The sequence below is a fragment of the Peromyscus eremicus genome, chromosome 5, assembly GCF_949786415.1.
Source record: "Peromyscus eremicus chromosome 5, PerEre_H2_v1, whole genome shotgun sequence".
Taxonomy (NCBI): domain Eukaryota; kingdom Metazoa; phylum Chordata; class Mammalia; order Rodentia; family Cricetidae; genus Peromyscus; species Peromyscus eremicus.
Genome location: NC_081420.1, coordinates 106,056,695 through 106,128,783, shown reverse-complemented (window position 1 = coordinate 106,128,783; position 72,089 = coordinate 106,056,695).

Here is a 72,089-nt window from a genome sequence, read left to right as displayed (position 1 = left end):
TTCTTCAGCAGGCAAAGGAAATAATGGGTCATAAAACACTTCTTAGCCCCAGCCCCTCACTTTCTTTACTTGTATATTGCTACTTTCAAAATCATTAAGCCAGCGACTGTACAAGGGATAATTTTGAGCATATGACAATTGCCTCAGAGTCAAAGGCTGTATCCCAACAGCTTAAATATAACAATAGTAGGTTCTTTTCAAAGGGCACATTTTTCTTCACAGCTGCCAGCTCTGCTTTCTATACAAACTAAAAATAATGATCTTTCCATTACGGGAGTGCTAGTATTGTTACTTTCCCTCTTAGCTTATATTAGTGCTTAAATTATACACCCCTGGTCTCCAGGGGTTTAAACTTGGCTGGGAAAACTTTTCCTGAGGCCAGATAGTGACATTAGGAGTACGAGGCTTCCACTGCAGCTTCCTACAGAGCCCGGGGCAAAATTATAGTACCACAATTGGCTCCAGATATCATTGTTTGTCAGCTATTAAAGGTCACTAACATGATCTTTGTAGTCAGACTCACCACATTTTCCAAGGCTAATCTTCTCTTCTTAATCTGCCCCTCTCATTACAACAGGCCAGAGAGTGACTCTACCTCATCTAGTGTGGCCCTGGTGCTTCCCCTCATTCAGCTGTTTGTACAGGAAATACCTACAAAGGTAATGGGTGTCCTAGTTATCTTTTAAGAAGCATGAGAGGGATCTTGTCCCAGCAGAGTCAGATTCATCTGGAGGCCACAGTATTTGGGAAGGCAAGCCAGGGTAAAGGCAGGGAGTTCTGGGCAAGTGAAAGATATGGAGAACAGGAAATGCAGGCTGTCACAGAAGGAGGTGGGGTGCTTTCATAACAGAAAACTGTCTTCAAATGCTCCTGTCATTAATGTCCATGATCCTGTAATGTAGAAGCGAATACAACGTGACAGTGACTTTTTCCACTGGAAAAATTACAGGAGAAAAAAAAATGGTTTGTTTTTACTGATTCCTTCTGTTTTTATTCTCGTATTTTATCTGCTGTTATTTATCTACTATTAAGCACCGAGTTATAATAATCAGCATTTAGGAAGGAACTAGGAAACATGTTAGTGGTAAGGAACCTAGCTAGCTTGTGCCTACCGCTCTTGACGTTCACGGTCAAGTGAGGTCCATTCTGCTTACCTCCTTGTCCATGGTGATATGTGGAGGGAGCGTTTAGTGCAAGACTTAAGGAGACTGTGGATATCTGAGAATAATTTAACTACAGGGGAATGAGAACCAGGCACTATTTAATATACTTAATGGAAGCATAATTATGTACAGCCCTCTGCAGGCAGCATCCTAAGGGTTCCTGATACTAATTGCTAATCCATCTCCTTGTGAGGATTCCCTTCTGTATGCTCTGAGTGGCTCCTACCCTGCGCTAATTGGTGCTGCAACGGGTGGCTTCTACCTGTCATTCTTATTTTTAATTCCGGTTTCATGGCTCATTTATAATAAAATATGCCCTTTTGATGGCTGTGATGATGCCCATCTTTTATCTCAGTACTAGAGAGACTCAGGTAGGAGAGTTGAAAGTTTGAGATCAATCTATGCCACACAGAGAGATCTTGGCTCAAGAAAGCAGAGCAAACAAAACAAAGACAAACAGTGATGACAACAACCTCCCTTCCAATGATACTAGGGAAGTTTTGCCTCCAGCTTCCACGCTGTACAGATCTCAGTCACCGTCTAGCCCAAGCCCAATTTTTAAAAATAAGAACTCCAGATTCTCTCGTTTCAGGATTTTTCTATTACCTGATCAAAATCTTTAAAACTTCATTGCACAGATTAATTTTAAGTGTGCATGACATTTCTTTTAGCGTTGAAATGACTTGTGCTTTAATATTCTGCAAACTGCTCTCCTATAGGCTGCATGCAGGAAAACACCCTAAAATGCACATTAAAGAAACAAATACAATGTGAAGAAGATTCAGAAGCTGTTAATTAGGCTGGCTTTAGCAACTTTCTCTCTCTCTCTCTCTCTCTCTCTCTCTCTCTCTCTCTCTCTCTCTCTCTCCCCTTTAAATAAGTACATGTGCTTATATTATTAAAGCTGCCATTCCGGCAAAGTGTGTAATTGTTTTTTGTTTTTCCCTGCTGGGACTATCCTTAGTTTATGTGCGAACATAACTATGGTAATATGTCTCAGTGTACTGCAAAGTCTTCCATGAGCTCCAGAATCACTGGCCTGTGAACAGCTTTGGCAAACATGAATTTCCAGATTCATGTTCCCTTTTGTAAAACAGAAAAGTACATTATTTGCATACTTTATTGGTGTTCTGTTTGTTTCTCTGGCACCTTCTTGAAACCCTTTGTTCCCTCTTGCCTTCATGCTCCTATGTATGCCTGGAAGGAGGTGCTGGCCAGACCTCTAAGGAGCCTCTCAGCTTTGCAGCCATGTGGCAGTCACATGAACAGTTGATTGTCAGGAACTATCATTATTATTAATTTCACAACTTATGCTGCTGCTGGTGGTACTATTTCTGTTGTTGAATCAACTAGGACTATTGAGGACCCTATATATTGTTTTTCTACAAACAACACCATAGCTCACTACCTCATATATTCACAGAGTTTTCTTTACAAAGCATTTTTATATCTACTTTTGGGGTAAAACCTGAAAATCAGATACAACTCAAGTCCTGGGGGAGATGATGAGCTCTTCCAGATAAAAGCCCCACATTTCCATATCAGCAGCCTCCCTATTCCTCAACCAAGGACTGCCACAAGAAGCTCTTCTTTGACTGAATCAAGTTCTACATTTCTACTAATCTTGATTAAAATTGAATTTGTTTGATCCTATTAGATTCTGTGGGTCCAACAATGAAAAAACTGGCAGAGAATCCATGGCTACTCATACCCTAACAAAGCAGCATATTATTTTTCAATTTTATTGTTGCTTTATCCAATTCAAATATTTTATCCTAGAAATTGTGATATTTGAATATTTCTTGAATAAGACAGACATGATGGATGTTGTTTGCTCTCTTGAGTATTAATGGTAATTTCCCCATGAGCCTCCCATTTATCAGAGATGGATGACAAGTCTAGCTACCAGGTTGGTTTGTTGTTCTATTTCCCCACAGGACTTATGCTCCTGGGTTATTCAGTGATAAAATGCCTTTCATTTATATCCATGTTTGCGTTGATGTACATAAATGAGTATTATGTGTTATTTAGGAATATACAGTTTATACTTTAAAAGTATTGCCCATAGTAATTCCAAAAGTTATTTTAAAACACCAGAAACAATTATACACATGCTGATTCTGGGAGAGGAATTCATAGACTCATAGAATTCCAGACAAAATTTTAACTTCAACAATAGCCAGAGATGGGATGAGAGTTGTTTATAAGGCATCCTAACCCTTCCTCAATGAGTGTACTTTGCTGAAGCCCCAAATCTGTCATAATGCCAGGTTTGCATAGCATTTCTCTGATTCTAATTCTTGTTCATCACCTGAAACCTCCACTTGTTATCATAACTCTGAGATCTTCATCTGTCTTTGCTGCTCTTATATTCTTAGGGTGGCATGACTAATTCACAGTCTCACAGGATACAGCACACACATTGACTTCTGTATTGCAATACTTCTAGATTAGTGCAATCATTCCTGAGACCTGAACCTCACCCCCACCAGTACAATGCATAAACCCCATTGCTCTATGAAAATCCCCTTTTGCCGCATACACCACCCTTGGAAGGATAAGGCAGGCCATACCAAGACTGCTAACAATGATCACTTTCAGCTCTTTTGAGGATCAGAAGATGGCAGTGATGAAACAATTATTCCAGATCCAGACCTGAATATTAACAGGAAAACAACAAACTCATCTATCAGGTAAACATGTCACCTAGACTCTCAATATGAGAACAAGGATGCTGTTCCATCTTTGCAGTTCCAGCTTTGGGGAGGCAGAGGCTGGAGGACTGAATCATACATTTGAGGTAAGATCCTGTCTTGAAAAGAAAGCAAACAAACAAAGAAAAAAACAGTGAATTGTAGTTCACTTTGTCAAAATTTCAATAAATATCCCCCTTGGCAAACATTTCAAAAATCAATTAAGCCACAGAATTATTGTAAGTTATAGATGAATGATTACCAACTGTGAGGACAAGCTGGCAAAGTGAGTGGTCCCCTACAGCATTGCCTCATCCAGGTCTAGATGAAGTCCATTGTTACTGCAAATGGAAACATTACTTCTTTCTGTTCCTTTCTTGAGGAAAGAGGCAATATCATCCAAATGGCATGTGACCCAGATAGCTTTTAAACTTGTGAACAAGGTAAGTTGTGCTAAGAAATCTTCAATGATAGCCTATGGCAATTTGAAAAGGGTTCGGGTGGAGTAAGAGACAGTAACATTAAACCATCCTGTAGCTGGGAGGAAGCTCTCATTCTGGCAGGCTGTGGAGAGTTTGACAGAACTTTGCAAATATGAAACATCTGAACTTTACATGACCACCTGGGGCTGTCTCTGTTGGATGTGATACAGGGAGAAAGCTCAGAGGTTGTGTCTTCACATGGGAGCTAAGTACTTATCATCACAGAAATTCACACAGCTCTGTGGTCACGCCCAGACTCCCATTGGAAAGACAGAGATACCAGCACTCTGGGAGGATAGATGTGTGTAAGACCACATGCTACGTTAACAGCTAATCTGCTCTTGGAGAGAGGAAATTGAGACTGTGCTCAGTGCCTGTGCTCTAGATCTTTCTGTTTGGTTCCCTGTGGATGAGTTATGTTCTTTCTTAGTAAGGTTCTGCTACCCTCTCAGCCCAGTGATTATTGCTCCCTTGCCCAGTGAACACTGCATTCTCATTCCTCTGCCCAATTGACATTTCCTGCTGGTAACCTTAGAATCTAAGGCTTGAATGATTTCCTTATATCATTTAATATTTGCAAGAATCATCCTCACAGATACTTGTCTTTCTTTTTTTTAAGATGTCTAGTGGAAATATTAAGACTCTAGAATCTCAGTCACTTGTCAATCTTTAGACACAAATTCATAGTTACTAACACATAGATTCATACAACAACAGATATGCAAACAATAATTAGGAAATAATGGAATTGAGTCAGGTTTCCTAGGTAGACAGATTGTATGTGTATGAATGTGTGCATTAGTGAGTGTATGTGCATAATTTAACCTATCAGAGTCAAGACAGGGTATAAACATCAAAGTGACAAACCATTAATCTCTATCTCCCTAATCTTTGGCTCAGAACAAATATCACATGATCTCCCATATATGTGGAATAGAATGCACAGAATTGGAATGGGGAAAGTTGGTGAAAGGTACACAATTTCAGTTAAGGAAAACTAGAAGTTTACAAAATCTATTGTTCAATAAGATGACTGTAATTAATAAAAATGTGATACCCTTGATATTGTTCACCTGTCTTCATATCTGTGCTCTTTGCAATAGATAGGAAAAGGAAACAGCCAAGGTATATATCATCTGTTGACTGGATAATACAAATGTGGTACATATACAGAGTGGAATTTACCTAGCTGTAAAGAAAAATCTAATTATGAAATTTTCAAGTAAACACACACACAGACACACACTCATATATATATATTTGAGAGAGAATGTGTTCACATAAATGGGGCTGGGGTAACTAATGCATCTCTCAAATGCCATAAAATATAAAACAAGACTCCTGTACCAGGTGTGGATTATCCCTTTCAGTTGTTATTCAGGGGTTCCTCTGGACCCCTAAAATATGCAGGCTATTACTAGTCTCTTGACTACCCACTTAAACTGGAAGGCAAGAACCTATTAATGAAGACCCACATACTTGAGTCACAGGATATGGAGAAATCAAGTTGGTTCTAACCAGAAAGCTTCATTCCTACTAACTAGTTTTCATAGTACTAGAAGACACCATGCAGGTTGCAAGGAGAAAAAAATAGTCAGTAGTCTTATCCATCTGTGGAAATTGCAAGCTAAAATAATGACAGGTGCTGTGGGATGTTCTGTATGGCAAATGTGTTGCTAATTAGTCAATAAATAAAACACTGATTGGCCATTGGCTAGGCAGGAAGTGTAGGTGGGACAAGGAGGAGAATAAAGCTGGGAAGTAGAAGGCTGAGTCAGAGAGACACTGCCAGCCGCCACGATGAGAAACAGCATATGAAGATGCCGGTAAGCCACGAGCCACGTGGCAAGGTATAGATTTATAGAAATGGATTAATTTAAGCTGTAAGAAAAGTTAGCAAGAAGCCTGCCACGGCCATACAGTTTGTAACTAATATAAGTCTCTGTGTTTACTTGGTCGGGTCTGAGAGGCTGTGGGACTGGCAGATGAGAGAGATTTGTCCTGACTGTGGGCCAGGCAGGAAAACTCGAGCTACAGACAGGCCCAGACAGGTATCTCTATTGGTGAAAAGTGGCATGAATGTTATGTTAGTATAACAAACTACTTTATGATTGAATTTATGGGATGCTTCACAAGAAAGAATGTATACCTGGCACTGCTAATTACATCAAAAACCCAAGGCAAAGTTGGTCATGGGCCCTAGTGAAGAACCCATTATTATTGTTTTTGCTAAATGGGCATAGTATCAAACTGCCCTCTGAATACTTAACCTTTATATTCATTGACAAATATAGCTCTCAACGGAGAAGATTATTTTTTGCTGTAGATAGTGATTGATACAGAAGCTCACATCTGGTCAGAGTGCAGAGAATAAGAGAGTGTGGAATGCTCAGTCCTAAATGAAACCTCTATATCACACTCCCTCCTCTCAAGGCTCAAGGCTCATCATAGAAGAAAAATGAAAGACTGCAAAAGCCAAAGGTTGCTGAGGACTTATGCAAGATGGTGCTTGCCAGATATAACAGAGCCATTACACAAAGGAACTCATAGTGGCTGTGGCTCAATGCGCAATACCTGCACAAGAGCAAGCCACCCAGAATCCCAACATGAACGGAGGAGAAGCCCATGAAGTCCCACTCATAGCTAAAGAGTTATATGGCTACTAAAGGATAATAGTCTTTCTTCCTTCCTTTCTTCCTTTCTTTCTTCCTTCCTTCCTTCTTTCCTTCCTTCCTTCCTTCTTGTCTTTCTTGCTTGTTTGCTTGCTTCTCTTCTTGCTTGTTTTTGTTTTTAGTACTAAATGGACACTGTACTTTAAAAAAAATTAAAGTACATGAATTTGGAAGATAGAATTGGTGAGGGTCATCAAAGAGTTGGAAAGGAATGAGTGTTGGATCTTAGCAAAACCCATTGTAAGTTTAGTATGTATGAAGTTCTGAAACAAAATTATTGTGCTTATTTAATTATTTATCTATTTGAATATATGTGCACACACATGCATGACAGAAAACAACTTAAGAGAATTCATTCTCCCCTTTCAGATGTGAGTCCTGGGGATTGAATTCAGATCATCAGCCTTGGCAACAACTACCTTTATTTGATGAGCCATTTCACCAACCCTAAAAGATATTTTTACTGTTTCCATGATGCGATGAGTAACCATTTGAGCTGGTGGATACTACATCGCTTGTCTTACACATTTCACAGTGCAAGTAATCATTGGGCCTTCTCTCCTCTCAAGCTATAAGTCGTCTCCCATGAGCTCTGCCTCCCTAGTTATATTATTTATTTTTATGTGGACGGGTATTTTGCCTGCACATTTGACTGTGTACAAAATGTTCACAGGGCCTTTAGAGGCCAAAGGAGGGTGTTTGATCCCAGTGACTGGCATCATAGACAGTTGTAAGCTATGATGTGGTTGTTGGAACTTAAACCAGGCCCTCTGGAAAGACATCCAGTATTCTTAACCACTAAACCATCTCTCCTGCTCTATATCCCGTGTTTGGCCATGCTATTAGATGTTTTATTCCAAGTTGTCACCATCTGACATGGTGTAAGTATGCGAATTATATACACTCTTCTAGCCATCCAATCTTGCTTTGGTTCATTTTTGTCCTCCCCAGTCAACATGGTGTGTTTTAACTAACCTCTCCAAGAGGCCTTGCTTCTCTCAACCCCATAGAGCAATCTGTCACTATGTCACTTGGGGTTTCTATAACCACCTGTGTTTCCAGAATTTTGGTGAGTTAACCAATGCATTGAAGGAACATGCACAACTGATAACAGCAGGCTTTACTCAAAAGAGAATGAAACCACAGTAGAGAGACATGATACAAGGAAGCAGAGGGCTGAAGCAAGATGGCTCTTGAACTCCTTTCTGGTTCTTTCTTGTAAGTGTAGGTATGGAGAAGAGCTGATTCTCTAGATAGGGTAACTGGGGAGATCCTAACCGTGATTGATAAATGAGCAACTATATAACTTCAGACTGGTTGTGCATGTGTGGGCTGTATATCTCATAATTTCTTAAATTTTTTTTTTGCGTATAAGTGTTTTCTTGAATGTAAATATGTGCACCATGTACATGCCGGCTGCTACTAGAGGCCAGAAGAGAGCATCAGAAACCATGTTGTTGGCAACTGAACTCAGGTTCTCTAGAAAAGCAGCAAGTGTTTTTACTCGATAAGCCTCCCCAATTATAAGCATCTATTTCCCACAACATGCATAATATGAGATGCTCAATAACGGTTTTTCCCTTATAGATCACCTCAAGGACAGATTAGCCATCCCTACTCTCGGGGTCTAAGCAGGTCTTGTTTAATCGTTCCTTCACAAAGTGATTTATCACAAATTGACAACAGAAGGGGATATGCTGGGTGTTTCCCTACTGAGAAAAGACAAATATATTTTTCCAAGCAGTGGTACTCTGAGTCCCTGGGCTGACCTGGCTATATCCAAGCATGCCTTGGCTGTATCCTAGCTCCCTTATTTTCATTTTATTTTTCAGTCATCACTCTCTTGGGAACCATGTTATTAATTTGCTTGTGTCTTCATTGTCTATCTCCTGTATCAGAAAAAAGTTAAGATATGCTGGCTAGTTTTATGTCAACTTGACAAATATAGTTATATGAAAGGAGGGAGCTGCAAGTGAGAAAATGTCTCCATCAGATTCAGCTGTAGGGAATTTTCTTAATTAGTAATTGATAGAGAACCAAGCCCATTGTGGGCAGGGCCACCCCTTGTCAGGTGGTTCTGGGTCCTATAAGAAAGCAGTCTGAGCAAGCCATTGGAAGAAAGCCAATAATATGCACTCCTCCATGGCCTCTGCATCAGCTCCTGCCTCCAGGTTCCTGCCTGCTTAAGTTCCTGCCCTTGGTGCTTTTGTTGATAAACTGTTATATAGAACTATGAGCAAAATGAGCCCTTTCCACCCCAAGTTGCTTGTGGCCATGGTGTTTTATCACAGCAATAGTAACAGTAAATAAGACAGAAGGTAGATTTTATTCTTTTAAGTCTAGTCCTAATATTAGCTGTAAAGTAAAGGATAACCGTGCTACAATCCACGGACCCAGAGAGACTAGGTAACAAGGAGGAAATAAGAGGATGTGTGAATGTATCACCCTGGAAAAGAGAAATAGAAGAGATCTCATGGGTGGACTGGGAGTGGGTAAGAATGGGAACACAAAGGATAAGGTTGCAGGGTAGATGGAGGGGTAGAGTACTGAAAGAGATGACTGGAAAGGAAGGGGTGAATTTCAGGTCAGTTAGAAACCTGATGCCAAGGAAACTTCCAGGAATCTACAAGGATGACCCCAGCTAAGTCCTAGCAACAGTAGATATGTAGCCAGAACTGGCCATCTCCTATGATCAGGCAAGACTTCCAGTGGAGGGATTGAGACACCAACCAGCCACACAAATTTTGATCTACAGTCTGTCCTGCCTATGGAATGTGCTGGGGCAAGGGAGACACAGGGCCAACCAATGACTGGTCCAGTGTGAGACTCATACCACAAGAGTGAGCCCACCCTTGACACTGTCTGGAGTGCTAGGACCCAGAGGCTGGATTACCCAGAGAACTAGGATAGAACCAACCACAACTGGATGAAAAAAGTCAATGAAATGATGCCTATTGATATTCTGCTAAATGTTTTATATCTGCTAGACACAGAATGGTTGTTGGCTTGCTGTGTCAAGCACTCTACCATATGCTGGGAGAGCAAGAAAAGGAAAAGTAAGCTCAGCCTTAGACACTCACACAATAGTGATTACTTGCTTACAATTAATGAGCTAAATCTTAGAGCCCTAATGAATTTGTCCCTTATCTAATTAAATCACCTGTGATCTTTACACACACACACACACACACTGATGAATAGCTATTTCCTCTTTTTTTCCCCATCTTCAACTCAGGAACCCCAAAGAGACCCTGCAACAATATCCATGACTGTGATACCCACAGATCAAAAAATCAGGAAAGATCATGGGCTTGAGAATCATCTAGGAAACATTTTAGATAGGGAAAATCCAAGGATTCTCACTCAACTGGATCTATATATTCAATCTGGAATCTACCTAAAGACTACAGATTGGAGGTTGACCTTTTAGAGTAGCACTATTGGGAAGGGGTAGAACTTTCAAAAGATAAAACCTATTAGAAGAAAGTTATAACAGGAAATGATCTTGAAATAACAGTGACATCCCTTTCTATTGTGTTTCTTCACTAGGTGAGCAGCTTTGCTTCATCACATACACTGTCATAATGTATTACCTCAATGCAGACCCCAGAGCCATGGAGTCAGTCAATATGAACTGAAGTCTCTGAAACCATAAAGCAGAGTCAAACTTCTCTTTAGAACGTTGACTACCTTGTTTATCTGTTACACAATAGAAAGACAATTAGCATAGATCTGAGATGCAATCCAGAGATTACATTTTAACTACCTTTTCAGGTACCTGTGTTTCCTAGCAAATATTTCTCAGTGCCCGAGGATGTCTTCATCCTTGTTAGAACTATCATTATTTCTTAAAACTGTGTTACAGATGAAATACACTCTGTAAATCAACGCTTCTCCATATGTAGCCTGCAATCTGTCTGGAACACTCTGACCTAGGCAAGCTAGGAAGTTATCAACTTTTTTTTTGCATCTTTACAATGTGCAAATATTCAGTATTCAACAAAGACTTGACATTTATTTCAGAAATATATTTCTCTGGAGAGATAATCCTGTGGCCTCATGAAGCCTATCATTTTGGTGAGCATCTAAAAGCAACCCATTCCAAATAACAAAAAGCTACTCTTGTTGTATTTATCTTAATTGTATTTAATGTTATAATTTCTAAAATGCACATATTAAATACCAAATATATTATAAAACATGTATGGAACATAGTAAAATATTTAAATCCTTAGTATTGCCACTATATAAGACTGCTTATGCCCATCCATTCATTCCTTAAATATTTACTATGTTCTCACTATGTGAGAGTATTATCATATACTCTAGGGCTAGACTTTTTTTAATTAAGTTTATTTTTTTATTTTATATCTCAACTGCAGTTTCCCCTTTCTCTTCTCCTCCTGTTCCCTCCCTGAACTTCCCTTATGCTCTCCATCCCTTCCACCCCTTCTCTGTTTCTACTCAGAAATAGACAGGCCTCCCATCAGTATCAACAAAGCAAGGCATATCAGGTTGGGATAAGACAAAGCTCATCCCCTTGTATTAAGGCTGGGCAAGGCAACCCAGTATGAGAAATAGGTTCCCAAAAGCCAGCCAAAACATTAGGGACAGCCCCTGCTCTCACTGTTAGAAGTCCTACAGGTAGACCAAGCTACACAACCCTCACATATATGTAGAAGGCCTAGGTTGGTCCCATTCAGGCTCCCTGGTTGTTGGTTCATATTCTGTGAGCTCCTATGAGCCCAGGTATGGGAGTCCATTTTCAGATTCCTCATGACTTTACCCAGCAGGTCCCCATAGAGAGGATGATTAGGACCACAGGGCTGAGTGCAGGTGTCTGAGATGGTCTGCACTTGGCTGTGCTGGGGAGAGTTCTTTTGCTCCACCCCTTGGCATATCTATAAATACCCTGGGGCAGAGACAGTCAGAGCCCATTGGAATAGGTTCCAGGCCGTCTTGAGGCTATCCAGTATTTTCTATCTGTTTATCTCCACAATCTAAATCCTTCTATCTAAATATTTCCTGCTGCTTGCACTAAAGAAAACTCTGGGGAGCTGTGGGGTTGGTGGGTAAATGCCCCACACCCAGGTTAGTTGTTTCCTAGATGATTCTCAAGCCCATGATCTTTCCTGATTTTTCGATATGTGGGTACCACAGTCATGGATATTGTTGCAGGGTCTCCTTGGGGTTCCTGAGTTGAAGATGGGGGAATAAAGAGGAAATAGCTATTCATCGGTGTGTGTGTGTAAAGATCACAGGTGATTTAATTAGATAAGGGACAAATTCATTAGGGCCCTAAGATTTAGCTCATTAATTGTAAGCAAATAATCACTATTGTGTGAGTATCTAAGGCTGAGGCTTACTTTTCCTTTTCTTGATCTCCCAGCATATGGTAGAGTGCTTGACACAGCAAGCAACAACCATTCTGTGTCTAGCAGATATAAAACAGCATTTGAGTTTGTCAGGTTTTTTTTTTTTTTAATCAATGCAGCCTGAATGTATGTGTTGTCCATCATAGAAGAACAAGTGTCAATAAGGCAATTCTTAATAACCACAGAAAATACCAAATTCCATGGACGTTCCAGAGGATGATGTTGAAGTCAATTCAACAGGTAACAAAAATCTAATTGAACACTCACTGTACACTAATAACTAATTCCAAAGTTATGATTAATTTACATATTAATACATAACCATGTATTGAGTGCCTACTCTGTATGCTGATATTTTTCTGGGCATTTAGAATAAATCCTTGCATATAACACAAATGTGTCACATGAGTCTAACTTCCTTTGTAGTGGGAGAAATGCAGCATAAAAACAAAGGGGAAAAAAACTTTAGTAGGTGTGCCAGAATGTGCTAATTTTTTGAGTAGAAGGAGAAAGTTGAGCAAGATGAACAGGATGAAATTGTAGAGCATAGTGCTCTGCAGAATTAAATACAAAAGTGGCTTACTTTCCACTCACAAAATGGTCTGGTACCACTTTTATTCTGCATTTTCAGATGGATAGACCGGACTTAATAGTTACACAAGATCAGCTATTAAGAAATGGAAATGCATCAGACCCAGGGAACCTGAAGAGGTCCAGAGTCTTGTATTTCTGGAATTCCTAGTAATATATCATGAGCCATTGGCAAATGGCTGCAGCATTTAAGAAAATAGAGTAACCACAGCACTAGGTCAGCTGCTGTGGCTTTCCAAGAGATCCGGGGCAGGAGTAAGCAATTCCATTGACCATAATCCTAGGCTTAATTACCCAAAGGGCAGCGGGAGCCTTCAGTCACCCGCAGAGTATGCGACTAGAACAAGACTCATGATTCTAATAAAGAATCAATAACAGGAGGGCCACTGCATAGCTTTTTACTTGATGAAGTGAGGGAGGGGCTCACTGGGGATAGAACATCAGGGCAAAAGGGAAAGTGAGCACAAAGAGGTTTATTTTTAGTTTCAATTAATAATTTTTGCTGAGATATCAAGTTTGGGGATACTTTTTAAAAACTTGCAACATAATTACTTTCTAATTGCTAGAAATGAGTAGACATCTGAGTACAATATTCCTATATTTTCTTAATTGTGAAATTACTGAACATCGTTTTGCATCCTCTAACACCTTTATTATTACTTGAGAGGAATAAAACGGCCTTAGGATCGTAGCTAGTCCACATGGAAAGAGGCCTTAGAGATTGCTTTGCCTGAATTCTGCACTTTGGAGATGATGGAGTTTAGAAGCTGAGAGAAGGCAGGCACCACACCTGAGAGCCCTAACTGTGTCACTGAAGAGACAGACATGGTGTTTGGAAAACCAGGGGCTATTAGCATCGGAATCACCTATTCTTTGCTCTTATTCTCTAAATAGGAACATAATCCCAACACAAGCTAATTGGTTTCTTACTATAATCTTGCTTTCTCCATCACACACTTGCCATTGATTTTCTTAATGAAAATACATGCCTGCTCACTGAAAACACTTCAAAGACTCTCTGCTGTTACTGTGGTTGAGATAACAGCCATCCTAAGGTCTGTGTAAGATTCCCAAGAGGTAGTGAAGTCTTTAAGAGTGGAGGACACAATAAAACACAGAAAGCTTTGTGGAAAAAAAAAGAGTGGGGCTTACTGAAAGTAAACTAGGATGCAGTTGGCTTTTTTTTCTTTTTTTTACTCTTTGGGGGTCCACTACCCAGCTCCCAAATAAATACACTGAGTCTTATTCTTACTTATGAATGACTAGCCTTAGCTTGTCTTGTTTCTAGCCAGTGTCTTGCTTAAATTATCCCGTTTCTCCTTAACTATGTTTTACCTCTGACCTTTTTACCTTTTTTTAATTCTATATATCTTTCTTTCCTTCTTACTCCATGGCTGGCTGTGTGGCTGGATGGTTGGCCCCTGGTGTCCTCCCCTCCTTCTTTTCTCTCTCCTTGCTCTTCTTCCTTGAGCCTAGATTTCTCCTCCTATTTGTTCTGTCTGACTGGCAGCCCTGCCTATCCCTCTCTAATGCCTAGCTGTTTGTAGTTCAGCTCTTTACTAGACCAATCAGGCATTTTAGACAGGCAAAGTAACACAGCTTTACAGAGGTAAACAAATGCAACATAATAAATGCAACACATCTTTGCATCATTACACAAATATTCCACAGCATAAACAAATGTAATGCATTTTAAACTAATATTCCACAATACTATGATATGGGAACTGCCCTTGCTATGATTATGTTGCCTTGTCACAGAACCAAAGCAATCTAATAAACTCACCACTTCTGCAATTGTGATCCCAAATGAACCTTCTGTCTCTGTAAGTGAACCTGTCTCAGATGATTGCCACATGACTGAAAGCTGACCAAGGCAAACATCTTCATAGTAACGTTGAATTTTGTTACTGTAGACAGAACATTTTCCACTGTTGTCCTCTCTGTAGGTTTTCAGGGATATTCCTTGTCTTCTCCCATTGCATTTCCCACACACACACTCTCAGCACTTTGCCATGCCTACCCTGCCTAGAACTTGGTTTTATTCTACCTGAGTTATCTACTTTCTCTATTTTTCTAAGTCATTGTCCCTTTTTTGAGCATCACTGTATTTTGAGTATGATGATACTTCATGTTTTCTTTATATTTGTCTTTTCTATAACAGAGCCAATGTATAACAGGAGCTATAATTTTTTCTCATCTCTCTTTGTATCTCCATCCTTTAACAGAAGAAAATGAAACAAAAGTAAAAACAGATGTTTAATTCTTCATTGACATCTCTTAAATAAAATGTTTTCCCATAGATTTCTATGGATGTGGAATTGTAAATGTGATTATAAACATATGATTAGAAACTCTTTTGTGCCTCCCTTCCCTCTCTCCCTCCATACCTCTCCCCATCCAGAATTCCCTATAGCACAAGATGATCTCTAACTCACCACACACAGATATAGATGTCCTTGATTTTCTAATCCTCTAGCTTCTACCTCCTGGGTGATGGGATTATAAGCATGTCCAGTGAACCTGGTTTATGAGATGCTGGGGTCTGACTAGCACTCTGTGAAAAGAGCTACATCTGTGAACAGAGCTACATCTCAAACTGTGGTATTTTCTCTTCAAACCTTAGTTTCTCATTTGTTAGTATTACTAACACTCTATCATATTATCTAATTACAACGAACTTTACAAAATTGTGCAGAATGTAATATAAATTCTCTGTTCATTTCTTGAACATGATAAAAACATTGTGCTAAATTTGATAATATGCCTCCAAAGATGGTGAAGATATGCATAAAGTTAGAGGAGTTTGTAGTCTAAGTTGAGTGATAAGAAGCACAAAATGTTATGTCCAAATGTCTAAGTAGACATGCAAAGAAATGGGGAAGTTTAGAAAAAGCAATGGGTGATTTCTGTTTTAAAGGACTGGTAAAACTTTAGAAAAAGACCAATCATTTGAGTGGAAACAGATAAAAGATACATTAAAATAATTCATAAACAATACTAATAGTAGGAATTCTCAATGATACCCTGGGTTTTCCTTGAAATACAGCAACAGCATGAGCTCTCTTGAAGCTGCTCTTATTAGTATTGAAATATCTGTACTTCATGATCTCAGGAATACAAAGATAAAGATTATTTAAACTAGGTTGTCAATCCCCCAACAGATTAGTTTAGAGTAACGCAGGTCACCCTAACCCAATATGGTATACCTAGAATTGAAAAATCTGAAGGTAACTTATTGTTAATTAAAGCCTTGACTAATGCCTTTCACCCAATTCAATAAGTATTTATCAGAGACCTATTGTGGCTTGTGGTTATACTATTTGCTGAAGATAGAGATATGACAGTATTTAAACCTTTTCTCATAAAGCCTTGATGATGGGTCACCCAAAGAAACAAAAACAGTTGTAAGATAATAGCATAGTTTTCTGAAAGTGTGCATGGCTGAATTTCATAGGATACTCTTCAGAGAAGGTGTTAGTTAAGGTGGTCTTTGAAGGTAAGCAGGCATTTGCCAGATATCCCAGAGTGGGAATAGTTGGGGAAGTTATATACTATTAGAAGAAATGAGGAGCATAATGTTGTTGAGTTGTGTATCTATTTAGTGTGCAAATTATCTCATTTGTTTCCTTATTGGCAATATCATTTTGCACTTTCTTTTTGTGGTTGAATTTTTGTTTATAGTAGTTACCCTTTTTAAATGAATTTTTTGAACATTTTATACATGTGTACTGTAGTTCATATCATTTCTATCCCTACTTTTCTCCTTTCCAGTTCCTCTTGTGTGTATCCTATTCATTCATGAATTCATGACCTCTTATTCAATTACTATTGCTTCCCATGCACACACACACACACACACGTAAGCACACAAACACATATTTATCCTCAACTGAGTCTGTTGTTCTTATGGACATGGGTTTAGGACTGACCACTTAGAATTGGATAGTCTATCAGTGGGCTAGTCATTGCAGAAAACTGATTCTCCCTCTCGTATGGATTATCTGTAGCTCTTCACCTAGGGATGGAGTCTTATGAAATGCCTCCCATATATGTTGACTTGTTTATTGGTATTGTCATTATACAGGTCTTGTTTAGGCAACTATACTGTTCAGACTTCACAGGTGCAGCATCCTTGTCTTGTGTCACAGGCATTATCTAACAGTAGGCATCCTTGTCCTCTGACTCGTACAGTCTTTCTGTTCCCCTCTTCCTTGATGCTTTCTGAGCCTTAGGTGGGATAAAGGGTTCATAGACCCTAGAGGAGAACCTGCCACTGCCGTTTTCCTAAACCAGTACAATCCTTAACTGCATTCTGAATGTTAATCCTTGTAAACACAGGAAAGTGTAGCTCTCACCATTCATCAAAGAAGCCTCCTTTTGCTGCACAGGGAGACTACTGAAGAGATCTGCAGCTGACCAGAATGCATGGGGATGCCCTTACCCAGTTGGTATAGTAGTTACCTTTTCTCTTACAAAGTCCTTTTCCACCTTCTCTCTCTTGCATTGATGTTTTTGTCATATATTTCATTTTTACACCTTTTCAAGCCACACAATTTTTACTTTGAAAACAAAGTGCAAGTTTCCTGTATTCTTTTACTCCTTAGTTTATTTCAATTCCTGTTTGCTATCATACTCTTTTCTGTTCAAAGGTATTTCTTTAAAATGCCATGTAGTGCAGATTTACCCTGGATGGATTATTTCAGACATATTTTTCTGTCTAAAAATTTCCCCTCAGTTTCAAAAGACACATTCATTGGCTATAACCTATGGTTCACACTCCTCCTCAACCTGACAGTGCAGTGTGTCTTGAAAGCCCTGCAGCTATCTGAACTCCTGATCATTCTAAAGCTAACCTTTGTTTGCTGTCTCTCCTAGATCATTCCTTTGAGGCACCTTTTGCCCAGTGTCTGATGACTAATGTTTCATATATTTTTGTCTTGTTTTTAAAATGCATGAAGTTAGCTGGAAGCAGAACTCATCTTCGATGTGCAGTTGGAATTTGTATAGTGTAGTATGCTTTGGCTTTGTTTTTGTTGTTGTTGTTGTTTTGTTTTTTATTAAAATAAAATGAGTAAAAGAACAAGAGGTATGAATGATAGGCATACAGCAAATAACTTTTTAATAAGGGTGATAACTAAGACACTTTGATGAGTTCTGAGCAGACTGACAAGGAAAGAAACGGAATCATGTTAGAGTGGAGCTTACAGTAAGCATGACAGAATAGATCGGAACTCAGGAAAGGAAGTCTCAGAATGCATTTATCTGTGCAGACATCATTGGGGAAACAAGGAAAGATTTTAAGAAAAAAATATCCTTAAACTCTAGAATAACCATCAGAAGAGTGTCAGGGACCCAAGGGAAAAGCAACCACAGAAGAGAGGACAAGTCCTGAGAAGATGATCACGCAATGTGGGGCTTCTTTGGCTGAAGTGCCTGTGGTCCTGCAAGATGGATGATCAGTACATAGGATTGTTAGATACACAAAGATGAAGTGACAGGCTGTGACTGTTGTGAGGATTAAATTAATGCCAAGTATTGCACAGATCCAATCAAGTTGGCATCCCAGTACCAAGAGGGTAAATGGACTGGAGCCTCCATCCCTAACTCAGGAGCTATCACCAATTGACAACTTCTTGAAAAGGAAAAATCAGGTTTATCCCATGAAGTCTCATTGGGTATACAAACAACAATTAAGGGCAGGCCCCATGCCCAGCAGAGGATGGCAAACAAAATGAACTCATTGGTACTTTTGGAGATCTCATAATGCTTTGTTTGGAAATGTTTTGCCTTCAGGTCTTTTGCTTCTATATTATGGTTTCTGATTATGGGTCTTTATGGGTTTTCTGTGTGTACATATGTGTAAGTCTCTGCATATATATATATATATATATATATATATATATATATATATCTTGTGCTTTTTTCCCTCTGTGTTTATTTTGTTTTCTTCTACTTTTATTGTTATTTATTTGTCTGTTTGTTTTCTAAAGACAGAAAGAAAGAAGGCATGGATTCCAATAGACACAAAGTTTGGGAGGATCTGGAAGGAGATAAGGGAGGGAAAAATGTGGTCAGAATATATTGGATAGAAAAAATTATTCTCAATAAAAAAGAATGCTAAGCTATACCACACCCTCTCATCTTTTCACACGCATGAACTATTTCATTACTCATTTTTGGTGGCAGATACTATTGAATCTCTGTAGCCAATAACCATTCTTCTACCTCTAACCTTCTTCCATGAAAGAATGCCATTTTGTTTGGGAGTACAAATTGTTAAGGAATGTGCTCCAAGGGGCAGAAAATGTCTCTAAATTGGGTCATCTCATGTGTAAACGTTCTATAGATGGGCTTAAGCAGAGTAGATGAACTCAAACAAAATTCAGTGTAAATCCAGCTCTCATCTTCAAGATCATGTGACTTCTGATCAAATTAGTTAACCTCACTAAAAAGTGATAAATTCACACAAGGGAGTAATAATAATATTATAATTCACTAATAAATACAACATATAATGATGACTCAGTTCTATATATATGTTGCTAGATGCTAAACAAAATGGTGATCTAAACTCAGCCATCAACTTCACTAAATATTTTACTTTTCAATAAAGCCAACATCTCTAAAGTAAGTTAGATAATTAAATATCTGAGCACAAATATCTACTAGAATTAGAATTTGCTCAAAAGAATCAAAAAATCTACCCAGATCAAATGTGGATATTTGCCCACTACAAAGAAATTGTCCAATAAATATCAAAAATCTTGCACTGGGAGGGAAGTAGTAAATGTCTAGAAGTGTCATTGTGGAGGTAAAGTGTATTAGTAAAATTACAAATATCAAATTTTTTGTGGCAATAGAATGTAAGATATTTGGGAAGGACAGCAATTAACAAATGTGACTGAAGCATAGTCTGTGTACGTATTAGGAAGCAGTTCAGTAAACTTGTAACAGAATTCAGCACTTGATCATGGAGATCTTTAAAAGACAAAGAATGCTTCAACAAAGAAGTTTCAACAAAGAAGTTGTGTGTGTGTGTGTGTGTGTGTGTGTGTAAATAGATATTTTCTCTATAATATATTTTATATATATGTATATATGTATACACACATCATGTACACACACACACACACACACACACACACACACACACACACACACACATTTTTTCCTTGCTTGATAACTTTCATGGAGACACTTTGATCAATCTCTAACCAGAAGTGTCACTGGTGAAAAATGCCATGAGAGTTGTATTAAACATATCCTGCAACAGTATATCCGGAGCAAAGATAAAGTGCTGACAGGATGATTGAGTTTAGCCTGCAAAATTGATTATTTTACTTCCCAACTTGCTAGCCTTTAATTGAAATGGATAGATTTGACGGAGCACCCTTGGCCTTGGCCACAGTGTCTGGCAAAGCCTGAAAACTGACACCCTGACTTTTGAGGGCACAGAGCCAGAGGTTTCCATAGGTCAATTCTCTCTCTCGTTCTGTCCTGTTGAAGAGGATGGAATCAATGGGAAAATGGCCAAGTTGCCACTTTGCTGTTTCCCCTCATCCTCAGAGCAGAGAAGTGGAGTTTATGTTACCCCAACAGCAGTGAATAAAACTATACCTCAGTGCTCACTGAATGGTGACCTCAAGTGGAGTGCAAAAATTGCTCTTCCTGTAAACAAATACCTGAGGTCGTCCCTCTATGATAATCAGTTGATGCTCCAGCTAAACTGGAAAGCTAATGTTGGAGAAGCACTTCTGAAACAGTTTGCCTGTCTTTTGCCACATTTCCCACAATAGCATTGAACAGTTCCCTTTTGATGATGTCCCATAGCTCAAGCAACTGTATATAATGGATTTTCAGAATGCAGAGGATGAATGGAACATTGCCTCCATGATAAGACAGACTATGTTCAGAACAAAGGAGCTAATTGAACAAGCTTCACATGCCTGAAAAATGAACTTTATCATCTACTTCAGTGAAGTTTTACCAAAGGGAACCTTCTTTGAGTGCTTTATTGGCATGCTGCTTTAAGAATGTCAACTTGCTATGGTTTGATCCTTAAGACAAGCTTATATCACTATCGGGGTTAGCACACTTGATATGCTTGTGTAGTGAACAAAGAAAATGCAGTTCTGTCATTACAAAAGTCTTACTAGAGGTTTATTAAGGAAAAGTAAGATTTAGAAGTGTACAGGCCCCACCTCTCAGAAAACCAGATAGGCTGCCCACAGACTTTCTCCTCCTTCTCTCTCTTCCTCCAGACCCAATCTCCCAATCTCATCCCTAGCTTTGTGGCAGAATACCAATGGCAGATTTCCCTGCCCCCTGCTACTATCTTTGGTGGATCCCACAGATCTTCCTCTTCTAATCTTTCTAAACCCACTTGTTGCTTTGTGTAAGACCTCAACTCCAGCAGGCACCCCCTACTAACTGAAGAGCTACTCCTCCCAGGGCAACAAGTAGACTGAAAGCAGATTCACTCCTCTCCTACTGCTACTGGGATCCAACATCCCCAGTCTCATTCCCAGCTGTGTAGCTGGAAACCTGCTGTGGATTCCTTTCCTCTCTAACCCCAACACCAATGGATCACAAAGACCTCCTACAGCCTTCCTTCCCCCAAATCATCCCAGTGTCCCAGTTTCCAATATCAGCAGCATTCCCTGTGAACACACCAGCTGAACAGGCCAGGAAAACAGACAGCTAACACACTCTCTGAAAACCTAGAGAGGAAATGGAAACCAAGGAACAAAGCATCCACCAAACACAGACAAATCCTGAAATTAGCACCTAGATATATAATCATCCCAAACCCAGTGTAAAAGCATAGTCTATAGCAGCTAGCACAATATGTCTCCACTGGAGCCCACCTATTCTGCACAGCAGGCCCTGAATATTCCAACATTTCTGAAGTACAAGAAAAAGACCTTAAAACAGCCTTTATGAATGTAATAGAGACCCTTAAAAATAAATGAATAAATCTCTTTTAAAATGTAGGAAAACACAAACAGTGTAAGGAAATAAAGAAAACTATTCAAGACTTGAAATTGGAAATATAATCAATAAAGAAAATCCAAACTGAGGGAATTCTAGACATGAAAAATTTAAGAATTTGAACAGGAACTACAGAGGCAATTGTCACCAACAGAATACAAGAAACAGAAGAGGGAATCACAGGCATTGAAGAAACCATAGAAGAAATTGATACATCAGTCAAAGAAAATGTTTAAAAATTCCCAACACAAAACATCCAGGAAATATGGAACACTATGAAAAGGCCAAACCTGAGACTAATAGGTATAGAGGAATTAGGAGAAATTCAGCTCAACAGCCAAGATAATATTTTTCATCAAAATCACAGAAGAAAAATTTCTTAATTTAAAGAGGGAGATACCTGCCTATAAAGGGACCAACAAACATAGAAAACACCAAATAGACTGAACCAGAGAAGCAAGCCCCCCAACCATATAATAATCAAAATACTAAATATGCAGACCAAAGAAATATTAAAGGCTGCCAGGGAAAAAGACCAAGTAACATATAAATGCAGACCTACTAAATAATTAAATCTGACTTCTCAATGGAGACTCTAAAAGCCAGAAGGTCCTGGACAGACGTGTGGCAAACTCTACAAGATACCAGCCTGGCTTATTATGACCAGCAAAACTTTTAATCACCATAGATGGAGAAAATAACATGTTCCATGACAAAGTCTAATTTAAACCATATCTATATGCAATTCCTACAGAAGAAGCTAGAAGGAAACCCCCAACACAAAGAGGTTAAATATACCCATTAAGATACAAGGAATAATCTCACACTAGCAAAACCAAAAGGGAAGTATATGTACACATACCACCACCACCACCACTACCACCACCACCAGCACCATCGTCAACAATAATAACAACCCAATAACAAGAATCAACAATCATTGTTCAATGATATCACTTAATATCAGTGATCTCAATTTCTCAATGAAAAGACACAGACTAACAAAACTGATGTAAAACCAGGATCCTTCCTTTTACTGCATCCAAGAAACACACCTCAACATCAAGGATAAACATTACATTGGGGTAAAATGTGGAGAAAAGAAATTTTAAGCGAATGGACCTAAGAAGCAAGCTGGTGTAGACATTTTACTATCTAACAAAATAGACTTAAACAAAAACTAATGAAAAGAAATGGGGGAAGATAATACATACTCATCAAAGATTTTAAATCTACCAAGATGACATTTCACTTCTTAACATTTATACCCCAAACAAAAGGGCACCCAAGTTTGTAAAAGAAACACTATTACAGCATAAATCACATATTAACCCTCACACACTGATAGTGGCAGACTTCAATACCCCACTCTCAGAATTGACAAAAACTAAACAAATACTGAAGCTAATAGACATTATAAACCAAATGGACCTAACAGACATTTACAGAACATTTTCCCCAAGCACAAAAGAGTATACCTTCTTCTCAGCACTTCATGTAGCTTTCTCCAAAATTGACTACATACTTGGACACAAAGCAAGTCTCAGCAGATTCATGACAATTGAAATAACTTTCTGCAGACTATCAGACCACAAGGATCAAAGCTGGGTATCATGAACAACAGAACAGAAAGCTTATAAAATCACAGAAAATGAACAACTATCTACTGAATGAAAAAAATGGATCAAAACAGAAATAAAGAAGTTAAAGGCTTTCTAGAATTTGATGAAAATGAATATACAGCATACTCAAACTTATGGGACACAATGGAAGCAGTACTAAGAGGAATGTTCATAATGATAATACCTATGGAAAAATATTGGAGATATCTCATACTAAAAACTTAACAGCACATATGAAAGCTCTAGAACAAAAAGAAGTAAGCACACTCAAGAGGAGGAAATGGCAAGAAATAATCGAACCAAAGTCTGAAATAAATAAAATAGAAAGAACAATACAAAGAATCAATGAAAAAAATAGTTGGTTCTTTGAGAAAATCAACAATATATACAAACCCTTGTTCAAACTAACTAAATGACTGAGAGAGAATATCCAAATTAACAAAATCAGAAACAACAAGGAGGAAATAACAATAGACACCAAGGAAATCCAGAGAATCATAAGGAGATAATTTCAAAACCTATGCTCCACCAAATTGGAAAATCTAAAGGAAAAGAATAATTTCCTTGATAGGTACAACTTACCAAAGTTAAGTCAAACTAGATAAACAATTTAAATAGACCTATAACAACTAAAAAATTAGAATCAGTCATTAAAATCCAGAACCCTAAAAAACCCAGAGTCAGATGTTTTTTGGGCAAAATTCTACCAGACTCACAAAGGAGAGTTACTGTCAATACTCCTTAAATTATTTTACAAATAGAAATAGAAGGAACACTTTACAATTCATTTTCTGAGGCCACAATCACTCTGATACTCAAACCATACAAAGACTCAACAAAGAAAGAGAATTACAGACCAATTTTCCTTATGAACACAGATGCAAAAACACTCAATAAAATGCTTGAAACTGAAATCAAAAACACATCAGAAATACTATCTACCTTGACCAAGTAGACTTCATCCCAGAAATGTAGGCATGGGTCAATATACAAAATTCAGTTAATGTAATCAACTGTATAAAGAAACTGAAAGAAAAAAAAAAAACAACAACAACATGATCATCTCAGATGCAAAAAAAAGGCCTTTGGCAAAATCCATCACCCTTTATAATAAAAATTCTGTAGAATTTAGAGATACAAGGGATGCACCCAAATATGATAAAGGCAATTTACAGCAAGCCTATAACAAACAGCAAATTAAATGGAAACGAAGTCAAAGGAATTCTACTAAACTCAGGAACAAGACAAGGTTGTCCATACACTCCATAACTATTCTTGAATTCTTGTCTAGAACAGTAAAACAACTGAAGGAGATCAGGGGGATACAAATTTGAAAAGAAGTCAATTATCATTATTTGCAGATAATATGATAGTATACATAAGTGACCCAGCAACTCTACCAAGGAACTCCTACAGCCAATAAAGACTTTCAGCAAAATGGCTGTATACAAGGTTATTAACTAAAAAAAAAAAAAAAAAAAAAAAAAAAAAAAAAAAAAAAAAAAAAAAAAAAATCAGTAGCCCTCCTATATACATATGACAAGCAGGCTGAGAAACAAATTAGGAAAACAAGACAATCACAATATCCTCAAATGATATAAACTATCATGACAGAACTCTAAACAAATAAGTGAAAGTCTTGTATGATAAAAACTTCAACTTTTTGAATAAAGAAATTGAAGAGATACCCTACCCATTGCAGCCCCAGTTGCAGTCCAGCAGGCAGGCCTCCTGCATGCAGACCCAACTATCATCATCCTCCACTGGACCCTCTAACCTACAAGCCCCAATCCAACCCCCAAACCCACCTGTCCTCTGAGACTGCATCTGCTCTAATTGGACCAAGAGGTGAGTCTTTGTTCTCCTAGCTGATCACGCCAGCCTCTAGGCCTTAGGCCCAGGGGTACAACCAGTGCCCCCAGACCCCAATTCATTACAGCCCCTGTTGCAGGTCAGCATGCAGGCCTCCTGCAGGCAGGCCTGACCACCATCACCCCACCAGACCCTGTAATCTAAAAGCCTCATTTCACCTCCAAAACCCATCTATCCTCTGAGACTACAACTGCAACCAGAGACACAGACTCCACCAGCTCCGATTGGACCAAAAGCTCTGATTGGACTAAGAGTGGCTCCCTGACACACTGACACCATTTGTACTAATTGGAGGAAGAGATGGGTAGGTGTCAGTGAAAGAATATATTCAACAACTTAAAGAGCAATATGGCACCACCAGAACCTAGTGGTTCTACATCAGCAAGACCTGAGCATTCCAACATAGAAGAAGCAGAAGAAAATGACCTTAAAAATGACTTTAAGAAGACAATAGAGGCCTTTAAAGAGGAAATGAAAAATTCCCTTAAAGAAATTTGAGGAAAAGACAAAAAATTGGAAGGAATCAATAAATCCCTTAAAGAAAGCCAAGAAAACCAAGAAAACGCAATTAAACAGGTGAAGGAAACAGTTTAAAACCTGAAAGTTGAAATAGAAACAATGAAGAAGACACAAACCTAGGGAATGCTGAAAATAGAAAATCTGAGTAAACAAACAGGAATTACAGATGCAAACATAATCAACAGAACACAAGAGATGGGAGAGAGAATCTTTGGTGTGGAGGATATAATAGAGAAAATAGATTTGTCAGTCAAAGAAATTACTAAAGCCAAAAGAGTCATAACACAAAAAGTCCAAAAAATCTGGGACACCATGAAAAAGCCAAACTTAAAAATAATCAGAATAGAAGAAGGAGAGGAATACCAACTTATGACCTAAAGATACCACTCTTGGCCATATACCCAAGGGATGTTCAAGCATACCACAAGCACACTTGCTCACTTATATTCATAGCAGCATTATTCATAATAGCCAGAACCTGGAAACAACCTAGGTGCCCCCCAACCACACAATGGATAAAGAAAATGTGGTACATATACACAATGGAGAATTACTAAGCTGTAAAAAAAAATCAATGACATCATGAAATTTGCAGGCAAACGGATGGAACGAGAAAATATCATCCTGAGTGAGGTAAAACAGACTCAGAAAGAAAAATATGGTATGTACTCACTCATAAGTGGATACTAGATATAAAGTAAAAGATAACCAGACTACAACCCACAGCTCCGAAGAAGCTAGGAAACGAGGACACAAAGAGGGATGCATAGTTCACCCTGGGAAAGGGAAACATAGGAGATCCTGATGAGTAAACTGGGGATTGGGGGCAGCAATAGAGTGTAGGGGATGGGGGATGAGAATGTGAGGGAATGGGATGGTTGAGCTGGGGGAGGGATAGAGTAGGAGAGCAATGAAAGAGATATCTTGATAGAGGGAGACATTACGGGGTAAGGGAGAAAACTGGTACTAGGGAAATTCCCAGGAATCCACAAGGATGTCCCTAAATTACACTACTAGCCACAGTGGAGAATGTGCTTGAGCTGGATTACCCTGGTAATCAGATTGGTGAATACCCTAACTGTCATCATAGAACTTTCATCAAGTAACTGATGGAAGCAGATACAGAGATCCACAGCCAAGTACCAGGCCAAGCTCTGAGAATCCAGTCAAAGAGAGCAGAGAGGGGTTATATGAGCAAGGGGGTGTCAAGATCATGATGGAGAAATCTACAGAGACAACTGTACCAAGATCAAAGGAACTCATAAACTTTAGACCAACAGCTGTGGAGCCTGCATGGGACCAGATGAGATCCTCTGCATATGGGAGAGTTGTGTAGCTGGGTCTGTTTGAGGGGACCCTGGCAGTGGGATCAGGATCTATCCCTGGTGCATGAGCCAGCTTTCTCGATCCTATTCCCTATGATCAAAAACCTTGCTCGCCCTTGATATAGGGTGGAAGGGACTTGGTCCTGCTTCAACTGAGTGTACCAGGCTTAGCTGTCCCACAGTGGGAAAACTTACCCTGTTGAAGAAGGGGATCAGTGGGGGAGGGAGGGAGGAAGTAGGGTGAGAGCGGGAAGAGGGATAAGAGGGGTATCTGTGGTGGGTATGTAAAATGAATAAAAAAAGAAAAATAAAGAAATAAATAAGTTGAAGAACATATCAGAAGATAGAAAGACCACCCATGCTCTTGAATTGGTAGGGTTAACAGTAAAAATGGCCATCCTACCAAAAGCAATCTATGGATTCAATGCAATCCCCATCAAATATCCACTACAGTTCTTTACAGATCTTGAAAGGTCAATTCTTAACTTCATATGGAAAAACAAAAACCCCAGGATAGCAAAAACAACACTGAACAATTAAAGAACTGCTGAAGGTCCCACTGTTCTCCACTTCAAGTTGCACTACAGAGCTATAGTAATAAATTCCATGTGGTATTTAGCATAAAAATAGACAGGTTGATCAATGGAATCGAATTACAGACCCATATATAAGTTCACACATATATGGACACTTGGTTTTTTATAAAAGAGTCAGAAATATACACTCAAAAAAAAAAAGAAAGAAAGAAAGCATCTTCAACAAATGGTGCTTGTCAAACTGGATATCTGCATATAGAAGAATGTAAATAGGTCTATATCTATCACCCTGCATGAAACTCAAGTTCAAGTGGATCAAAGACTTCAACATTAAATCAGACACACTGAACCTGATAGAATATAAAATTGGGAATAGCACTAGCACTAAGATAATTAATAAATGGGACCTCATGAAACTGAAAGGGTTCTATAAGGCAAAGAACGCTGTCATTTGGACAAAGTGGTAGCCTAAAAAATGGCAAAAGATTTTTAACAACTCCACATCAAATAGAGGACCAATATTCAAAATACATAAAGAACTCAATATATATATATATATTGTATATATATATTATATATATATTGTATATATATATTATATATATATTTTTTTTTATATATATATATATACAATCCAATTGAAATAGGGTACAGCTCTAAACAGTATTATTGATAAAGAAATCTTAAATGGCTGAAAAACACTTAAAAATGTTCAACATCTTTAGCCCTCAGGGAAACGCAAATCAAAGCTACTTTGAGATTTCATCTTATACTTGTCAGGATGGCTAAATCAATAATACAAGTGATAGCTTATGCTGGTGAGGATATGGAGCAAAGGGGCACCCCGCATTGCTGGTGGGGGTGCAGACTTTTACAGCCACTATGGAAACCAATATGTTGGTTCCTCAAAAAGTTGGAAATCAATCTGTCTCAAGATGCAGCTATATAATTCTTGGCATATATCTAAAGGACAATCCATCTTACCACAAGGATACTTGGTCAGCCATGTTCATTGTGGCTTTATTCATAATAAGCAGAAACTAGAAACAACCTAGATGTCTCTCAACAGGAGAATGGATAAAGAAAATGTGGAGTTTTACTCAGCATGTTAAAAAAAAAAAGATACCATGAAATTTGTGGGCAAATGGATGAAACTAGAAAAAATGATCCTGAGTGACTTAACCCAGTCCCAGAAAGACATATATGGTATATATTCATTTATTAGTGGATATTAGTCATTAGGTAATTGATAACCAACCTACAATAGGCTATGTAAGGAGGGGGGTCGAGGGGGACCAGAGAGGACAGGTAAGTAGGGGGTGTTTAGGGGGATGAATTTATTGCTTGTGAGGGGGCAATAGAATAGATTTTACAGGCAGTTGGGGATGGGGCAGGGAACTGGGGGATCAAATATAGGTGGAGATGGAGTGGAGGGAGAGAGTGCAGGGAGAGATGTCTGGAACTGGGTGACATTTGGGGAATAGTATTGAAGCAGTGCATTGGAAATAGTATTGAAGCAGTGCATTGGAAACTTCCTGGGTTGTGTAAAGGATTCATAGTAATGAGGGATACAGAGACTCAACTGGCCAACTCTTGGAGCCAGATGAGGCTCCCTGTGTCAGGACAAGGTAGCATTCAATTGAATTGTTGGCTAAGGGAGTCCCATGGAAATCCCCAAACAACACAGACTGCTGCTATGACAAAGATGGCTCTCTGCAAACTGACAGCAAGGCCCCATTGCTAAGGACAACACCCATACAATTCATTGAACGTGGATAACTTGAGCTGGTGCCTCCATGGAGCCTTCACCTCTACATTCTAGTCTCTCTGGTGTGGGAAAGTACTCTGCAGGCCACTAAGAGAGAAACATGGACACCAACCCAACCACAAAGCCTTTCACCTACAATCTTTCCTGTATGCAAAATATACTTAAGCAGTGATGGTACAGAATTTGTGGGAGTAGTCAACAAATGTCTGGTATTACTTAAGGCCCACTCCCTGATAAGGAACCCATACTGCTTGAGTAACCAAGAACTGAATACTACTGCTCTTTAAAAAATGTATTAATACAATGACTCCTAATGGTATTCTGATATACTCATAGATCAGGGCCTTCTCCAGTCATTATCAGAGAGGCCTCCTTCAGCAGCAGATGGGAGCAAATGCAGATACCCACAGCCACACATTTTGTGGATAGAGTCTAAATGGGAGGTTTCCATTAAATCGCTCCCCTCAGAGCTCATGGAATCCCACAAAAGAGGATGCAGAAAGAAAGAGAGAGAGGGGGGATGTAAGAGACAGAAGGGATGGAGGACATCAGAGAGCAAGACCCTCTGAATCAATTAAGCAGGGTCTGTATGAGCTCAAAGAGGCTAAAGCAGCAAATACAGGGCCTACATGGTTCTTCATCAGGTCCTCTGTGTATATAGTATAGCTATTAGCTTAATATTTATATAGAGCTCCTGACTATAATAAGGAGTGGGTCTCTGACTCTTTTCCTTTTATGTGTTTGTCCAACTTTGATTTGATCATTTTTCACTTCATCTTATTATATTTTATTTTGTCATGTTTGGTTTTTATCTCTTAGAAATCTTTTATTTTATAAGGAGAGACAGAAAGGGCATGTATCTGGATGGGAGGGGAGGGGAGAAGTCACTGGGAGAAGTAGAGAGGAGAAACTATAATCAGGATACATTGTATGAGAAAAGAATCTATTTCCAATAATGGAAAAAAGATGTAGAAGTGACTATGTGTATTCACATATACATAGGGACGCTGTGAGGAGTATCACAGAATTTCTATATACTATAGAATTGTAAGTTATAATATTTTTAATATTGTGTATTGTGTAATCTTGAAATTGTCCATATTAAGACTTTCTGATGGTATGGGAAATGATTTGTAGTATGTGGTAATTAGGATTTGTGGGGTGGATGAGAGGGTAAGGGCACTTGTCACCAAATCTGATTGAGTTTGATCCCTGGAACTCTGTAAGCATGCTGTGACTTGTGAATGTGGAATGCCTGTGTGTGTGTGTGTGTGTGTGTGTGTGTGTGTGTGTGTGTGTAAAAATAAATATCTTGCTAATTACTGAATCAACATATAGAACTATGTGTTTATATGTCTAACACATAGAATGTATCCCTTTGTATTTTTACATAAACAAACACATGGGAAAGAACCACATAAAGTGAACTCTGTACTCAAAAGTTACCAGTTGTTCTTTACAGACTGAAGAAGTAGTTGTATTGTTTTAACCATATTTTAAAATATTTTAAATTGGTATGCATTGTATTTCAAACTGAATAAAACTAAAATCACTAAGGGGAAAAACTTGTCTGAAGGAAAAAAAATGCTATGAGGTTCCTTAGTTGTCAAAAATCACTAACCTTTTCCACTGAAACCTCAGGAGTTTGTCACAATTATCCCAGCACCCAGGGAGAGGGAACCCAGAGCTCCTTGGGGGGTGAAATAAGTCAACAGGCTGAGAGAATGCCTTGGTAATGAGGCCAGTTCTGGACTCTACCCATGAACAATGACAACTGCTGTGAATGGTTTGGGGTCTTCTGCTTCTGACTCTCAACCAGCTGTGTTACACTCTGTGACCTGTGCTTCCTCTGCAATTGTAAATATCTGCGCCCCTCTCCAGGAGAGGCTTTTATTGGAAGCATTAAGCTCCCTACTGGTACAGCTAACTTCATGACATTTTCCAAAGTCACAAGGAATACGACATGACATTTTACAGGGTTGTGATTTTGCAAACATTTCTATAAAACAGGCAAGTTTCTCATTAAAGTACACTAATTTGACTGGGACAACTTGCAGGTTGGAAGATTTCTTTCTGCATCTCAACCTGGTCCTCCTCCATTTGATTCTGTGTTTATCCTCTGTGTAGCCTATGCTAACCTTGAGGTGAGACGGCCACTCTCTCTTAGCAGCTAATTTCTTTCAACTTTTCATTACATTTTAAGAAATACACTTACTTGTTCTAAGACATATTTTCATTAAGAAATAAGAGAGTGATAAGCATCATGTCTAGAAAGTCCTTTTAAAAAGTAAGACTTTGTCCAAAATCTAGATTTACTAATGCTGAGTATAAACTGAGCGTTAATGAAATTATGAATCTACAGCCAAGTGTCAATGGGTGCTCTTTTACTGTTAAAGGTATTACACACAGAAAGTATGTGATCAGGTATAATGAGGAACTGTGAGAGTAAGGTCACACATCTATCTACCACAGAATTCCATAAAATTCTTACCAAAGTTGCCGGGCAGTGGTGGCGCACGCCTTTAATCCCAGCACTCGGGAGGCAGAGCCAGGAGGATCTCTGTGAGTTCGAGGCCAGCCTGGGCTACCAAGTGAGTCCCAGGAAAGGCGCAAAGCTACACAGAGAAACCCTGTCTCGAAAAACCAAAAAAAAAAAAATTTTTACCAAAGTGATTGGTATCCTATGAGTGCCACATGGTAGAACTTTACATTATCTGCCCATTTTTCCCTCTTTAGCAGTGGTGGGGTTGAACCTGATCCTCATGTATGCCAGGCAAGTGCTTTACCACTGAGCACTCCCAGTACTTTCTGCAAATTCTTCTTAAAGCTGATCTTGCCTCTTGATACCCAAAGAAAGCATGTGACCATTCCTACCCAATACAGAGTCTATAAAAATTCTTCAACAGCAGTTGGTCAAAATAAGAGCCACACAGGCAAACAAGAACCTTCCTAAGGATTCTATAAAAATGATGAGAAATGGTGACATTGCCTTAATCTTTTTCCATCATCTGCAACATTTTTTCTTGCTCTGTTTTTCTCCTTAGCATTTATCATCACCCTGCATCTTATGTATTTATTAATTTTGTTTATGTCTGTCTCAATCTATTAACATTGAACCTACATGAAGACATTTATGTCTATTATGTTCTGTGTCATCTTGCACATAACTCTTACTAAGTGCCTCTTGTATACCTGTGGTTGGATCTTGACCTTATTAAATAGTACGGGGTGTATCACAATTCTTAGTCTATTTTTTAAAATAGATCCTATTGTCTTCAAGCATTTGCTGATATTAGTTCTCTTTGGAAAAATATTTTGCAAAATGTTGCACTTGTAAGTCTTCCACTTAAAACTAATTCTTAAAAAAAAATGAAGGCAAGACCCAGAGAGATGAAATAACTGACCCAAGTGCCAGTACCTCTGCTGCAGTCCTCTACAAGTGAGCCTTCAGATCCTCCACATCTGTCCTTGCCTTTGAATGGAGAATGCCCACCACATTACAGGACAACACTAAGTGTGTGAAGACTACCCCCCACATGGCGTGCCACTGAGTGAGTATGTGAAGAACACCCATCATATGCCAGGCCCTGTGCTGAATGTTTCACTATGAGACATCAGCCCATTGCAACATCAGTCTGATCAGAAGCACCTGAATGGAATCTTCACAAGCATGAAGATGTAACATCTCCAAGGCTGCAAAGCCATATGGTCCAGTGGGAGGTAGACTTTTCACCAGTTCACATCTTAATGAAAAAGCATGCTACCGTCTCACCATGAAAACATTGAAAATTCTCCCTCTAAATTACAGATTATATATGTGTGACAAAGCCTCGCTTCAGTTGTACCAAACTATTTTCCCTTTACTGGTTGCACTCTTAGCATCTTTCAACCAGTATTTATTGAGTGCCTGCTAGTTTCCCTGTGCTACATTAAGCCCAAAGGATGTAGAATAGATGTGGTATCTACTATGCAAAGTTCAAATTATCAGAAGATGCAGAGAACAATTAAACACATAAAATAAATACAAAGTAGGCTTTTATGACTGTAATGAATGCTATAAAGAGAAAAAGACAAGAAGATTCCTCAGGGACTCGATTTCACATGGGCCTTTGAGGAACTGTGCTCTTCAGAGAGAGGTTGCCCAGGGTATTATGCTCTGAAGTAAAAGAGAAACTCCAGGCGTGCTACTCCTGTTCCTTTGGCCTTTTAGAAACAAATACTGAGATTGATCCCAGGGTTGAATTATTTCCTTTTTTCCATTGAATAATATGGAGGCATTGAAGAGCTCTTCAGAAAGATTTGGCCTTACCACCAAACGGATTTTATGCTGAACTGGACCTCAGATTAGATGGAAAGTGCTACCTTGGAGGTGAATGCCAAGTGCTTTATGCATGTAATGGCAGTGCTCTTCATTATCCATTATTTATCAGCTTGGAGAGGGAAGAGGAGGGAGCAAGACCCTTTAGTTTAATGCGAGGTCTTTCCCTTTCAGCTCTTTGAGCACAAGCAGGCAGAAGGAAGCTGTTGAGGTGCTGTGTGTGAGCACACACATGGGTCCACCAGTTCACAGCCTGAAATGTCCAGGAATTCAGAAGTTAAACCACATGAAAATTCCACCAGCTTTTTCAGTGTGTTGCAATGGGCAGAGAATTTCATTACAAATCCATAAGAAAGGAGTGTGTTTGAAGAAGTGTGCCATAGGTTATAAGACATTTATATTTTCCCTCTAAATTGAACTGTTTTTTCTTAATAAAATATAATTTCTCAATCGTGGCTGTGTATGAGTTAAATGAAATAAGTTGATGCCTGAGACACACCCTTAAAGAGTTTAATTCACAGATCTGGAGGGAGGCTTGGGACTTTTCAAAGTCACAAGATGACCCTCATGTGCTGATGACATCCACTGCAGATGTGGTTGTAATAGTGATGACCAACTTATATGTGGGGATATAGGTCAACTGTTTTAGGACAGTTTCAATCTTGCCTGCCTTGCCATTCTTTGTGAAAAACTGAATTCAGCCAGTCAATAGGCAGACTCTAGTTGATCTGGTTGTATGTTGTCATCTTATCATAGTATATACAACAGTCCATTTGACAGTAGCTAAATCAAAGAAATGGTAAGGTTTCAAGTCATTTACATCATACGTACTTACTTACTGTTCTAAGAGGCAAGACGACTAAACTACTTCATGTTGAAGATGATGCAACTGTCTAGTATCTAACACAGGTGTCTCCAAAGGGCAGCATAGACAGAAAAGATGGGTATCCTGGGGAAAATGGAAGACGCAAAAGTATATTGATGAGTGAAAAAGACAAGGAATCACAGATACTGTAGCTCATAGTTTCTGACCAGAATCTTTTAAAACTACCTTCCCTATACATGTGATGGTTGAAAACTTCTTTTACAACAAAAGCACAAAACTGAAAGGAAAAAGAAAAAAACTAGTCATAAGATCTCCCATCTGCTAAGCACAGGTCCTCCTTAGTAGGATAAAATCGCTATCATCCCAATCCCAAATAAAGAACCTCAGCTTGGCAAAGTGCATCATCAACAGTTGTTTGTATAAGTATATAACTGAAGACAAGCTCTTTGAAAATTAGGAAGTTAAGGTCAGACTCAAGAATCTCTCCCAACTTCCCAGAGGATCTAGGCCCTCAGAAAGGGAGAAGAGAGGCAGCAAATATTAATCACCTGTAATGGACCAGGCACTTTGCTGAAAGATAGATATCACCATCCTCATTTCACAGATCAGAAAATTTGGGTTCTGAGACATCAAGTGATTGGCTCATAGTTCCCCAGCCAGCAAAAGGAGCTGGGATTCAAATTGAGTCCTCCATCTTCCTACGCTGTTTCTGTTATCCATGCTAAGCCCTGTGAGAACTTCTGAATTTAGACTTTCATCAGTGAGAGAGACTACTTCTTAGCCCCAAAGGAATTCACTTTTATTGGGTCTCTGAGATTTCCTCCATCTATCTTCTAGAATGATAGACTCAGCTAATGGCCCCAATTAGAAAGCTCCTCTGGCTCCCACCCGGGATGCATTAGAGTGTGTTGATCAGGGGAGGAGCATTGGGCGAAAATATTCCAGAATTTCATATGGTTCCATCACTTGCCAGTAGTGTAACCTGAAGAAACTGTAATCTTTCTGAGCTATGGATGGTTTCACCATCTACCTATAAGGGGTGGTAATGACTGTACCTATTACATAAGGCTTTTGTGAGTATTATGATAGTCACACTGTACATGTAGCACACAATATAGTAAGTACTCAATATATGTTTATTATTATCATTTTTACAGTCTCTGCCAACTGTGGACCCTGTCCACATTTTCCCTTCTCCTAGGATGCCTAGAAACAAAGTATTAGCTTCTCTAATCTTACATCGATTCTAGGATTCAGCAATTCAGCAATTCGTCAATCATTGCTTCGGCTCCTGCCTCCCTTCTAATTTCGTGTTGATTTCATCTTCCTACATCCCCAGTCACCATTCATAGGGAGGTAATGCAACTGCTTATTTCTTAACCAGAAATAAAGACACTAGCTCCTCCTCTTTAAGAACAGGTGAAAGTCTTCTAATTCTATACAGTGCTAATCAGGCCTGAAAGAAGTGACAGGAAACCAATAGCTAGGCTGAAAGTCTGCTAGAAAAGAAACCTCTTGGAAAATTCATTGACTTCTCATGTATATGTGACAACATGAGATTCTAGTGAGGTTCATGAAATGCCTTTTTGGCGTGATCCATTTGTGTGCTGGAGATAGTAAAGTAGGGTTAGTGATCCCTGCTCTGACACCAGTTGTCTCTGAGTGGTGATTCAAATAGACTGCTGGATCTTAGAACAGGTAATACAAGCCAATGACATGTTCCTCAAAATGGCTTTCCTAGAGTCCACACCTACACACATCCATGGGCTTATGAATTGAATACCTTGAAATTACAAATAACAGACACCATGATGTTAAATTCTGGTTAAGATACTGAACAGCTAAATGAAGGTCACAAGCATCTACTCTCTGAATTGCAGCTTCTGTGTAACAAAAATATCTACCTTGCTTTTCCATTTGTAAAGCACATCCTTACATACTATTTCATCAGAGAAACAGCAGTACTAAAAGGAAGAGTTCCTTCCTTTCATAACTGTCATCTAGTTATTCTCATTTAATTTGATCCATAAAATTGTAATGAGAAACCCTATACAAGGGTCCATTGTAAGGATTGAATGGAGGTAGTCTTAAAATATAGTCATTGTTCAATATATGCTCAATGGAATCTAAACCCTGAGAATCCAAAATTTATGGAGGTTTCACATTCTAATATTAATAAAACCCAGAACTGAACTCAAGTCATTAGAGTTCTACTTACCTTGATCATATACCAAAGCTCCCACAGGGATTTCTCAGAACCAATTTGTATCTTCTTCCAAAAAGGAATCAGGAACAGGAGGGAGAAATGTTGCCTTACAAAATTCCAAGGAAAAGAAATAGTCTCACTAGTCAACAAATCAGGGCTCTATGATTCCATTTGGTTCTGGTTATGTGATCTTGGATGATCTGGTGTTATCTAAGCCTCAGTTTTCAAATATAGAGTGTGTCACGGAAATATGTGCATTGCAGGATTTTTGTTCAAAGATTAAACATAAAGGTACACTTAGTACTTTGAATAAGAAGGACAATGCTGTATCCAACTGAACATCTGGGAAAAATCATGGGAATTATAATATGTAGTAGAAATGGAAAAGTACACTTGTGGTCTGTCTTTGAAGAGAGAAAGCAGCTGACCTAATGTCACACAGCTTAGTAAAGCCAAGTCTATATCTCATTTTTTTGCATATATTAAGTCCCATTCTCAACTAGTTTTCAACAGAATACATTTTTAGACACACAGCTGAAAGGCAAGTCAGGCAGTTTCTGTCCTCTATGAAAAACACTGAGGATTATATTCTAAATTTCTGTCTCACATTGTGTGAAGTAAAGACCATCTTCATACTTACTGTAAAAGTTGGATGCTACAGTGCATGTAGGATAAACCACACTGTTTGCAGTTCCAGCCCAACATGTTTCCAATCAGTGTATATATTATGGTTTGGATATGAAGTGTCCCTCGAAAGACTCATGTGTTGAAGTCTTGTTTCCTGGGGGTGGAGATTCAATGTTGTAAGGTTATTGGACCAATAAAGGTACACGTAATTAGACTGCACTGTTAAGATGCAGTGGAAGTAAAGGCCTGGTTAGAGGACATAGAACAGTACAAGCAAGCTTTTGTAAGGTAATGTCCTCTGCTCCACCCCTACTCCCCACTCCTGCTTCCTGTATACCACAAAGGGAAGAACGTTGCTCTCATATTTGCACACATTCTTTTATCTTCATGATGTTCTGGCTCATCAAATTCTTACAAACATAGAGCAACCTCCTTCCCTTAAGTTGTTAACTCAAGTATTCTGTCAGAGTAATAGAAAGTCTAACTCAGCATATTTTATATAAACATGGTAGGGTTTGTTCTTGATGGCAACACTTTTGTAGCAGACTTGGCCTGGTGTAAACACATCTGAAGTCCCACCTTTTTTTTTTTTTTTTTTTTTTTTTTTTTGGTTTTTCGAGACAGGGTTTCTCTGTGTAGCTTTGCGCCTTTCCTGGAACTCACTTGGTAGCCCAGGCTGGCCTCGAACTCACAGAGATCCGCCTGGCTCTGCCTCCCGAGTGCTGGGATTAAAGGCGTGCGCCACCACCGCCCGGCGATTTTTTCTTTTTTTATTTGGCAGATGTTAAAGCCTTGTAAAGGTCATGCATGTCTCCTTAAGTCTTAGATTTTTCATTTCTATAGTAGAATTAGCAACAATACATATATTGTGAGGACTACTGAGAGTCTTAGGAAATACACAAAATTTCTTGACAATTGGTACATAGCAGCAATTGTAATACTAGTTGTGCCTAAAATAGTGTCTCATCCCTAATATTTCAAATATGAGCATACTTAATATACTATAATTAAGAGTGAAGCTTCAGAAACACAGTGGTTGATGGCTTCCTTTCTTGGCAAAGATTGAGTAAGGCTTTGAAGTACCCATCACTCACCAGACTGAGTTAGGCTTCATAGGACACACAGGGGTTACAGTGACAGAAACATAGAGGCAGATGGGATCATTGAGGTATTTGAAAAGGGGGTGAAGGCAGACATCAGAGAGAACTGAGTTAGGACCCCCAAGAGGTATGATGCTTAAACTTTCAGTATCAAGGGCTTATAACCAACTAAAGGACGAGAATCAAAATAATCTTTTCAGTAATCATATCTGAATGTAGGTATTTAACAGAAATTAGTAAAAATTACTCATTTCTCAAAAAGGGGTAAAAATTACTTTCTCAGAATTACAAGATCCACTTTAGCTGCAGTGTGTGGCACAAAACAAGCTCATCTGGGGACTCAGAAAATTAAAAGTTCAAGGTCCCTCTGAGCTCACCTGGACAGTCTAGAAGAATCTTTCCACTCATGGTCTCTGGGATTAAAATTATTTAATTGGCCCCTTTCATCCACAGAGATAAGTATTAGCCCTCTTGGTTCAGTTGTGGTTGAGAGTCAGTGAAAGTCTAGTCAATCACAATGTGCATAACCCTTGGCATATACAATATCTCGTCTATTCTTGTTATGGAACTAGCATGGCAAATATCAGGCAGAGAGAAGTGAGACTTGGATATTGAAACAGACTGAGACATGTCCCAGTTCTATGCCTCAGTTTCCACATCAGTACCATAGGCATTGGGTATCGGAGGTGATTTAACAGATATGGTCTCCACTTACAAAAAGCTCAAAGTCTCCTGAGGGCAGAAGAGTCATAAATAAGTAAGCAAATGCATAAATATATAATTATAAATTGGCAAAGTGCTAAAGCGATAATAAACGAAATGCTGTGGTGGAGATTAAGGAGGGAAGCAATCTATTCTGTTAGGCTCTCTCGGCATGAGAGGCAATATTAAAACTGAGATTTGATGAAGGGAGCAGCACCTGTCAGGAAAGATGCTCTGTAATGTAAGCTGGGGCAGGATGGGCCTACAGAGTTACATAGGAACATCTCTCCTCATGCCCAGAGGCTGATCAGTAAAAGGGCTGGAATTCGGATCTTATTTTAAAGCTAACCAAACTGACACGTAGAGTTCATCCAGAGAATTTTTCAGGCTTAATGGCTTACAAATGGAGAAAAAGGAAGGCTCTAGTCCAATCTCTTGAGGCTCATGTCCTAACTTCTTTTGCCACCAATGCAGGCTGCCTGGCAGAGTGTCAGAGGGACTGATTAAGATAGAGTTGCACCTGGTCTCACCCGAGGTATCCTGGCTTCAGTCCGCATTTCTCCAGTTGCCAGGTGTTGCCATCTCAGGAGCAGCTCAACTTTCTTTGTGCCACTTTGTATTGAACTTAAGACTTCTTACTTTTCTTTAACTCCTTCATCCTGGCTTTTACCTAGCCCTACCTGTTCTGAAACCCTCTGAGCTGAGTTTCATTAAGAACCTGTGGAGCAGTATCTGGGATAGTAAATAGCTCCAGCGCATAGAGGGTCCCTTCAGTGTGTTGGGCCTAGAAGCCGTTATTGGTGGAATTATTTAGGCCACTCCACGTAGTTAAAAGGAGATTTATTTAATGGCGTAACTTACAAATTAAGGGATAGGTAGGTCGCGGGGTCTGGGGAAGGTGTATCACAGTCCAGCGGTGTTCTCTGGAGCTCTCCTCTGTCTACCTCCACCATCCAGCGTCCTGGAACCAAGAGAGCGTTCGCCGATCCGGATCTCGGGTCCCCAGGCGCCTCCCTTGGCCCCGCCTTGTAGGCGTGACAGTTGCCGAAGTCTCAATGGGGGTTGGAACTTCCAGAACAAAGCTGGAATGGCTACCCACTACAAGCCGTGGGAATAGGTGTGGCAGTGGCAGGGCACAGCTGTGTGGCATTCATGAGAGTACCAAGTGTTATGTCAGCTAAACCAGAGGATTTCTGCTAGAATAAATTATGTATCTATGATTTCACCAGGGCACCGTAAAGCAAACAAAGCCGTCTAAATTTACAAGCTGTTCTGTGAAGAAGTGTTACAGGTCAGGAGGCAGTAAAGGAAAAGTTGTGTGTGCGTGTATGCAAGTGCCTCTGTATGTCCATGTGTGTATGTGTGAACGCATGCATGCCTGTATGTATGTGTGTGTGCATGTGTGTGTGCATGTGTGTGTGTGTGTGTGTGTGTGCGCGCGCGCGTGCGTGCGTGTGTGTGTGTGTGTGTGTGTGTGTGTGTGTGTGTGTGTTCTGAAAGGGAACCTACAGGGAAATGTAGCAATGCTTCTAAAAAAAAAAATAAAGAACCAGAGATGTATCAAATGCAGCAAGGAGATAAAGTATGTAATGAGCAAGAGAAAAGACATAAAAAGATTGGAAAGAGGGGAGAGTATACCAAAAAGACAAAAATAAAAAGCAAGACAGAAAGAGGGAGATGGAGAGAAGGAATGAGACAGCAAATAGAGATAGAAAGGGGGAAGATAATAGAATGAAATGGAAGCTGAAAAAGCTGAGCAGTTGGAAAGGCCTAGAGAGAAGCACAGAGAGGGAAAAGCACAGGCAGAGCAGAGTTGGAGGAAAGGAAAACAGAAGTCAAAAGGAATGTAAAAACCATTGCACAGATAGACAGTGAAACCTTCAGTAACAGAGAAGAAAAGCTAGTCAGAAATGCAGACTGTGTGTCAGAGACAAAATAAAATAAAATAAACCCTGGGAAGAAGCAGAGATGCTCCAGATAGCTATGTGGGAGGAAGAAGCAAATGAATAAAAATAGAGAGAGAACAACAAAAAGGCACTGACAAGGAGAGAGAGAGATACAGATGTGTGCAGACAGGTATAAGAAACAAGAGATGCACAAAGATTGGGGCCCAAGTCATCCCACAGCAACCAGAGCAACAGTGCTGGTGTTCAACAGATTCTCTGGGCCAGCAACTCTGAGGCTTGAGCTGGGTCTGCTTGAGCAGGCAATGGCCTCTGTGGGTCTGCAGTAACAGGATCTCCTTAATGAAAAATCTCCAGCTCGTAAATGATATCTGCTAACAGGGCCTCTTTTGCTTTCTTGGAAATGGAAGCGGGAGTTACTTGATATTGCTTTTTTGTAGAAACAGGTATATATGTCAAAAATGGCTCTTTCTGTTCTCTAACAGAAAACTACATTTTCTCCCTCAAATGGTATTTTTTTATTATTATTATTATAACTCACTGCTTGCTGAGTGGACATGTTCTGAATGTCTGTAGCAATTCTTTTCCTATTAGATTTTTGGATAACACTTTACCACAAGGGAAATACAATTTGTTTGGATCTGGATCTGTGAATTGTTTATGTGTTCATCAAATATATGTCTTTAATGATACCCTAGGAGTAGATTTTTTCAAGTTATTTCCTGGTGTGTAGACTTTTTAAAAAATCCCCTCCTAAACTTGTTGATATCTGTAGAGAAGGCTATGAGCATTGACTCTGGAGATTTATTTCAAGGCATTTTGTACTTCATTTAATACTTAGAAAAAGATTTACTCTTTATTGAACTCTACCCTGTACAGCCCAGAGAATGATCTATGATAGTCATACTTTGAGTTTTGGATGAGTTTATTAAATATAAATCAAGCCAAAGTAAAATAATAAGTAACAAATTATAGGTAGGTAAATGATAGATGATAGAGATAGGTATGTAGATAGACAGGTAGGCAGGCAGACAGACAGACAGATAGAAAGATGAACAGTAGATAGATACATAGATGATAGACAGGGAGACAGACAGATGTTAAATAAGTAGACATAGACAGACAGTCAGACAAACATTGTCAACAGCTAGAAAACCTTCTGGGGGAAACCCCACTGATGTAGATATTTGGAGTTTCTGATGGAGAGCATCCTGGACAGAGCACAAGGCCCCTCAGGGCCTGGGGCTTTTAAGTAGAAGAGCAAATAGAGACAGACAGCATCAAAACTGGTGCTCACAGTATCTGAAATAATTGACTGGAGAGGCTGAGGCAATCAGCTGAAGTTCCTGGTTGAACTTCCTCTCCGTGAATGAGTTTCCCATAGGTGAAGTTCCAGTTTCTCTTGCCCATCATAGGAATTTTTATATCATGGGATAAACTGTGGTACCTCTGTTGGGAGTGGTTCACTTAGCCATCTCAAGGACACCATGTTTTTACTCTTGGGCTGTTTTACTGTTCTTTGGTCTCCCTATTACAGAGTTAGAAATCTATCACATGCCCAGATATAGGGTCTTAGAGGACACTTAACAAAAACACTATTGAGTCTGAAGGCGGAGTCAACCTCACTTCCAGAGGCAGCTTCTCTGTGAGCTCAACAGGGCATGGGCGTATAACAATAAAATGACACAGCAGGTTCTTATCCATGCCTCCAGCTTTACAAAAAGCACAAAGTTCAACCTTTCCTGCGGGGAATGTCATCTATCATTCCCATTTCCCACATGAGAACACATGAGGTCAGAATGTTCAAATATATTGCTTGAGGCTCCATCATTTTAATAATAATGGTACCTCTAATACATGTGGATGTGTCATGTAGTACTTACAACATATTTGGTTATTATTATATTTTCAATCCTTATAACCATTTCTGATGAACAGTGCAATACCATTTCAATAGATGAAAGTTCTGAAATCCAAAGGATTAAATTCAACTGCCCAGGACTCATTAGCAAACAAGTGGTAAATTAAAAAGGTAGACTATTGTGATGCAATTCTAAACCCTGTATGCTCACTCATGAAGTATGATATCTGGTTGCTCTTACCAAACGTTCCCGGCATTCCCCAAGCCCAGGGAGCCTGTGGTCTGCATTTTCAGGCAATGCTGTTTTCCCTCAAAGAGTCTATGTTTCATGAGAGCAGGGACCTGTGCCCCAGTGCAAGTAACAGTGCCTGGGTTTTTGAAAGGTTCAATAAATACCGTTGATAAAATGAACCTCTGAGCCTTGCACCAGTGTCTGCTTGGCAAGTGGTTGGGTAATGTCCATTTAGCCTCCTGCTTTGTCAGATCACACTACTTTGCAGCTCCATGGACCACACTGTGCTGACTTTTGTAGAATTCTTTACTGATCAAGGCCATTTCACAATGGAGCACATTTGACTCTAAAGATGCAAATCAAACACCTCACATGAACAACCGCTAAAAAGATGTTCTTATTAAAACACTCGATGGAGAAACTCAAGATTTGGAAACAAACAAACAAGCAATCAAGTGCTCCCTTGCTTCCTTGTGTATTCCTTTAGCCTGCTTAGACTTCAGCATCATTTTTTAAGTTTCTAATTGAAAATGGGCAATTGGATTCATGTTCACAACCACACAAAGAAGTCAGAGATACAAGTACTGATTCTGTTAGGCCCCATTTACATGCTGGCTTTGTTCTGCCTTCAATTTGCAGGGCAAAGGCAATGTTAATTTAATGGCATGGGGGATTTTGTAGCCTGGCACCTCAGAACTTCATGGTGAATTTCATTTCCTGCCAAATAAGAACCCAGAGCCTATAGGTTGCGTGAACAAAGAAAATGCAATGAAGTAAGTTCTATGACTCATGGGTATTTTCTCCCTAATGCTTAATTCTGAGAGCAATTTCTTCTGTGGATGGATGCCAGATTCTAATTGTTCTCTATTTATAACAAAATATAAGTTCATTTAGGGATAGGATTATTGATTAACATTTCCACAAAATGATAGTCTTTGGATATATGCCCTTCTAGAAAAGTCTCTATGGACAGGGTGCTATTGTTCCTCCTTCCAACCATTTTAGAGTCTTGGTAAATGGAAAAACCAGCCAACAGCTTGATCCAACCAATAACTCATCAGTTGTTCTAAAATACACCACCAGTACACTTCCCAATGCAGTCCATGGATCTTTTCTACTTTCTGCCTAAGCTCCCTTATATGGCACCCTTTTATTTCATTTCTTACAACTTTGCTCTACTATGTCCCTCAAGGAAATCTTTCAGAGTCTCCTAACTATCCACCTCCTGCATCAGACTTTCCAACATGAGATCCCGAGAGAATATTCTCTTAGCAGTGGAGATTCCAGATATCTTGGCAGTGATGAAGTATTTTCTTTGTGTAAGTATTTCTTTGTGATTTAGTGTACTGTATACATTGCCATATTTAATAATCAGAAAACTCTGCAGGGTAGGTGTTTTCATTATCTCTGTTTTATAGAAGAGGGAACTAAGCCATGGGAATGATGATATAAATTGCCCAACATTAATGAACTGGTATGTGGTAGCAGCAAGAAGCTGCTGGGTTGGTCATTTAATGTCCTTATTCATACCCCTCTCTCTCTTCTGCCTCACCAAGAACTTGAGTTAAATCAGTTCGATCTGGAAGCCCAACTCCAAAGTGTGTTGTGCTTGTGAGTCAATGTGAGCAATCTCAGTTTCCAATCCTTGGTTTTCTCCTTTCTACAATGAATAATATAATATTTACTTTGAAGATTCTTCCTTGGAATTGAATGCACTAATTGTTAAAAAAAAAGTTCTCAGGACTGGGTCATGCATGTCAATTGGTTGACTGAAAACCCCATAACACTCCTAATGTTTTTCCTCTTCCCTATGAATGACATCTGAGACCAGCTTCCCAGACACAGGAAAGACCATTTCTTGAGTATGGGTAAGGTGTTGAAAGAATTATAGTTCAAAAACATATTTTTTAAAAGAATTTTGTTCTTTCTCCTGTAATATAAGGCCTTTTAACCTTAAAAAGTAAAATTCAAACAAAAACAGCCTGTGAAAAATAACTCCTCTCTCATCTCTCCAATGTATTCATACTCAGCCTTTACTCAGATTTCCCTGCCCACAACCTGGATTGCAAAGCAACCAGCCTTTTTCCCAACAGCACATCTAGTTGCTGGGGTTTCTTATGAGCAATCTGAAGATGGCAAATGATGGTGGAACATTCACTCACAACTGAACTGCTTTCCTGAAGTGAAATACACCGCACAACACTTAACTGTTTCCTTCCTGATGCCTGCGGGGAAAGTGTGGCCCCTGGAACACCGTAGACAGCAGAAGGCAAGCTGAGAAGGATACAGTTTCCAGTTGCCTCCTGGAGTAATGAGATCAGTTTACCTTTTAATGGTTTGTTTTGTGCATCAATTATCAGGGTCACTGTAAACCCCTTCAACACAGAGTAATCAGCCAGCTGGTGCAGTGGAAAGGAAGGAGAAAACAATGCCAGCTTCCAGCTCATCTGGACATAATCCAGTGGTGCCTTCAGAGAACTGGAAATGAAGAGGGAAAAGAAGAGGGTAGCTCAGACATGTGCCCTGTCAATTTGCAGGAGCTCTGCACCAGGGGAATAGCATTGCAACTACCCGAGACATGACCAATAGCCAAGAGGATTTACCCTCTTACTTCTGATCTTTTTTGGCCTTGCATCTGTTACCCCCAACTCTCCCATCTGTTCACTCATGAGACCTTCAATATGTTATTCCTCCCCAAAGTATGACCTTCAGGTGTACCCCTGAGACACCATTGAAGCTATGAGAGCTATTTTAGCATTTGAAATACTTGTGCAATCACTTGTAGCTCATTTATTCATTCATTATTTCAGTTTAATAGCAAAATTCTAATTTTGCAGTGTGTTGTTCTTGCTAGGGAAGGAAGGGACATTGTAAAGGGAGGTCTTCTCAATGGAGCTGCTAATCCCATTGTAGAGCACCTGGAAGTAGCTAGGTAATCAATCAGGAACAAATATGTATTTAACCAGCCCAAGACTTGAAAAATTATCTTATCAAGTCAGCTAATGGGACAGTCACTCTTCCCCCAAGAGATTGGTGGGACCAGGAAATAATAGGGATCCTTAAGTATATTGGGTACTGTCTTAGTGCTGGGTATACAAAGTTGAATACATCAGTGACCCTATCCTCAAGCAGGTCCCATTAACAATGTGCACACAGAGATGATAACAGGGATGAGGAAAAGACGAGATTCTCTAAGACATCCAACACCATCAATGTAATCTAGCTTTCATCCTGAACAGGATAATACAATGGAAAAGAGCAAAAAGGAAATGGCCAGGGCACATGCATAAATATAACTTTCCAGATCTGCTGCTTGTTCTCCCAACATAACAGTAAGAAGTCTACACTAGAGGATAACTGAGGAGGATTAGAATATAAAATGTGCCCAAAGGATTCATGACTTGAATGCTGGGTCCTCAGTTTGTTGTACTATTTTTGGAGCTTCTTGATATTGGAGTGGGGACATGTCTTTGCTCAGAAAGTAGGTTATTATAGCATGGCTTTGAAGATTCTATCTTGTGTTCAGTCCCTTCTTTGCCCTTCTATTTCTGTCTTCCATGAGTTGAATATCCTATTTTCTGTCAATAAACATTATGTCTTCATCCTCAATCTGAAAATCTGAGAGAAAGCAAGTAAATTGATCCATTATTTCATTTGTAGATGGATTGCTTGGAAGCAATACAGTGAAGGGTTAGCATTGTTGTTCAAGTAATTTTACCTATGGTGGCCTGTATGGTATTGACTGTCAATGGATGGGACCCAGTGCAGGACCCAGTGGTGTTTCTGTAGAAAATAGCAAAGTAGTTGATAGAGTAATCATTTCAGAAAATTAGAAGCTGGATGGCAGGTATAAATTAGGTTTCATATGAGCAAGGATCAGACATCTAGTGTCAAAAAGGTAAAGACTTGAGATAGAATAGAATTTCTTTAAAAAAAAAAAGAAGAAATTGAGGCAAGAAGTTAGAGATGATTCCATCCTTGAACATTACAAGAAATTACAAGAGAAGATTGATAACCAGAATTTACCCTAAGCCTCAGAGATATGAGACTCATGTCAGTAAAAATACCTGCTTATGCAGCCCTGTTGATGACCTCAATAGGATTAGCTCAATGGAAGAGCAGAATCAAGGCTATAGGTTAACAGGAGCAGGGGCAGTGGCCAAAGGAACAGAGAATGAGTATAGACCAGAGAAAACCATAAAAATGCAACACTGACTTCCATGATTAGAATACACAAATGTCTTGAGGGAGACAGCAGAGATAGTTTGGGGGGGAAAGAACAAATACTGGCTTTGAAGTGATCAAACTTGGATTTGTCTTTAATCTAAGATGAATGATGGTGGTGATAATGATAGTGATGAATTTACCACTTGGAACTCTATTAGTTACTTTTATTACCACTGTAACCAAATACTGAACAATAAGCAACTTAGGAGAGAAAATTTATTTTGGCTCACAGTTTGAGAGTATGATTAATACTGTCAAGTTAATCATTTGGTTTCCATTAGTATTAAGTAGCCCTACACTCTGACACTGTGGTCTTTATCATATTCGACTTCTTTCTTGGTACAGTTCCACTTGGTTACTAAGGCATTCCTCAGAAAGCAGATGTTCCACATGTGTGGCATCTCCAAGATCCAAGATCCAGGATTCTCTTCTGCAATGAATGCTTCATTTTCATAGCTTAATGTGCATTGCCCCCACCCTGACTCAGGAGCTCCATTTAGGGAATCTGATCCTGCTGCACATTCCCTGGCCTATACTATGGGAACCTTGACACAAGTTTTCATTATCTGTAATCCTTGCACTTTGTATGAACGAAAAAACAACACATGACAAATTCTGCTTCCAGCTCCAGTTGAGATGTAGCCTGTATGCCTTGGACCATAGATTCAGCAGCCTCTGTATGCCTTCATAGCTGAAACTGGGGAAGCAGTTACTTAGGGTGACATTTTCAGTAGGGTACCTCTAAGGTTCTGTCTTTCCAGGCATTTTCCTTTCAAATGAGTAGAGTGTTACCCTCAGTCACCTTTCTTATTGCTTGAGTAAAATGTGTGAAACAACATTAATGAAACAAATCTCCGTAGCCTTTGTGGCCTCTTTATCCCCACTCATCCTTCCCTCAACTCTATCCAAGTTCAAGCCCCTTCCCTTACCAAATGTACATTTCTGTTTACAAACTTTAACCGGATACCTGTTCCTTCCTCATGAAACTGCACATTTTTTTGTGTCTTCTGTTCTTTCTCACTATAAATCTGGATAAAGTTAGGGAGTGATAATCATGCCAAATCCTGAAAATGGTGTTGACTGTCTTGAAATTTCCTCCACCAGATAAATGAGACTGTTACTTATGAATTCAGTACCTCTCTAGTTTTCAGGCTATGAATGGAACACAGGCAATCTCTTTGCGTAATGTAGCATGAATGACTTGGATTTCAATTCCTGATAAAGTCCCAGGGCTCATCTGATACATCCTACCCTGGCTCTCACGGCATTTGTGTCAGCATCCTGGCCTGCTGAGTTCCCACCAGAATGGACTGTTGAGCTCTGCTTACACTATTCTAGTCTCCTACCTGCCACTCGCAGGTCTTCTGCATCCTTTTCCTAAACCCATTGCACATACCTGAGACCCACATGGTTAAAGATCTTAGGGAAATGGCAAAGACCCTACTCATTTCCAACCATTTTTTTTTTAACAATAGTTACTTTTCTTGTCGATATAACCAATACTTGTGGGAAGGAGGATTCATTTTTAGCTCATGGACTGAGGAGATGTAATTCCGTTACAGCATAGGAAGCACAATGGCAGCTGGATCCTGGTGACTGGAGCTGTTGGTATCTGTTTGTTTACATCTGGGTGGATCAGGAGGCAGAAGCAGGGCAAGACACCCAACAAGGCTATAGACAACCCCACCCCTCAAGGCCCTCTTCCTCCAGCTAGGTATCCATCTTGAAAGGTTCAACCACATCCCACACCACCACCACCACCACTAGCAAAAACACAACTGTTCGAACACAGGAGTCTGAGGTGGGCATTTCAAAGCCACATCAGAACAGTTTGTATACGGGTAAGTAAAGTGAATGAAATTCCCTGACAGAAGCTGCACATTCGATAATCAGTCCACAAGACTGTTAAACTGACTAAGTGTTAATGATTGTGAGGTGGAGGGTGGAATTTTGCAGGCCCAAAGTGTAATTAAAGTTTTTCCTGGGATGTCTTCAGCATTCTTAATAGCCATTCCTGAAGGCTGGTGATATTGCTTAGTAGTTTAGGGCACATACTGCTCTGGCGGAAGATGGATGTTCAGTTCCCAGTACCCATGTTTAGCAGCTCACATCTGTAATTTCAGCTTCAGAGGATTCAGCACCTCCTTCTGGCTTCCATGGGCATCTGCAGATATGAGTACATGCAAACGTGTACACACACACACACACACACACACACACACACACACACGAGAGAGAGAGAGAGAGAGAGAGAGAGAGAGAGACAGAGACAGAGACAGAGACAGAGAGACAGAGAGAGAGACAGAGAGAGAGACAGAGAGACACAGAGAGACAGAGACAGAGACAGAAACACACAGAGACAGAGAGAGAGAGAAATGAAACTTGAAAAAATAGGCATTTCTTGCCTCCCTCTGTGTGTGATCTAGATCTTTGTGACTAACTGATGAAACCCTTTGGCATGTATTAACTCAGCAGACCAAGTGTTGTCAACCAAATGGAAGGCATGCTCGCTGCTTTACTTCAACCTAACTTTAAGCCTGACTAACATTTCTACCAGTAAATTTGAAAAATGCCTTAACTGATTATTTTCTTTATTCTTTTACTATAGAAAGCTTCATAAAACTGCTATCAAATTGTGCTATGGAATTTAGGATAATCTGAATCTATGGTCTTGGCCCATGGTCATTTACAATTTGCTTCAGATAAACTACCTCTTATGTCTTTTGAGGTGAGAGTTATATTTTGAAGTTGACAGTGAAATAATGAATAAGAAATCTTCTAATTATAATAAGAAATTATATAATACAGGTAATGTTTCTAAGACTAAGGCCTGGAGTCCTCTGTGTGTGTGTGTGTCTCTCTCTATCTGTGTGTGTGTGTGTGTGTGTGTGTGTGTGTGTGTGTGTACATGCACACGTTCCTGCTCATTCATGTATGTGAATGTATGATGTGCAAGCTTGCCAAGACACAATTTCAGATATCTAAGGACAACCTCAGGTATCTTCCACTGAGTCTTCTACTTTGTTCAAAGTCATGTCTGCATGACTGTTTGCTGTTTTACAAGGCGTACACCAGGCTAACTGTCCTAAGAGTTTCTAGGGATTCTCCTGTCTGTTTCCCACCCCTTGGTAGAAGCATTGGGATTGCAAATGCTTTTGTGAAACTTTCCACGGATTCTGGAAATTCTAACTCAGGTCTTCACACTTGCATGGCAAGTGTTTTCATACGCCAAGCCATCTCCCGAGCCTTTGCCTTGCTACATGACAGCTCTTTCCCAGTCCTTCAGTTTGACATTCCACCTTCCTTCAGAAAACCAACAAAAATGGTCACCACAACCATAGCAACCTAAAAACAATAGCTGACCGTTGTAACTAGTCTATGTCAATCATTCTAACACTTTAGAATATCTCATTAAATTTTCAAAATCAATCCCATGAGATAAAAATGTACCATTATTGTTTCTGTTTTACAGACTTAAGCATGGAAAGTACAGAGAAACACAGTGATGTGTCCAAAGCCACAGATCGAGCCTATCACAATTCCCAAGACTTTCTTTGGGAACTGTATTGGCTGGCCCATCTTGTGTCTATCCACGCAGTCTTCCGCTCTGCGACCCAGTGAGCTGTGGCACCCAGCCTGAGGGCGCTGCCTTTGGGAAGGAAGGAGGAACACTGGTAGGTTATGAGACATAAATCTCAGCCTTATAACCCAGGAGCCTCTGCTCTAAAGCCATAACTCCACATTCATCAGTCTGAGGCCTGGGAGTGTTATTAGTGAAAGCACTGGGGATAATTCCTTCCAGGAAGGAGCTCTTTTCTCTGTGATTCATTAAAGACGCCCCCCTCTCAGGCTGCCTCTTGCTGAGGTGCCAGAGGCTCATTTTCACAGCAGTGAGGGAACATTTCTTTGTCCTCCAACAACAGGGGTTCCAATGAAGACTTTTGATTTCCATTTTCCTCTCTAAGAGGAAGGCCCAGAAGCAAAATTCTCATTAAATATTTATTGCCTTCTCCTACCCTTCTCCCAGTGTGTTAGGCCCCAACAAACCTCCTTAATCACAGGGCAATCAAACCCTTAAGAGCTGGAAGTGCTGACTGAGAAGGGAGGGAATACCAGACATGCAGGGGAGAAGGGTGGAAGGCAAGGAGATTTCTTCTGGAGTGGCAAAGAATCACACAATGGCCAAGTGGCCAGGAACGTAACATCAAAACTGAATGAACTGAAAATGCAGAAATGCATCCTGTAATAGCTGCAGCTGGCCAGTGAGTGTCCACATGCATGCTGTCTCCCAGCCCTCACAAATCAGGCTCTTCAAGCCAGCTGAAATGGATATTTTCCTCTTCCTCTGATTGACCACTTATTTCAAGGAGCTTTTTGGATTCTTCTAACAGTCCTATCTATGCTAAGTCATTAAGAGCATTTCTACCTGTTAAGCTTTGGAAACTCAATGACCCACCAGTACCTGTGACATTAGGATGGTTACAGAAACATGTCTGCTATCTGTGTGGATTGTGCCCATCACAACGGAGCCTCAGTTTCTCCTTCTCTCAAACAGGTACACAGAACTTCCTCCACCCTTACATGATTCAGAATTACTCACAGTGTTTGTGTCTGAAGAGATATGGTGAATCATCACGGCGTGATGCTTAAATCTTTGTTTTCAGCTAGACTGGATTTAGAATCCCTGAGGAGATGGAAGAGATACAACTCTGGGTGCCTCAGAGAAGTCATCTCTAGAAAAAATTAACTACGAAGAAAGATCTCACTTTGAAGATGGGAACTATCATAGCCTAGATTGGAGGCCTAGGAAGATTTAAAAGGTGAAGAAGAAAGCCAACTGAGGACCATAGTACCTGCTTCTCTGCTTCCTCACATCCAGTGATGTCAACTGCTTTGCTATGCCCTTTGAGCCAGGATGGACTGCGTGCTCTGAAACTATTGTCCAGAATAAGTCCCTTCCCCTTTTCCATCATTTCTGTCATGTGTTTTGTCATAGCTGCACAAAGCTAATGAATGCATTGGGGGCTGTGGAAAAGGTGGGTTTTGCTGCAGGTTTCGTAGACTCGGATCCATATCCTCAAAGCTGAGGAGGTAGCAAGCAGACCAGGTGGCACACCTCTCTTAATAAAGACTCTCACTACCTCCTACTCTTCTTCAGGATGTTTAGACCCTGGTCTTGTCCTTCTATGGCCCATCAGAAATAAGCTGATCCTCTTTCTTTTACTTTTTCCTTTCTTTCTTTTTGGTTTTTTTGAGACAGTTTTGCTCTGTGTTGCCCTAGCTGTCCTAAAACTCTCTCTGTAGACCAGGCTGGCCTCAATCTCACAGAGAGATTCAACTGCCTCTGCCCCCTGAGTGTTGGGAATAAAGCCGTGTGCCACCAAGGCCTGGCTGTGATCCTCATTTTCTTTGGACAATTCTCATTTGTTATTACTTAAGACCACTTTTCCCTGCAGATTTGGGAAGCGAAATATGAGATTGATACCTTGATGTGTTTTAGTTTGGGATAGTGGAATTCAATTTCCTTTTTGGATATGAAATCAACAAAAACAGCAAAACTACTCATTGTAGGTGCTAGAGAGATAGCACAGTGATTAAGAGCAATGGTTGCTCTTCCAGAGAACTGGAATTTGATTTCAAGAACCCACATGGCAGCTCACAACAGTCTGTAACTCCAGTTCCAGGGAATCTGACTCCTCTCGTGACTCTCATGGGAACCAGAACACACATGTAGTGCACAGACATACATGTGAGCAAAACACCCATATACATAAAAAAATTAAATCATCTCATTGTAATTAGATAAGTGAAAACTCAAAGAAATGGTGGCTCTTAGCCTTTGGAGCTGCCAGTCATCATCTTCTTGTGAGTGTACGCAATCCTGTAAGGTGCCTGCAAAAACCTTAAGGTTCATTTTATTTGCAGTTATCACCTGTTAACTGCATGTTAACCCATGTTCTGGCATCTTATCCACACTCCTAGAAAGAATAGCTGGAAGGAGCTGCTGACACTCATGAAAGCCACACCCATAGCTCTGATTATATAGGGATAGAAGGGACCCACAAGAATGAAGGGATTCAGGCATTATTTATTCTCCTGAACCCCAGGGCTACAACCATACTGGAGTACTAAGAATCAGTTTCCCCAGAAGAAAATGCCTAAGCGAAGCTACTTTCGAGTTAAATAAATAAAATTTGCATGTTCAAATTATCACCTGCAACTCCTGTCACTGTGTGCACATGCTTTGAATCAATCTCAAACATAAGTAGGCAAATAATGGAAGACCCGTACACATAGCATTTATGATAGAGGGCTCGAATTTGCAACCCTGCAGTTTAACAGCAGAGGAGAAAGGGGGATTTTAGTTAGGGAAGAAAAGAACATCCTAAAAGAGCCTCTACAGAGTGAATAAACAAAGCAGGTAGTTCATATTTGGCTAGCTCACAACAGCTCAAGTCCCCCTGTAGAGATTGGATGGTATATCTTTGTGGATGACTGACATTGCCCTATCCCAAATGACATCATATTGCCTTAGTAACATGAAGTTAAAAAGCTGCTTATTGTATTTTAACAGAGGAATCTTGGTACAAAACTTTGTGATGAGCATAACTAGTATCCATAAAGCAATAGCTCAAGATTTTATAACAGTTAAATGCATAGAAGCCTTTTCAGAAATGAAAGACAATCCTCTCCATACCAAACTCACACAGAAAAAAAAGGTCATAGGCAGCAACCAGACCCAAAGAAAACCACTAGACTTGGGTAGAGGCAACCCCAGGGAGTGTCTCTCTATGCATGGTTATGAGTCTTGATGTGATATTTTAGAACACAAATTTCTTTTTCTAAACAAATGAGTTGCTTATATTCTATAAGTTCTCCCAGGTCTTGTAATTCTAAACAGCTGCCAGTTTGTAAAGACATGGGTTATCCTGTGTTGTAAAATGCAGTTAATCTGGAATTCAAGCAGGGAGAAGAGAAGGAAGGTAGAGGAACGAGACAGTTGAAGTACATTCTGTACTTGTATAGCAATGTCCTCTAAAATTCAGCCTTATGTATAACAAGTACACACTAACATAGAGAAAGATAAATGCTGTCAAGTTTTATATCCTTGAAATCTCTTCCAACAAGTCACCCTGAATTATATGACTGATAAGTTCACACTGAAATTGAAGTCTCATACTAAGCACAAAGTCATGGCATTCCAAACTAAGAAGTGCTTCTGACCTAAGTCATTGGTGGAAAGTTGTTCCAAAGAGCTTTATTGAGGTTTCCCTTCTTCAATACTGTATGCATGAATTTCATTGGTTTGAATTGTGTCATGTGGCCAGACTTGTCTAATCACTAGGTCTTGGAAAATGGAAAATACTAATTTCCTTAGACCAATCAGTGTCTCCTCTCCAGAAGATTTTAACTTTATTGGTACCAATGAGCTAAGTGAGGAGAATGACTTTGCCAAAGAAAATTCTTAACACTTAATTACCAGGAAAACCAGACTTAACAAAAACAATACAGATTTCTCTATAGACACTCTCAAGAATCTGATGATAGTCTCTATAATTTGAAAGAAAACATATAAATATCAGAAAAGCTTACACAAGAAATCAAAAGATTCAAAGATCCATGAGGCATGTTGACGATCCCAGTTACTGCCATAATGAACTCCTTTAGGAATTATTCTCAAATAATGCTTACCTGGCATGAGCTCTCTGGCTGTAAAAGACAAATGCTGATGCTCTGTTTGAGCCAAGACAAGAGAGGAGTCCCTCTTATTGTTCCCATATAACCATGATACCCTCTAGTCTAGATGTTCACATAATGCAAAGGTACTCCTTCACATTCTTTACAGAAACAGAAACCGCCCTTTTGGAAGTAAATTTAATAATATAAAACTCAAGAATGTTAAACTGCTAATACCCTTTGACCCCAGAAAACCCACTTCTGGAAATCTAGCCTAAGGAAATCAACAAAACTACAAAATAGCTTTATGTACAAATATGTTAATTGCCTCACTTATAAATTAAATACAAATGTGTTAGTGATCATTAATGGCCAATGGTTGAAGAAATTGTGTAACACATTCTCCAAGTTGTCAAATGATAATTAAAGGCTCTGTTAGTAAAAATTGGCAGAACACAGAAAACATTAGTGTCATAACCTTGAAAGAAAAAAGCAAATATTAGGCTGAATAAACAATGTATCCAATATTGCTTGTATTTAGAGCTGTGGAGTATACTGATTTATGAAATGTACAAAAATATTTATTAAAAGGAATGGAATTAAACTGCCTTTGAGCTCAAGTAGTAAGATTATGCTTCTTTCTCCTTTCTATCTTTCTCATTCTTTTCTGACTACAACACACTTCATAATAAAAACAGTTCCTGAAATTAACAAATCAATGATAAATGAATGCATAAATTAACATAAAAGTAACGTTCTATGAATCCTGGAGGTTTCAGGGAAAAGTGGTCATGTAAATGAGATTGTTGAAAACAGTAACAGAATTTGAGCATAGATTAAATTAAATAGACCTGCGTTGGCTGAGTCTGCCAGGCTGGGCTGACTCCCCAGAGGAGACCTTGCCTTGGAGGAGGTGGAGTGGGGGTGTGGATTGGGGGGAGGGCTGGAGGGTGGGAGGAGGGAGGACAGGGGAATCCATGGCTGATATGTGAAATTAAGTTAATTATGAAATAAAAATACTATAAAAATTAAATAGTGGCTTTGCATTAATGTTGAATATCACTGTTATATTTGAGAAAGAATGAGTGAAAGCAAGATATAGTGCAGAAACTTCTATCTCATTATGGACAACTCCTGCACAGTTAAGTACTACTAATTTTCTAGGACTGAGAGGTTCCCTTAGGATTTGGTACATTCATTGTTGATGGCTGTCCTATCTGTCGAGCCCATCTCCTGTCTCATTCAGATTAGTATACATCTTTCTTCTTACAGTATAATGACAGTGCTTGTTTTGAAGGGCATACCAGACCATGCCACCCCATGGGAGACTTCACACTACTTGTAGAATATAGGTACACATCCATGACATGGCCCTAGGGACCCTTGTGGTCACATCCTTGCCTGTGCTGCACTTTTCCCTTCACTCTCTTCCAAGACATCCCTCATAGCCCTCTTTTGGCTTTTCTGTGTCCTGCTAGGATCAGATATCAACCTGGCTGATCCACAATATCCAGATATTTGCTGAAACTCCAGTCTCAATGTTGCTTTAAAAAGTATCTTTTAGGTGAGATTAACATTTCATTCAATAGGTCCAATATGTACTGCACCTCATCTAGTCAGAGAAAGAATTTAAGAGAACAAAAAAAAAAAATGAAAACCAAAAATGTAGGTTCTCTAAAGAAAAAGGAATTCTGCTCTACACTGCATTTGAACTTGACCTGCTTTGCTCTGGCTGTCCAGACTGCCAACCTACCTGCTGATTTTAGACTTTCCTTCCCCTATAACTGCATGACTAATTCCTTGAAGTAATTACCTCCTTTACACACCCCATTGGTTCTGTGTCTCTGGGGAATCCTACTTAATATAAGCCCATAGTCGAAGAAGTTTTTCCACTTCATAAGTTACTTCTGACTCTACCTCTGACCTTCTCAAACCTACATACTACACTCTGTCAAAATACCTCGACTCACCAGGCACAGAAATCATGCACACATTTGCATGATCACTGAAAATATCTACCTTTTTTTCTGAAAAGAAGTTTTGACTCCTCTTGTAAGTATTCTTCAAATGTTTAGCATCAGTGAAAGAGCCCTGGATGAACTATGATGTATTCTCAGGGGAACAAACCTTGAGAAAGGCTAATCTATTCTACTTCCTTTATTTGATGGATGGAGAAACTGAGGTCCATAAACACAAAAATGTGTTGTGACCATATCAACTGGTTTTGCAATTATATTCAATTATTTCCTTTGTGTTGTGAATTATTTTTAAAGACACACGGTGCCTCAGATAATTAGTAGTTGTCAATCCTAAATGCTAAGCAATGTGGAAAATATAATTATGCAGAGCACTCTCTTATCTTCATTCTCTCTCACAGTGAGAAGAGGATATTAGAGTGTGGTCTTTAAAGTAAAAAAGAAAAACAGACTGATCAGTATTTATTTTTCCCTGCACTAAATCCTTGGAATACATATGAGCTGAGAAATCTGTGTGACTGTCCCTTTGCATTTGATAAATGAATGTAGAAGTCTATTGCCCACTCATCTGTGATTTCTACTCATTTGTTAACATAAGAATTCCAACAATAATTATAAGATACTTATTCAGCCAGAAGCTCTATGTTAGGCACAGTGGGGGAACAGATGGATATGAATTAGGCTGGTCCCAACCTCAAGTTTCTTCCATCTACTCTCTTGAAATTGAAAGTGAATCGAAATTAGGACTCCAGGTAAAAAGAGATCTGATGTTTAGTAAGATTCAGAAATAAGGCTTTGAAAGGTAAAAGGGTTTGAAGCATGTAGGCCTATGGGGAAGGCCATTCAGTATTCACACAGAGAACAAAATAGGATAATCAAAAGTCTGAAGTCCAGAAAAAGAACAGCACACAAGTTTTGATTTAGCTTTGTTTTGTGGCCAGGAAGGTGGATGAATTCCTGCCTCTATTCATTTATTCACTAATTAGTACATTCATCTTTCTGCTATATATTTCAATAATTGCATATTGAATGTTCCCTTAGCACCATTCACTGAGTGAAGGCTTAAGGTAAAAGCAAATAACAATTTTCTTGGTCCCTGCTCCTGGCAGTTTCTAAGTGTAGCAGGCAATATAAATTTAAGATACACACAAATACAACTGCTTGTAAAATTATAGACTGAGGCAAGAGTTGTACAGGAAGGAAGCAGGTCCTTTGAGGACAGATGGCAAAAAAAGCTTGACTTGATGTCCTCTCTAGAGAGAAGAAAATGTAAGATAAGAAAGAGCAATTAATTAAAGGATGGACACTGAGGAAGATGACACAGAGTATCCAAAAATGGGAAGGCCAATAACAGCCACTGCCTCCTTGCTACTTTTAGGGATTTGTTTTGCCTTAAGTGTCTCTATTGCTTCAGAGCTGATGTTGAATGCTCATCCACATAATAGTGGCTGTCTATTCTGACTACAAAGTAACAGTTGTATATACATCACAGTATACATAATATATAGAACTGCTAACTTTGACCCCTTCACCCATGGCTCAAGCTGAATTGGTCTAAATTGGGCTTGGACAATAGCATTTTTCAAAGCCCCCAGAAGTTTCCATTGCCAGTTGGGCTTGAGAACACCACCCACCACCAAGGTACTAAGTGGCGAATTCACTCAGCTCTTTGAAACTGTCCATGGTGAGGGTAGAAAGCTTTGAAAATATAGGAGTTGACAATATCTTAGTCTTAGTCTTTTTAAAATTTCCCCCCAGATCCAAGTTTGTACTTTGTGGCTCCATGTTCATCTCAGGGACTTAATCATTATTCTGAATTAAACATGTAGAACTTAACTATTGATAAATGAACACCATGATAGAATTCACTTTCATGACTTCTTTAGGAAAAATGAGTTACTTCCTGCTGTTTCCCACAATGCTTTGGGGCATCTCTCGTGGCATGCTTATCTTTAATTTCTTGATATTTCTGATTCTCCTCTCTCTCTCTCTCTCTCTCTCTCTCTCTCTCTCTCCATTTCTGCAATTTAAGCTCTTCTTGGTTGTCCCCAAAGCTCTTTCTGAAGTTTGTTATCAATGTCTCCAAATATATATTCTGCATATGGAAAAACAGAGATTTCACAGAGATCTTGGCAGATGGTGTATTTCAACATCAACACCTCTGAGACAGATTAGAAATGGTCATGGGACTCTGAGACAGATTAGAAACAGGTCATGGAAGACTATGTGGGGAAGAGTTAAAGAATACAGGACATAATCCCTTTGAAATTGAGTGTTTCATTGTTATTTATTAGTCTTGTGTTAGGGGCTCAGTCTTCTCATCTGTCAGGTGGGAATGAGGAAACATACCTTTATTATAAGCCAGGTATTTCAAAATGCAAATTATATCAAATATCACAAATCTAGTGGTGAGCAGATTAGAAACAAATGGGTATACAAACTGGATAACAAAAAAGGCAGCCGTTGCTAAATCTAGTCAGGACCACATTAATCTAAGTCTCCTCTGAACTCCAGCCTGAGCTACATGTGCAGTGGCCTTTTGGTACGTGCTCTGCACTTCAGTTTACCCATCCTTCTTTCCTCCAGCCCAACCTGTGACCGTTCAGAAGCTAGCTGTCTTATATTACACAGACAAAGCACAGAGCCTGACCATGCTGGATAATTTTCTGTCAACTTGACACAAACTAAAGTTATTTGAGAGGAGGGAGCCTCGATTAAGAAAATGTCTTCATAAGATCTGGCTGTAGGCAAGAAAATAGAGAATTTTCTTTATAGTGATTGATGGAGAAGGGCTCAAACCATTGCAGGTGGTTCCACCACTGGGCTGGTGGTCCTGGGTTCTATAAGAAAGCAGACTGAACAAGCCATGATGAGCAAGCCAGGAAACAGCACTTCTCCATACCCTTTGCATCAGCTCCTGCTTCCAAGTTCTTGCCTTGTTTGAATTCCTGTCCTGACTTCCTTCAATGATGAACAGTGATGTGGAAGTGTAAGCCAAATAAACCCTTCCTTCTCCAACCTTTGTTTGGTTATGGTGTTTCATCATAGCAGTAGTAACCCTAACTAAGACATTGACAAATGAAAAACATTTAGCAAAGATATAGGGGAAAAACCCTTGATTTATTTATAAAATGGTGAAAACATTATTTCCTTGATAAATAGAAAGGAGCTGAACCTGAAGCCCATTTGAAGGTCTTGTAGGTCTGAGATCAAGGATGACTAGAGAATCACCTCACTTCTCAAAACCTAAGGGTTTCAAAGTATAAAATGAAGGTGAGTTGTAGAACCTTCATGTGCCTCCCAGGGAATCTTCCTGGTTAGAAACTCTTTTTTTTCTATGTCTAATCCCATGGAAAAAGAATAAAGGATAAATATGTCTATCAAGTCAGGATTTCTTTCAGAATTAATTGGGATCTATTTGTTTATTATATGCTTGTATAAGCATTGATTGAGAATCTACAGTATAATGTTTATGTCACTACACCTTGTAAATATAGAGAGCACTATAGCAGAGTCCCCTGTTCTCAAAAAGAGAGCAATCCTCTGAGGGAAACAAAAACAATTTTAATATAATATGGAGAGTAAGTGAATACACATATTCCCAAGGTGAAGTAATTGCCCCCAGGAAAGGAACTAAAGATGTTCAGCTGAATGCCTGGGGTGGTACTGATTATGAACTATGGAAATCGTCCTAGGTAAAATGCCATATTTAATCAGTCTTAGGAGTGAATAGACAGTCTTGAGTTGAAGAAGGAGGAGGAGGAGGAGGAGGAGGAGGAGTGGGAGGGGGAAGAGGAGGAGGAGGGGGAGGAGGAAATGATGTAGAAAGTGAAAGGAAACACCTGCATTCGCCTAGTGCTGAGAAATAACGCTGAGTTCTCTAAGATCTGTAAGTGTGGTTCTCTGAGTCTATAAAATGTCAAGAAGATTTCAGAGAGGCAGAATTAAAGGTGTCATTTAGTGGGTGGCACATCCAAAAGAACCCTAGCTATTCCTACAGCTGAGTAGCTAGGGTCCCAAAGACTAAGCTTTATTAGATTTCAGAGTCCCTTGCAAGGGGACATGCAGTTTGCTCCCTGGGATCTATATCTGCTTTTCTTCACTGTTAGATTTCCAAAGCAGACCTGGTCTATGTCTACTGTTTGAATTGGGTATATCCTTCAAGAGAAGTTTTCCCAGCTACTTATCTCAGCTCCCACTCTTGTTATGGCAACACTGCTAGAGTCTCTAGTGGGACAGGCATTGTTCAGAGATTAGTTATCTCTGCTTTTTTCTCCACACTGTTGCAGTTGGCAGTAGTACATTCTCATCACTCCAAGAGGAGGGATGGAGTACAGAGCTCCAGCTTCCTTCTCCCCTCACCAGGACTCCATGGACAGATATTGGCCTCTAGTGAGCTGGGATATAAGAATTCTGTTTCATTTTCAAGACCCTGATGTTGACAACAAACTAGTAATCAATTAGAGAAGACTAGATGACTATGAGGTTCAAGTCTTCATTATGGTTTTTGGACAAACTTGGGTTCATGTACCACTTCTACCACTTTGTGGCTTGGTGTATTTATAAAATAGTTAACTTCTTGCCTATGCTGTATGTAAGATGTGTAAGCAAACAAAGGAATTGAACCAGAACTGAAGTTTTCTTGAAAAAGATTGATTCCAACATGGACCAACCCTCATCTGAATAACAGCCTGTGGCAGGATAGTTGATCACACTATAAACCCCAAGTTTTCATTAATTAAATAGAACCGTGGGAAGTAGTCATAAAGAGTTAAAAGGAGTCTGGAAAATGGATAGAGAACCCCACAGGAAGCAGTAGGAATGGACATTGTGGCCATCCTTTTTGATTTGGGGCATTGGAAAGGATGCCTTTTTGCTGGGTCACTGGCTAAGGAGAAAGACAAGCTGGTTGCTTCTTGGCCTCTCTGAACTAGCACATTTTCTTCCTAGGTTATGACACCCAAGACTTTATTGGTAAAATAGAAGGATAGCAACTTAGTTAAAAACTACATGTGGCTGCAGCAGCAGAAGCAATTCGAGAGGGACACAAAAGTCCTGCCCCACCAGGCCTCAGCCCAAGCAACAGGACAATGATTGTGGAGTCTCAGTCAGTAGCTGAAACAGCAGTGGATTCAGGTGCAGTCACTGTGCCAACACTAAAACAAGGATAAACTTCATTGTTTTGGACAAAAACAAGGTTCCAGTGAGTTTCCTATATATCTTAACAAACTCAGGTTATGTATACATTTTTATTCTTATAAGTTTAGAAACCTTACATTAGCAACTTCCCCCTTAATCTAGCAGAGTGTATGAATATGGTTTTCACACATTTGAGTGCTTATTACATAGCACCATCAAGTATTCCCATGAGTTAATAAGGGAAGGACCCCACCTAATTGTTTCCATAGTTAAGTTTTATACAACTCATTCATTGAATAAATAAAAGGACAACTGAATGAGTAAATGAACTAAAACAGACCTCTAATTCTCTCTTTTTTTTTTTTTTTCTTCAAGACAGGGTTTCTCTGTGTAGTTTTGGTGCCTGTCCTGGATCTTGCTCTGTAGACCAGGCTGGCCTCAAATTCACAGAGATCCACCTGACTCTACCTCCTGAGTGCTGGGATTAAAGTTGTGTTCCACCACCGCCTGACTCATACTTCTAATTCTTCTCTAATTGTTACTAGATTTACATGGTCTCAGAGTATAAAGGGAAGGAGAGAAGGAAAGGGAAAAGATGGCAACAGAGAGAGAGAGAGAGCCCATAGTATTTCAGAGACAGAAGGATTTTAAAATCCATTCCTTTAGATGCATGGAATCTTTGTATAATATCCTAACAGTAAATGCCTAGAGTGACAGATGGAAAACACACAGCCTCCCATGCAACACAGACCATCTCTAGGCAATATCTACTACAAGGAGGCTTTCCTTCTGTTATTAAGCATGAATTACATAGAGACCTATAATATAAGACAATTTAATTGAGGTTGTGGACTTCTTGTTCAGAAGTCATAGATTAAACCAGTGTGTGTGTGTGTGTGTGTGTGTGTGTGTGTGTGTGTGTGTGTGTGAGAGAGAGAGAGAGAGAGAGAGAGAGAGAGAGAGAGAGAGAGAGAGAGAGAGAGAGAGAGAGAGAGAGTTTGAGTGTATACACTTCATACATAGGGGAAAATGACCATCTGAGGGAGAAAATGACCATCTGAAGACACGATGTTGACTTTGAGATGACTCTAGGTTGGACAGATATAGGAAATTCATCCATTCCACTCATATAATACTAAGATGTAAACCCAATAATAATTGCGTCGTTTCACTAGTAGAACCTTATTTTTACCTGAGACAGAAGTATTACCTACTTTCCCAGGCATATGGGCTCTTACTTGAACTTTAGAAGGTAGCAGAGTAAGACAGAGACTCTCAGACAGTTCTTGGTCCACACACACACACACACTGGACTAGGTAAATCCTGCAAGCCAGCTCCATGTCCACAGAAGAGAGTCACTATATACACCATCTGCATATCCCCTTCTTGCTTGGGTGTCAATCACTTCCTGTCTGTTCCAGGAGGTGAGAACCTATTATATTCAGTGCAACATGGAAAAAAACATGTCAATTTTTCCTGACCTTTCTTAATGTCACTGACTGAATTAGGAATCCATTTCTAGTGACGGATCATCTGCAGCATGCATTCCTCTTTGGGGGTTGTCAACACAATTATGTCATTGGCAGACGTACACCTTCCCACCATCCCTTTGCCTCCCCTTTCTTGGTTTTTCTTTTTCTCCATCTTGTTTACACACGGTGATGTCTCTCAGTATTCCAGGATCTTATCAAGGCATCTGTTAATGAGAAGAGCAGAAGGTTTAGGTTGGTTCCTTTAAAACTCCCTCAAATTTTCCTCTCCATTATTGACTTCCTATATTATGTACCTATGTACCTCATTACCTTTGAACTAGGGATGGCCATATAACATAATTATGAATAATTAATTCTAAGTTAAATATTTCTTCCTTTCTCTTCTCCTTGAGTGTATTGGAATGAAGTAGTCATCATTTATATTAGGCCTACAAGAGCTGGATCCATGTTGTCATTTGGGGCTTTCAAGGATCTCTTCTCCTGACTTCTTCTATCCCTATCCTCTTGGAGGTAATTCAGTCCTTTGAAGGCCTGAACTTCTATCTCTCTAGCAGCTGTAGGTGTCAGCCTATATGACCTGACTTCAGCCATTGAAGGACTGGCCTGATAAGTGCTTCTTTTGCATAGTTACAAATGGGAGATGTAGACGTGAAAAACAAAATCACAAATCAGAAAACATGATGACATGGAAATTTCACAAAAGCAACATGTGAATTTTTTTTTTTTTTTTTTTGGTTTTTCGAGACAGGGTTTCTCTGTGTAGCTTTGCGCCTTTCCTGGAACTCACTTGGTAGACCAGGTTGGCCTCAAACTCACAGAGATCCTCCTGGCTCTGCCTCCCGAGTCCTGGGATTAAAGGCGTGTGCCACCATCGCCCGGCACAACATGTGAAGTTTTAATAGATAACGTGTTAGCTACAAAAATAGTCCCTCCAATGATGAGAGAAGTTAATTTAACTCCATAGTTACTTAAGATCATTTTAGAAGACAGAGAAATTTCAAAAGCAGTTCTTGAAGGGTCTGGGAAGATGGCTGAGTTGGTATAATACTTGTTGCATAAGTGTGAATATCTGCATCTAATCCCAGCACTCACATAAAAATCTATCTGTGACAGAGTCTTAGCTCTACAGACACAGGGGGACCCTAGGACTTGCTGGATATCAATACTTATTCAGAGAAGTAAATTTTTATTTCATGAAGGAAGGCAAAAAATGTTGTACATGTGGTATATGTATGTGAGTGTATGTATGTCTGCAGGTTCATGCATCTGTGAATACATGTGTGGAAACTAGAGGTAGACATTCGATATCTTCTGCTAATTACTCTCTATCTTCATTTTTAGACAGGATCTCCTACTGAACCTGGAGCTAATTAATTGGCTATCCAGGAAGCCCCAAGGACTGCTTGTCTCCACCATCTGGTATTGGGGTCGCAGACTTGTGCTTCCATACCTGGCTTTTTACATGGGTGGTGGGGGCCCCCAAATCTGGTTCTCAAACTTACACAGCAAAGACTACCCACTGAAATGTCTCCACAGCCCCAGAAAAGGTGAAATTTTATATCTAATATTTAATAATTAATGGTGACAGGGTCCAATAGTTAAATGAAGAAATACTCTTTTTTTCTATAGGATATCAACTCAGATGTACAGTGTACAAACACAATTCCTTTGTGTTTGTAAGTATAATGCCTGTGATTGAATTGGGTATCTGTGGTAAGCTTGATGGACAAGAGTGTAAGAGGCTGATATTTCTTTCTCTTACATGTGGAATGGGAACTGTGTCTGTCTGGCACCAGGCTTGAATAATAAAGGTAAAAGGCAGATTCTAGCACATAGTTTCATAGTCTACTCCCTGAGCTGCTTTTTTGACTCATTGTGAGGCTCCTACACAGATCATAGAATAAAGTTGGGTGCTGGAAAGATCCTTAAGGATCACATTATCACATTTCCCTTTGTCCCAGATGAGTGAACTAACACCCAAAGAGAAGACATAGGGAACATAAAGTGTATATATGACCGCTCAAATGATTGTTTTCTAGTAGTTTTTCTGTTACTTAGTCCTTAACTAGTGATGTCACAAATACCCACCATCAAATGAAAATATCTCTTTTCCAAAGTGGAAAATGATTCATGTTGAGCCCTAATCTTTGGGTGGGAAACAGAGAATGATAGAGGAACATCTTTGCCTATGCCAAAGATGATTTCTGCATTCCCCCCCCCATGTGAGTCCTTTTTACTGAGGGAAGGATGCCTGCTCATAAGGAGAAAAACCCATGAGAATCACAAGTGAGACTTATCTGTACTCTAAGGTAAGAGATGTCAACCAGACTTTCAAGCACTGTCCAATATTAGAGAGAAATATCATAATAATGATTCAGACATTAGAGAAAGATGACCAGGAATTAAATGTTTCCTCCTGTCTGCGTGGCCTTGATAGTGCTATCTAATGTTCCTGAGCCTCAACATCCAAATTTGAATAGTTATATAAAATCAAATGAGTTTTCTAGCTGCATTTAAAATTAATTTACAGCTTTTAGAATTTGATACTAATTTTCAGAAAGGTCTTTTTTGAACCATCCCCATTTTGAAAGATTTCAGAGAACAGTCTTGCTTACAGAAAGGGAAGGGATGTGGCTCCCACTGTTTAAACTTCCTGGACACAGGCTCAGGGATGGGAAGAGGTGTGTCTCAAGTCTGGTTTCTGTCCTTGTATCCTGTTGTTCCTGGAGAAAATTCAACTCTTATTTTTGGCCTCCCTTGAAGTGTGGAGAAAACACAGAGGGTGGGAAAAACCCCAAGTGTCTGTAATCACTGGTTTCTAAGGCAATGCATGTACACATTCCATCTTCAGCCTCTGTGTTTATCCCACATTGTCCATGGCATGACTAAGTTCCCTTCTTAAGACTGGGAATCTTGTTCCTTCCCAACATGTCCAAGGGATTTTCCAGTTTCTATATGACATATGAGAACTTCACTGGAGATCTGTATCCCTAGCTGTGAAAATTTACAGGTGAGGAACTCAAGATAGGAAGAGCTGGTTTGTCTTAAAATCAGTGGTTGAGGGGCTGTGAGATGTCACAGTGGGTCAAATTGCTTGCTGACAAGGTTAATGGCCTGAATTTGATCCCCGCATTTGCACATAGTAAAAGGAGAATTCATACATCTTCAGGTTGTCTTCTGACCTTCAGATATACCACACAAATATATACACATACACACACAGCAAAAGACCCATAAGCACATAAATTAGTGATAGATAGATAGATAGATAGATAGATAGATAGATAGATAGATAGATAAATGCAATATGAATGTTAAAAAATATCCTCTAGTGTTGAGGCAGCACACTTCTACCTAGACCACACATCTAGGTGAACGACATGAATTCTGGGTATCACATCTTATTATACAAGAATAGCGAGGCAGAAAGAGAACAACAGGTAGTTTTGTACCTAAAGTTATGGTTGAGGTGGCAGCTTGGGAAATTAGCAAAGTTCTTTGCCCATCATGTGCCAGGACATGAACCAAAGCTAGAGTAAAGAGTCAATACGATCATGGAGCTCATATGCTTGACATTTATCCTGGAGTCTGGAGACAGTCTATGAAGAGATTTAAAGGGGATTAGGCTGATTATTTGGTCTAGATCAGTGACTCTCATCCTTCCTAATGCTGTGACCCTTTAATACAGTTCCTCATGTTGTGCTGACCTCCAACCATTACATTATTCTGTTGTTACTTCCTAAATGTAATTTTGGTACTCCTATGAATTATAATGTAAACATTTTTGGTGATAGAATTTTGTCAATGGGGTCGCAACTCACAAATTGAGAACCACTGGTCTAGAAGGATAAGCTTTTTAGAGCAGGTGAGGAGAGCCCAAGGAGACATGACACTAACCCAGGCGAAACTGAAGATCTGGCTAATGAGCTTGGAGGACACAGAGTAAAGCCCTGCATAGGAATAGAGGAGGAAAGACAGCAACCAATGCCTTCCTTTAGGGATGATCTCACTAGATTTTCTCATCCTCTTTTTTATGCCATGAATTAAAATCTTGGCCTAATCTTTGATTCTGCTAGTAATTACTTTGAAACTTATCTAGTCTGTTTCTCAGCCTATCAATTCTACCTCCACAAAATTAATAATTTACCATGGGTGTCTGTTCATCTGTGAAAAGACAAAGTCAAATAATCAAGATCCTACAGTAGTTTAAAAGTAAGGGATAGGCAGAGCTGTCTTTTGAAATATGAGAGGTGATCTTATGCAAACGGTTCTCAAACAGTGAGGAAGCTTAAGTGAGGGGTGGATGATAAACCAGGCTTGGTGAATAGACCTTGAGTTGAGTCTATTATGACCAGTTGTTCAAGGGAGAATTCAAACAGGCACTAAGAGAACTTAATTTGGAGCAGCAGTGGTGCACACCTTTAATCTCAGCACTCAAGAGTTAGAGTAAGTTGAAGCTCTAGGTAAGAGGCCAGCCTCATCTACAGAAAAAGTTCCAGGATAGGGAAGGCTACACAGAGAAACCCTCACTTAAAAAAACAAAACAAAAAATTAAAAACAAAATAATAATAATAATAGACATAATTTGAACACTTACTATCACCATGAGTTGCTTAATCTTTCTCAAATCCAGTTCGTACATATAAACACATATATAATAAGCCTTTGCTAATCCTGTATTGTATTAAAATGATTTCTTAACATGAATAGAACCTGTGAGATAAGTAATCAGTAGTTACTAAATTAGATTAATCCTTCTGCTTTAGCAGAGTTGGGGCCTTAACTGAAAATATGTTCACATTTCTGAAAGCCAGAAATCTAAGATCAAAATATTGGCATGTCTGATTTCTTCTGAGGCTTCTGTATTTCCTTTTCATTTGGCCACCTTCATATTATGTCCTGAAATGTTTATTTCTTATATGTGTTTATACTGCCATTAACACTCTTTCTGTAGAGATGTCTAATTAAATGATGATACACACACAGTGATTTTATTTTAGTATGATTATCTCTTAAAAGACTCTACCTCCAAATGCAGTCATATCTAAGGTAGTGAGGAGTAGGATTTCAATCTGTTAATTTTTAGGGAAGTATAGTTTAACCCATAAAAGCTACTATTTCATTATGTTTTACTGTTACAATGAGATGAACATATGATTATTTTGGCAGCTTTCTATTCATAATCACTTTACAGTATTTGTGATGCTCTAAGTAAGGAAGTTTGTACAGTGCAGTAATATGTGGTCAGAATAATACGGCATTGCATTTAGAGTAAGGAGATAGCAGTGAGGAAATTTTCCATCCTACATGTTTTTTCCCTCTGTTCCACTGTGTCCCATTAGGCATAAGGTGAAATGATTTCATCAATGGAACTTGTTGTGCCAGAGTAAAATTAATCTCCTCCCAGTACAAGAAGATAGCAAATGTATTTCAAAACCCACAATTCATACCATTCCTTCTTGTTTGCTGTAGATGATTGCTTGAGTTCTCTGAGATGATTGTATTTCCTTCAAGTATTGAAAATTAAATGACTACTTTACGTAGCTTGATTTTTTGTTTTTTGTTTTAAGAAAAAGGCTGAATATAATTGTCCACCTTTTCTCACTGTAATGCTGGTGGGCAACTGGATCCAAAGGGCCAATGTGAAGTGAATGTTCATGGGGGCTGGAGAAGAATGAAGACATTGTGTTCTTTACTACTTGCACTGAGAAACTGTGCATTCACCCATTCCTCTAACCTTCCCCTGTACCTCTATTTGGGGTTATGAAGAAAATCTGAATTCATGCAAAACAAGGCCCAATCATAGATACTATAACCTGGGCTCAGCATTACTTCCCTTAGCAGCCCAGCTTCACCATGGAGACCACGGCAAGAGGAGCAACTTCTAAAATGACTCCTAGCAGAGCTGAAAAACTCCTGAGTAAGTAGACCCATTGTAAACAATAGTGACCCTACACTATGAGATTATACTTCTTTATTCATATGGATATACAAAAAGTGCATTAGCAAAAAAATCTGCTGATGGGGAGTGGAGGCTGGAGAATTAGAAAGAGGTAGAAGGAAGAAAACAAGCCATGAAGGTTTTCATTAAAATCTTCCCAAAAGTCCTCTGAGGTCTGCCTTTCCTTATATGTATGACAAGTATGAAAACTAAGCTCTCTTCTGTATAACTGACAATGAAGATAGAGGTGGCCTACTGAGTGCATAGCCTCTGTCTATTCTCAAAACTTGAAGGGCTATCTCATGTCAACCTTATATTAGCCTTCAGAGGTCACCTGTTTTCAGAGCCTGCCTTCTGATTTCCTCCTTACTCTGTTCTCCTCTCTTGAGGAAAAGGGATACCCCTTTTCCTTCATTCTTAGTTCATCTGATTTGTGTGGTTAACACACTATTACAGTGGATTTTAGGAGCACATGTGTGACCCAAGTATGGTGCAAAAAAAGCATCTTTCCCGAGTCAATGTTTTACTCAAGCCTCTGCCTAAAGTTCAAAGTTTCACGGAAATCATTAGAGAACAGATATTCTGCAGGTGCCAGCCTCTTAGAGAGTAGTTAAATCTAGACATTTTGGGAAACATCCTGGCTACTGACCATAGTCCAGCTAGAACCAGAATGGACAAAGGGGCTTTCAGAACCAAAATATGAGTAACAGGCAATGGTGAATGGTAAAATCTAGCTATATGTGATACTGTATGAAGCTCTTTAACTTCCTGTGAATGGGAGTAAATAAATCCTGGTTTGGGTCAAAAACTGATGATACTGAGTGACAGTTGAAATATAAAAGACTTTAGAAATAACTCTAACTTACAGCCATTGATTTGCGTAAGATTATTAAGACACAGATCTTAGCATGAGATAGTAAGAGGAAGAGTTAGGCTCCAATCTAAATTTGTTTGACACAAAGAGATAAGCCCTTTAACACAATTTTAGAATGAGGAACAATTGTTAGTGTCTCTGTATGTGAATTATTAAAGTTACATTTCTTCAGTGGAAAGATATGACTACTGTCTCAAAATGACAATGTTTGGTCCATGCTTGTGGCCATGTGGCCCCACCTCTACAAGATCTTATGAATTCATGATATCCAAGAGCAGGTTGGTTAACACCACTATTCACAGATTCATCTAAGACACCTTTGCATTCTAGGTCTGACTTATCCCTAGTGCTTCTCCACAGCTACAAGAAGTTGCCTTAGTAGATTATACTGGTTAAAGCTTTTGGTGGTCTGGAATTCTCCACTGATCCTTGTGTGAGTTGCTTGGAAGGGCTAGCCCTTGGCTTTCTTGTTTTGTGGTCACTAGCTTCAGAGCATTCTTGTAACATTGCTAGCAGCCTGATCTTGCAATCTGCATCATTTGTGAGAGATTCAACTTTTTTTTTAATTCTTGTACATTTATTTATTTATTTATTTATTTATTTATTTATTTATTTATTTATTTATTTATCCACTTGGCTATTTATTGTGTGCTTGTATGTGCATGAATGTATGTGTTTGTGGGGAAGGTATATATGCCAGAGCATATATGTAGAGGTCAGAGGATAGTTTGTAGGTGCCTGTTCTCTCTTTCTACTTTGTGGGCTACAGGGATTTAACTTAGGTATCAGGCCTGGTGGCAAGGACATTTACCTACTCAACCATCTCAGGTGCCCTGGTGTAGCCACTGGGGTAGGTGATTCAGGAAGTATAAGTGGTCAAGAAAGCAAGCCAATCAGAGAACAAAGGAAGGCAATAAAGAACAAATTGTCCTCCAGCTTAATGATTATTATTCCACAGTTTACTATTGAAGGAACTGAGGGATCATTCATTTAGGCTAATTCTAGATACGTGGAGAATGGTTTTCTATATTGTCAACCTAAGGAGCAAGTAGACTTGGATTTTTCCATTAAATCCTATAAGCCATGGACTGAAGAATGTTTACCTGAGTAGTTAATCCTCCAGTAATTCTGGCTTACTTAATAAACCACAGAGGCTGAAGAAAACACTAGAGCAAAGATTTATAAGCACTTGCAGTTACAGCCCATTTACATGGAGATGTGGACATTATCAAAGTTGAACAGTGACAGTGGACTCAAGCTTGGTAATCTTAAAGCATTATGATTAGAATAGAGGAGGGAGAAGTAGAGATAGATGAAATATGAATCAAAATGTGAGTGGTTTTACTCTATATGAAGCTGATTGGTGGTAGCAA